General features: G+C 35.0%; 6 protein-coding genes across 7 annotated transcripts in view; 3 read left to right on the plus strand and 3 right to left on the minus strand.

Moving 5' to 3' along the window:
* Positions 1–377: 377 nt before the first annotated feature.
* Positions 378–4,878, minus strand: LOC144445087 (lipid droplet-associated hydrolase-like). The gene is made up of 5 exons (XM_078134637.1): positions 4,710–4,878; positions 3,942–4,082; positions 2,777–2,890; positions 2,243–2,472; positions 378–861 (listed from the first exon to the last, which is right to left on the minus strand). The coding sequence occupies exons 1-5, from the start codon at positions 4,876–4,878 to the stop codon at positions 526–528; spliced, it is 990 nt and encodes a 329-aa protein (XP_077990763.1). The 3' UTR covers positions 378–525.
* A 2,497-nt stretch (positions 4,879–7,375) lies between these two features.
* On the plus strand, positions 7,376–15,311 carry LOC144444535 (ubiquinol-cytochrome-c reductase complex assembly factor 1-like). The gene is made up of 9 exons (XM_078133984.1): positions 7,376–7,649; positions 7,907–8,023; positions 8,548–8,643; positions 9,429–9,501; positions 10,120–10,177; positions 11,212–11,320; positions 11,616–11,693; positions 12,496–12,609; positions 13,437–15,311. Exons 1-9 carry the CDS (start codon positions 7,542–7,544, stop codon positions 13,614–13,616), a joined length of 933 nt encoding a protein of 310 aa, XP_077990110.1. The 5' UTR covers positions 7,376–7,541; the 3' UTR covers positions 13,617–15,311.
* A 4,047-nt stretch (positions 15,312–19,358) lies between these two features.
* On the minus strand, positions 19,359–22,275 carry LOC144444654 (DNA-directed RNA polymerase III subunit RPC10-like). Its single transcript, XM_078134152.1, has 3 exons — positions 22,066–22,275; positions 21,293–21,380; positions 19,359–20,504 (listed from the first exon to the last, which is right to left on the minus strand). Exons 1-3 carry the CDS (start codon positions 22,174–22,176, stop codon positions 20,377–20,379), a joined length of 327 nt encoding a protein of 108 aa, XP_077990278.1. The 5' UTR covers positions 22,177–22,275; the 3' UTR covers positions 19,359–20,376.
* A 249-nt stretch (positions 22,276–22,524) lies between these two features.
* On the plus strand, positions 22,525–25,822 carry LOC144445081 (U11/U12 small nuclear ribonucleoprotein 25 kDa protein-like). Its single transcript, XM_078134632.1, has 4 exons — positions 22,525–22,988; positions 23,798–23,903; positions 24,609–24,683; positions 25,351–25,822. The coding sequence occupies exons 1-4, from the start codon at positions 22,706–22,708 to the stop codon at positions 25,406–25,408; spliced, it is 522 nt and encodes a 173-aa protein (XP_077990758.1). The 5' UTR covers positions 22,525–22,705; the 3' UTR covers positions 25,409–25,822.
* A 722-nt stretch (positions 25,823–26,544) lies between these two features.
* LOC144444510 (tubulin-specific chaperone cofactor E-like protein) lies at positions 26,545–39,573 on the minus strand. 2 transcript variants are annotated; one of them, XM_078133950.1, is made up of 10 exons: positions 39,271–39,573; positions 37,516–37,593; positions 36,028–36,219; positions 35,028–35,166; positions 34,040–34,133; positions 32,603–33,179; positions 32,138–32,196; positions 31,243–31,398; positions 30,900–31,052; positions 26,545–30,359 (listed from the first exon to the last, which is right to left on the minus strand). In XM_078133950.1, exons 1-10 carry the CDS (start codon positions 39,439–39,441, stop codon positions 30,215–30,217), a joined length of 1,764 nt encoding a protein of 587 aa, XP_077990076.1. In that variant the 5' UTR covers positions 39,442–39,573; the 3' UTR covers positions 26,545–30,214. The 2 variants fall into 2 exon arrangements, with proteins under 2 accessions (XP_077990076.1, XP_077990075.1); XM_078133949.1 differs by having other exon boundaries at positions 26,546–30,359; positions 30,900–31,068; positions 31,262–31,398.
* Positions 39,574–43,707: 4,134 nt separating this feature from the next.
* The window catches only part of LOC144444988 (diacylglycerol kinase theta-like), a 71,272-nt gene continuing 42,890 nt past the window's right edge, over positions 43,708–72,089 (plus strand). The window contains exon 1 of the mRNA XM_078134538.1: positions 43,708–44,230. Coding sequence (XP_077990664.1) covers positions 44,047–44,230 — 184 coding nt within the window. The 5' untranslated portion in view covers positions 43,708–44,046. The remainder of the gene's footprint in view (positions 44,231–72,089) is intronic.

A 72,089-nucleotide genomic window follows, 5' to 3' on the forward strand; every position in this document is an offset into this window, starting at 1 on the left:
ATAAACTGTCATCAGTCCACTTCCATTGGTCATTAATACATTAGCTGTTAGGAATGTAAATTAAAAAGTAATTATACAAGTACAATTAAAAGTATACAGATTCTTCAATAGAGGTAGTTCATATATAAAAATATTGAAAATAATGTCATGGGACAAGAAAAACATTAAAAATATACCGTTCAACTAAATATCACATGTTCAAATGAAATTCACTTTTCTATGAAAACCAGTAGGTACATGTGTAAGAAGAAAATTACTGTGCTTGTGGTCAAATAGATATACAATATCGAGCATTGTAGGGGTTACAGTGTGGCCCTAAATCATAAAATATATTTTATTCCATCACGGTTTCTCAATCTGGGAATGTCACCCACCATTTTGATACATACTAACAAGGTTTTGACATGTAATTTCTCAGTTTACAAGAAATTATATGCAGTTTGTTTTCATGTTCATCGTGCACACAGCAATTAATTAATACATAGACACTGAAGACTAAACCTAGATGTTAAAAAACAAACATCTTCATTTATGGATTTTTGTTACATCATTTTTCAACCAACTCCAAACCATTTCTGCTACCTCCACACTGGATTCCAGACAGAATGCGTGGTCAAATCCCTTTTCACAAAGCCGTATATCTCCATGGGGAAAGTTTAATTTCATTTTATGATGATAACTGACGGGACACCAGTGGTCTGAAGCACCATAGTAGAACAAAAGCTTATGTAAATGGTTGCGTATAGTCTCCAGGTCTGGTGAGACAACTTCTCTCATTTCACATGCTGCCATGTAGGTTTGATTGGATACACAGAATGGGTTGAACAGATTCATAGCAGCATTGTAGGTACAGGAAGCAACCTAATAGAGAAGAAGTGGGAAGGCTTGACTCAGTAACTTCTCAATCTACTTTAAAACAACTACAATTGTAGACATGAGACCATGAACAAATGGAACCTGTTACAAACAGGGACAGCAAACAAATGAATTGGATTAATAACACTTGGCACAGCATGTTGGAACAGCAGAGACTTGTATTACACACCATGGTTTGATAAGAACAGTTTTATCGTCTCTTTACATGTATATGAAAGCCCAGGGGAACTGGACATTTGTTTGTGAAGAACTATGTAAAGTGGCCATCAAACTGTTCTTATCAAATTTAATACACGTTTCTGTACTTCAAACATGATGTGCCAAGTGTTATTAATCAAATTCAGTTGTTTACTTTCCCTGTTTGTCACAGGTTCTGTTCATTCACGGTCTCATGTCGGCAGTTGTACATGGAAAACACAGGACTGGAAGGTTTGTCACCATTTGCATTGCTGGATGTAGAGAGTATGGTGCAATATTACAATTACATCACATTGAATTTTGGGTCCACACCTAAAAATCACATTCCAAATGAATCATAATTTCAAATTATTGCAATACTTGTAGTGAAAATAAACCTATAATTGACATGTACAAGTCTAATTACTGGTATTTTAACAATTTTCAGTGAATATATTGTAGGTTATCTGATTGAAAAAATATATTCTAGTTACAGCTACTGGTAGTACAGCTTTAAATCCTTAATTGCATGGATTTGTACTCCTTCTAATGTGGATTGAGTTTTCTATACCTAATGAATGCTACATTGCATTATAATTGGCACTAAATGACACTCAGCTGTGCTATGATGTATAAAAGAAACAATGACATATTATTTTTGTTATCTTCAATAGAGCCCTTGATGTTGTAAAATTATTCAAGATAACTTTTATTGAAAAGTTTATGGTTTGTAGAGAAACGCTATAGATCAGATTACCAGAAAAAATGTCACCTTTTCTAAGTCTACTACATACTCATACTTCTGACTGCTAATACCCTGAAGTGGCACATGCTGAGTTTATATTTAAGTTTTTTTAACTGGTCCTGGGGTGGTTCACAACACAGCAATTATTGAAATGATTTAAACAGTAAAATATTAATGACAATGCATTCTTTTATTTGCATTGTAAAACAATCTATCTTCTGATACTGTTGGCTTACATAATGGATTGCCTCATATATTGAGAATAATATGGATACATGTATTAGGCCTAAATACCAGGTTTAAGAGTTACCAATGTCAAGAGATAGTTAAATATGCTTCAGTATTAAGTAGATGTACATCATGGACCTTTTTCAAATGATGCAGAAGTTACTCAAAAAAACATATAAACTCAACTTATACTTCAATTACACCTCTGTTCCTTACCTTACGTCCTTTGAAATACCACTGTATAAGACTCCATTGTACATGTGGTGAGAGGTAGGATGCTAATATAACAGGCAGTAAAACAAGCCAGCGTAAGTAAACTACTGTAGTACCCATCCATAGTCCTTTAGGAGATTCCCACATTCCCTCTATTGTTGGATATAGCAGGATACACTTCAAAACATTTATTTGTGGCATTCTCTTTAAGATTTCTAGGATGAAGTAGCAACCTACAGAGAAATAAATAGATAATTTATTAAAGTAGCCATACGGATGACAAATTGATATTTATTTTGTTTAAGACAACTCTTCTATGTTTTCCTGCTTGAAAAAAAAATGTGAAACACCATCGACCACATTTGTGGTTGTAACTCAATAAATTACAAAATGCTTAAAAACTAATGTATAAAAATTCAAAGTAAAATAAAACAAAATTTCAATCTACCTACCCTATTCTCTGAAGCCATGTTATCGGAAACAAACACTTTTTTTTTATTTTGCCTAAACAAGCAAATACAGAATACTGACACTTACCTATAGAATGACCTATGAGAACAAGTTTGGTTTTAGGTGGTACATACTTCTTGATAAATTCTACCTTATGCTGGATATTACCTTCCAAATTATATTTCTCATCATTACCAGAACCTACAATAAGAAGAATTCATATAAAATTATCAAAACTAAACTGTTTTTATCATAATTTAACTTCTTTTGTCTCCGGATTTAACCACACATGACTTTTTTGGGATGAGATGTGATTATGAAATTTAAAAGACTAAAGTTGCATGATGTAACCATCTTATTAATATCTGATCACAGAGATGGCACAATTTGATTTATCTACATACTTCATGTTTTCAGTGTTTGCCTTTTTCATTATTGTACTCTTTGCTTATCTGTTGGGTGACCAGTAAGGAAGAAGGCAATCAAAAGATGGATAAATGAAAGAAAACAGAAAAGAACAAACACAGTATAGTAGTATTGAATTGAACTTTTGTTCGAAACACAAACTTGAAAATTGTTCCTTAAATTCTCGACTGCACTCTACAGGCATTGTCATCAGATTGACCCACTATTCAGCACAAGTGACCTATGAGCCTAATATTATAATAAGGGGTCATAGGTGCCTACAAGTTTGTATTACTCTCCATCTCTGCTCAACGATGGTTTAATTGCCATGATGTAGATGGCTTCCTTCATTCCTCATTCAAAGTGCCTAGTTTCAGTGCCTAGGATTTTAACTTTGTTTATGTCAATGGAATGTCCTGGTGATTCGATGTGGATACAAACTTTCAGGTACCTATGACCCCTTATTAGGCTCATGTGTCCTTAGGTCACGTGTGCTGAATAGTGGGTCAATCCATTGACAATGACTGAAGTATGCACTCATAAATTTCAGATAGACTATTCAAGTTTGTGTTTGGAACTAAAGTTCAATTCAATACTAGGGTTTACCAACACAGATGAATTTCCATTTGAAAACAAACATGTAAATGTGAAATGCAATGAATAAAGCAGATGAATAAAGCAAACCATGGATTCTCCTTGATCAGATTTTAATCAGATTATAAGACAGTAAGAGAGCTCAAATATTACTCGCCCAAATCAAACTGATGTATTAACAACTTGTTTTGTCATGTAACACAGAGATGCTTGCCAATTGATAATTGTCCAGCTAAAAATATGATCAACTTACTGAAATTCCAGTGTACTTTCTTCATGTCTGGTGTAATTTCATGGCCAGCATGTGAAATAGCCCAGATAGGTACAGATCGACCACTTGCATCATATAGTGTCTCCATAAATAATTCATAAAATCCTACCACACCAGGATTTCCTATAAGATCAAAATATAAACATTAATTTAAAGCTATAAGCCTATAGTTAGAACACTAAATACAAATATTCATAAAGGCACATCTTTGCTTGTCATTTACTATCAACCTATATTACAAGCAAGTATTCCTGCTAAAATATAAACATACATAGTAACCAGAGCGTGGAGGATTTTAATTTTAAAAGTAATTTGGTTAGAGAAAAGCCTTCTTTCACCTAAAAAGATTGAGATCTAATCAAAAAATTCATGACTCACCAAATGGCAGTGCCATACCTACAGTGTGTGTATGTGTCTGTGTGTGTTTGTGTGTGTCTATCAATGTCTGTCTGTGTGTCTATGTGTGTGTGTGTGTGTGTGTGTGTGTGTGTGTGAGGGAAAGGGTGGGAGGGGAGGGGAAGATGGGGATGTGTGAAGGGCTGGATGTATAGAAGTGAATGTGAATAGCAATCTAGAAACAGCCATATGCTAGGAATTAGCAGATTTCGCAACCAAATTCTGAAGTACCGCCCCATCCAGTTATAGAATAGGTCTTACCATCTTTCAAGAAAGTTATGTTGCAGGAGAGAAAACTAGTATGACATGGAGATATACAACTAAAGATGAAAACAGCTATTCAAGGATCAATACCTGGTATAAGAAGTGCTAGTACATCATGATCTTTACAGTGTGCACTTGGTGAGGTCTCTATTTTATATAAACTCTCCTTTCTCTCACAGTCATATTTCAAAACATGTGTATTGACACCATTCACCATTAGATACTCGGAGTAACATGGGGTATCTTCAGTGTATGCCATTCTGGGATACCAATAGCCAAGGTTGGTGGTCACTGGAATGCCTGAAAATAAAGTCAGCAACGTTTAAAATGCACTGGTGGCATTTTAAACGTGTAAAACCTTGAAAACAGCTTATTTGCCCATAGTTACCATCAATCTCATTCAAACATGACAAAGCAGGTGTCAGAGTCTAGAATAGACTTTCTGATTAAAAGACTGCCACGTGTTATCAAAATGTATATATTTCAGGCCTATATATTTATAATAAACACATGATAAAACCAACTCCATACTAGAATAATGAATGCTTTAAATGCATCTATATTGGACCGTAGTATTATTAACAAGAAATCTCTGCCTGAAAAAAAAAATCGGAATAGTGTGACTAATCAGAACTGTTCTTGCATTTTAAAGCCTTGAAATTAGCTTGCCTTATTTGCCTAGGTACAATCATTTTCAGTAAACATGATCATACTTGTAACAGATTGTATGAGAGTAATCTAGGCTAGCTAATTCTACCGTACTGGCGACTTTTGGCCTTTTCTTTTTTTACTTTTTTTTATTTTATTTTATTTGGGGGGGGGGGGGCGGCAAACCATGGTAGAAAAAGTGAAAAGAAAAATGTTAAAGACACAAAATAAAATTTTAAAAAAATAAAAGATAAAAATTATTGCAAACAAAAACAAGGCAATAGACTAGTTATTGCAGCTAGCTGCAAATGCTACGACATGTACTGCAATGTATCTGGTGAATTTCTAATTTTTTAAATGATCGCACATTTTTGCAAGCTATACAGCGGCTGGGTGACATTTGAAGACTTACTACATCACTGTAAATCCTGTCGTACCAACATATTTTTCGAGAAATCTACGTAATTACATACCTTGATGTTCTGATGTTCGTCCTGCCTGTACTACTGTATGCCGTCTGCTCGTCACTAAGTTGACCTTTGAACTTATGACTTTTGCATACGCGAGAGCCCCCAACGACAAGAGTCTGTGAATTGAAGCTCTGTATGTAGCCGATACGCTCCATTGAACGTCCAAGAACACATCTCCATGTTTCCGTAACGGATTAACATAGATGTTTCGGAGGGCATATATCCAGAACTAATACTAGTAGGACTTAGCTTTGGAAATATGCGCTCTGACGTTTCCGCGACACGTCAATCCTCTCTGATGTGACAGAGGGAATACTGTGATCATATCATACAATACTTTCGTTGAAGAATTTTCAAGAATTAATTTACAAAACCTCAGTAAAGGCCCTTCACACCGGAGACATTCAGTTTACATCTGGTTCATTATTTCATGAGATTTAATAACTCACAAAATAATTTATATGTTATGACAGGACTAAAGTAAAGGAGTGCTATCTGGTGTTATTTTAACATGTTAAGGTGATAGCAATACCTTTCCTGATCACAATTGAAATTTTAATTCAGCAAACTAAGACCGAGAATTTGAAAATTCCGCAAAGTATGTTGTTGCATGCGATATTATTAAAAATTATTTTATCATTATTTTTTATATATTTATTTAATTATTTAACACAAAACCAGTTCTGGAAGTTGTTTTAAGGTTCTCATACAAAATAGACTGAAATGATGAAGACAACTAGTACTACTACTAAATACAAAATAAAACATATTGACAATTTCTGAGGATCCATTCGAAGCAATCTGATTAAAATCTGATGTTAGATAGGCTGGTTTTCCTGTATTTACCTTTATTCCATCGTTATTGCGTCTTTTACGTGAGTTTTTTTTTTCCTGGACGAACGCCTTTCCAACGTCCAGGAAAAAAAAAACTCACGTAAAAGACGCAATAACGATGGAATAAAGGTAAATACAGGAAAACCAGCCTATCTAACATCAGATTTTAATCAGATTGCATTCGAAGGTACTTAGGCCAGCATTCTTAGTAAAAATTTGATTCGATGGTAGTGTTTCGGTTTGTTTCGGCTTTTGTCAACAGTTAGTGTAAACCTTTGACAAGAAAGTTTAGGTGCCGCACAAACACATGTACCTGGGAATTTGACATTGACATTGACGGTTCCCAGTGTTACTGTGCTTGTGTTAAATAGCTCATACCCTGGAAACTAATTTATTTCTGTCTTGAGTTGGTCAGCAATTTTTTTCCTGAAAATCCTCCAGCTGCCCCCCCCCCCCCCGAAATCAAATTGTGTACCCTTAATAAAGAGCCTCACTGAAATCACACCACATTCTACTAGTGATGTTGTAGAAGTCTCAGCATGCTCAGCACCACTCTGGGATTCTGGATCTTCTCAACCAGCGTCACGACTCACGGTGACATTTGACCTCCGTCGCACCTTCCATATGCTCAAAGTTGATTAATATAATACTAAAACAAAATTGTATTTATATTATTTGATTTATCTCAAAGTTAAAAAAATGGGATTTATATGTTTCTGTAAGAACTTTCACAAAAAGTTTTGATTATCTCCGTAAACAGAGATTACTGGAGAAATATTCACAAACAACCACACAAGATGTCAAAGGTCAATTAATTGCATAAGCACGTTCACGTTGTCCTTCACGTTACAAAACGTGTCAATATAAATGCTGTTTTGTAAGAATTGCCAACAAAAGCCTGCGACGTAAACATCGTCCAGCCTAACGACACTGTTCATCAAGGGGTAAAATAATCCAACGAGTCAATGTGATGTCTACCTTGTCTGCGGGCGTACGCTATCTGGCGATCTCAACGTTTCGAAATGTTTCAAGCCGGTCAACATGTAAAGTTAACAGTGTCATCAACATTAGAGAAAAGGTTCGTTGATTCTGTTATTTTTGCTTGCAGGTCACTGAGGTGGCTTATAGAGAGACTCGATTACGAGAATGGGGGACTTCAGTCAGAATAAAGTCATGTAGTGTAATACACTGCCTACGAGCAGAAATTCAATTTACACAGGTTACTAAAATTGTCAAATATAACGTCTATGATCTATGTATGTTTCTGAGACTCAGTGAGAGTATATGTACAGCAAACATCTAATATACTATATGGTTGTTTACATCTCTTAACAGCTGGTCTATCTCTATCCCACATCCTGGCTCTCCACGTCATGTACCTGTATGCTATCAAACACATCAACTTCACAGATAAACTTAGTCAGAAGGATTTCAGCATCATCATACTTGCAGGTAAGCAAAGTCACACTCATAATTGTTATTATGAATATTATTAAAACTTTATTACAGACGCATAGTCCAGAGAAGAACAAAAACACACCACAAACATCAAAATACAAATAGCAACATATTTACAAAGGGTATTTTGTAAGAAAAAACAAATGTAATGAACTTAAAAATGCGTAAAATCTAACAAACATAAAAACACAATTTCTACTGGTATCCCAACCTTCAGGCCTGGGCATCTATCTTAGGTACATGGAGATTGAATTTGCATGATTTGAACTGATGACATCGGGAAGTTGTACAGTCCCAAAGTGATGAGTAAATGTAGGGTAGGATTGTATCCCAACAAACTGAAGTCCATTGACTTGGCTAGTTAGCTGGACAGTGTCATTTGCCATGAAGTCAGTTACTGAGTTCAGATGGCCAAGACTCTAGGCTAAATAATGTTTGGATAAAGTCTTTCAGTGGGTAAAGTGTTGATGATCAAATTATTAAATTGTGAAATTCATAATTTTGTATTTTCTCTACAGAGTCCTCAAAATCAAATGATACTGGAAGAAAAGCCGAGTCTTTTTACAAGATTTAAAGAAGGAATTGGTCTGAACTCAATGAAATACAATAAATTTGTAAGTTTGTTTGTTTTTTCCCTGCGAAAGTCGACCTGTGTAAGGTTGATGTCAATCAAGATGATGACATAGTCACTCAAGTTTACCTCTCTCTGTTCACTGGATATTCCCCTGATAGAACTGAACAACACAACAATTTTACAGTCTACCCCTTTCCTTGTTTCCAAAACAAATGTAGTTGTGTATAATTAATGGAAACAATCCTAGGTCCAATGTAAACATGTTGTTTACCCCAACCTGTTGTGTAACTAACTAATGCTAAATGAAGTAGACAGTTACAGAAAGGAATAGAAATAAAGACAGTATATTCTATCATTATAACATATATTTATCTGAAACAACAAATTTCTATAAAAAAGGAAATTATGCAATCACGTACTTTTGAGTAGAATGAATGACCGCATCCTCATTAGCATAATATTTGCATACAGGTATGCAATCATGTTTTCAGTATTGTACTGCAGTGCAAATACCAGTAGTATTACCGTGTGCATTGGTGCAAGTAATCTCTGGTACATATGTAACAATAGTGTGTATCTGATAAAAAAACTGACTAATTTAGAAGCTGAAAAAGTAGTTTTGAAGCAGAGCTGTAGTAAAAGTTTGATGAAAAGAACAATCCTTATTTAAATGTCAGAGCTCCACTTATAAGAAAAACACTGACAGGTCAAGAACCCATCATTGACCCATGGGCATTTAATTCTCTCTCCACTGTTCTGCATTCACCAGAATAAGTTGTCTGTTGTTAAAATGAGTGTAATGTGCATATCTATGTGTAATTTCAGAAAATGCGAGTGGCAGGACGTAATATGTATGCTAGTTGTGTTGAAGGTGTTGATATCGAAAAGATTTTTAAAGGTAAGCAGTCTGGTGATCAGTGTATCATAACACCCTGTCAATGTGTTGACTGTTAGAATTTGTTACATGGCTGCTGGCGATGAATTACATTACTGCGTAGAATAGGATATATGAATATTTGAACTTAAAAGATTATAGCTACTGGTAGTGTCTATTGTAATATTAGTTAGTGTGCATGCTGCTACTGTTTATATCATTTGCCATAAAAAACGCTGACACTGTGTAAGGGATATTTGTGTTATCTTTATTGTGGCTTTCTCAACATGAAATCTTGTGATCAATCTCATTTATCTTGATGGTCACATTTGCAAGCTAAGAGAAATCAACTGTAATGTGTGTACTTGTTGCCGTCGCAAGGCAGATCAGTCTAGCACCACGTTGTCCTGTTTATGTACCCATAAAAAAGCTACATTCACCAAAGTATAAGTACTACAAAGATTTATATTTCAAATTAATGCCACAACCCAAATCTGAATGGCTATGTCAATTCTTAGTCAGTCTGTCTAATACGGTAATGCAAATGTCATGAATCCATTTTGACCTTTTGTTACCAAATGCAATGTGAGTCGATATGTCACGGTCAAACTCTTCACATTTGACATTTTGTTTTTCTTGCAGTATGCAATCTACCAGACACATTCTTCTCATGGTTTCTAGTAACACAACTACATGTCTGGTAAGTGGGCCGTGTTACAACCTGTAAGTAACCAACTGATAACGTAGTAACCGACTGATAACAATTATCATTGTAACCAACGGATAACATATCAACTTGATGACATGTTTTAAATTCATTACTACCTTATCAGTTGTAACAGTCAGGCCATCTTTCTTTGACAACCGTAATTCTCACTGCAGGAATCTGTTTGGCTTGAAGAATATGTAACATGTGAGATAGGCATAATCCGCATTGTGGCCATATTAGGAACAATTAGTTTTAATACCAAGTTGACTACATATATGAATTCAATCTGATTTGACCCTTTTAGTATCACTTAACAGATTATGTTTTATCGGAGTCTGGTGCTATAAAAATTATTTTAATAAATTGATTGATTGATTGACTTTCAGATTGATTGACAGATTGATTGATTAACTGCTTGATAAATTGACTGACTGATTGATTGATTGATTGATTAACTGATTGATTGGTTGATTGGTTGACTGACGTGATAAACTGATTGATCGATTGACTGATTGACTGACTAACTTATTGATTGACTGACTGACTGACTGACTGACTGACTAACTGATTGATTGATTGACTGACTGACTGACTGACTAACTGATTGATTGACTGACTGACTGATGATTGATTGGTTGATTGGTTGACTGACGTGATAAACTGATTGATCGATTGACTGATTGACTGACTAACTTATTGATTGACTGACTGACTGACTAACTGATTGATTGATTGACTGACTGACTGACTGACTGACTAACTGATTGATTGACTGACTGACTGACTGATTGATAATTGGAAGGATGAGCAACACCTAGTGACTGGTGATTAGGAAACACATTTGAATAGGTATAAACCAAAAAATTAAGTTTCAGTAGTAAAATAAACTTCGTAAAAACTACATGAAATGACTATTTTACCAAAATCCAACAAACACACATTTCTTAGTTTGAAACCTCATGTGATGGCTTCCTTTCAAAGTGTACTAATTACGTAGTCGTTGATTTGATTTCTTTCATACTCAGGATGTGTATGGTGAGACTGAAACAAGAAGGAAAAGAAGGCAAATACATGAAACACTACCTCATTCTCTCTATGTGGCATGATATTCAGGCAAGGGGCAAAGTTTTAGGGGTAAGTATATAGTAACAATAGCATCCAGTCCTCAGGTAATTACTGAGAAATTACAATCTTAGAAGTGACAAATACTTTCCCTGAACATGATAAAATTTCTGACCATGTTTGCCTGGTGTGAAATGTACAATGGCTAAAAGTCGGGAATTACGTGATCAGCAAACATTAACAATCCATATAAAGTCTGTATATTGAAGCTTTTTTTCAATTCCCACCCCAAAATTAAATAATTGAAGTGAAATTGTAGAAAACTTTATGTTTCAGCAATATACATTTTTGGTTAATTTCTTTACAGGTAAATTCTGTCAAAATGAAGTTAAATCTTCGAAATATGTTGGATCAGTTTCAGGGTGTGCTGTTTGCATACGATGAGGTATGTGCATTATTGTATAAAGACCTTTTTCAAATTATGCAAAACCTAGGTTCCTCTCGCCCTCCCTCTCTCCCTCCTTTCCTCCCCTGAATAACTTTGTAGCAATGACAGAATTTAGCAAGCTGACAGCACAATACAGCAATGCATTGATATTTCACTATAGATATCAGCATGGGGAGATGGGAGCATCAAGACTGTGTGACACTAGAGCTCAGTAACAAAAGTGAGCTCACATCTCTAGATCGTTCAGTCTATTTTCATAAATAAACTTATATAGAATCCATCTTGTAATACATGTAGTACATGTTACAGCTGATGAGTTCATGAGTTTTTTTGGCACGTACTGTGAGAAATACTCTTTTCAAAACCATACATCCTCATCAACTATTACAGCGTTCACTCTTAGACTCTCTCACAGTTCTCAGAGCTTAGCTTTTCTAAAATTAAAACTAAATGAATTATTTTGTATGTACTGATACCAGCTGTATAACCGTACTCGAATATCCTTGTACTGTGTGCCCTCATCGACCACTTAGAGATATAACCATTTGTTGACGTGTGACTGCGACGCACCATGTTTTGGCAAAGTGTCGCAGTCACACGTCAGTGATTGGTTATCTCTATGTGGTCGATGAAGGCACACAGTACAAGGATATTCGAGTACAGTTATACAGCTGGTATCAGTACATGCAAAATAATTCGTTTAGCTTTAATTTCAGTAAAGCGAAGCTTTGAGGATTGTGAGAGAGTCTTATGTTCACTCTGTGTTATCTGCATAAAGTAATTTACACCTATCTTGTAGGGATTGATGTCTAGTGACAGGGCACTAGCAGGAGCTCTCTGGAGGAATGTCTTTATTAGAGAGTGTGATGACGCACAGCAACTAGTTAACATGGTGGAGTACGTTAGACAACAGGTATGTCCCTACATACACACATCACCATATACACAACATTAGTTTTATTACAGCTGCAAGGAAGTAAATCCAATATTGATACAATGCTTTGTTCTCTGTAGGGCACTGATTACAAGCCCTCTTGTAATGCCCTAGCCAGACCCAAAATTTTCCCTCCCTCATCTCTAACTGCTAACCATCAGTTATCCGTCTCTGAGCCCTTTTGTGACAAGTTTGTTGGAAGAATCTGTAGATCCACATATATTACCATTATGCTATGTTACTGTGAAAAAAACCAAAAACAATCCATGTATTATGATGATAAGGAAACAGAATTCGACCCTTAACTTTAACTTTACTGAGAATGTAGTACACAGGAACCTGATGACTTAGTCCTGGAATAAACGTCAAACTTCTCATGCATCAACTCTAATGGTATTGAAGTCAACACAAACCCAGAATAAAAATGATGTTGAATAGACATCGAATCTAATCCGTCGAATATAATATGAATGGGGGGGGGGGGGGGAGGGAGGGAGGGAGGGAGGGAGGGAGGGAGGGAGGAGAGAGAGAGAGAGAGAGAGAGAGAGAGAGAGAGAGAGAGAGAGAGAGAGAGAGAGAGAGAGAGAGAGAGAGAGAGAGAGAGAGAGAGAGAGAGAGAGAGAGAGAGAGAGAAACAAAAATGCTATGTCATGCAGTTTCATTGCCTTTTAAGTATACATTTTGTAACAGCCACAAGGCAAGAGGCAAGCACTGGTATAATGTGTTAGTAACCTAATGTAGAAAATAGCAACTTAATACCCACAATATAAACTGAAATTGGATTTCTCTGTATGATTTGATTTCAGGTACAGTATCTAGATAGTTTAGATTCTAGCAAACTTCTGGTAATTGGCAGGATTAAATGGAAACCATTCCAGGGTGAAGTACCAACAACAACTAAACCACATCGCAAACAGCAACACCAAACAGACCCCATGGAAATACCAAGTCATGTAGACAAAATCCGTAGTGTAGATGCACAGTGAATCAACAAATATCTCCAATATAGACTATGCATATATATATGTATTATGTACCTAACCTCACCTTCAAGGTCAACCAGTAACTAGGAAGTTGTATGCACTGCTGTGGACAATGCTATCTTAATATCCAAGGATCTGAAATATGAATATGAACTTCAAGATGAACTTCAACGTACAGCATATCAACAATGCATTCAACCTTGCATCAAGACTACCAACACCACATCCTCAGACTATTTGGACTTAGTTTCTTCCTCCAATGTTGCATAGAAACATTAAATTTCTGTGGTGTTACCATGCATTTATTGGTGGTGATAATGAAGCATAGAACTTGAACAGTTAGAACCATGCTACAGCCTAGAGGTTATGAGGATTTATAGAAATGTATCTTCAGAGTCTGCTACAACAGAGATTGTGGTTCATGTTTGGTATTACCTCACATTACAAGATCAACTGCTAATCTAAACTCAGTCTGTGTACCAATATAGTCTTTCTAGTACTAGCTATGAACTTCAGCTTGCAATGCATATTTATCATAAGTTAAGTAATTTCAAACCCAATTTTGGTTGTCCATATTCAGATTGCAGAATCACTGATATGTAACCTTACTAAAAATGAAGTGTTGAATTCTCTGAGGCAGCTTTCTTTGATAGTAGTTACTCTGCCATTGTGGTTATTGAGCCTTCGGTTTACTTTATAGACGCAAACTTAATATATTGTTCTTCAGTGTGGTAGATTTACACTAGTGGGTGATAATGGTTCCTCTGTTGTGTGATTCTAATCACCCTGTGATCAACATAGTTTAAACATTGGAAGTACTAAAACTGTACATCATAAAACTCATTGATGCCTCCCTACTGAGACTATAATTAAACCAACATCCATTCAATAGCTTATCACTGTTGTATCAAAATGTTGTGACAATAGTTTTAGTTTGTGTCTATCTAAGTAAACCGAAGGCTCAATTATCAGAGTAATGTTAAACTTATGTACAAATTGCTTCATTCAATGATAATGTCAACAGTACAAAACATTTCCGTACTGTCATTAAATATTGAAAGGCATCTTGCCATGAACTCTTGAAGTGAAATACGGTGTAAGGCCAAAGAAAAAAGAGTGACTCACTCAAACTTTTCAATTTGACTAATTTCTAATAATTGTCATACAAAAGTGTAAAAGGAATTGGATCTAGCTGTCAATCTAAATGTTATCAACAGCCTGGAGAAAATTATGTGTATCATATTATGAAATCCCTATTACATGTAACTTAGGAACATCTGTTGACCATCCATTTTCCTACTTGATCCCTGTGGTATACCGCAGGTTACAAATGTTTATAAACCCAGTCACCTTTTGTTTTGTATCTCTTGAGATATTCATGATGTCATGCCTATAAAATACATGATCTGGTGATTGATGACCCATGACCTCCCCAACAATGGTGCACTGTGGGTAATGATTAGGACTTCCTGCCCCAATTTAACCAATGACAGTTGCTAGAAAATGGTTTATTTTTTTGGCTTGACCTTTGCTGCCATTCATTGGTTTTCTTTGAAATGTAATGCAGTTAATCCCTTGATAGGAAGTTTCACAATGAAATGTGATAAAAATGTAAAGATAATGTAAATAATAGCCAGAGAGAGTTATTAGGGTATTATTTCTGATGTCATGTTGTTATGTATTGCCTTTATGTAATTATTGATGGAATGTTACAAACTGAAAAATAAAAAAAAATGACTGTTTCTTGTTCGACTTTGTTTGTCCCCATTCATTCACCTTATCACTCATTTACATGATGTTATAAGAAACATGCAATGGAAAATTCCTACAGAATGACAGACAGCATAGTCATAAACCACAGCCTCTTTTACGGCACCGTCCAAGAAGCATCGTCCAAGATGCACTCTGGCTTGCAAGAATGGTCATTCAGCTGCATAGGTCGGATCACTGTTTCTAATTTCATCAATCAGCTGTCCAGACTTGATTCACCAGCATGCCAAATCAACTACCAAACATTTGATAATGGTAACAGATTTGATGCTATACCGAAATATTGGCACACTCATGTGGCATAATATGATATCATATTCAACCGTGATGAAGACATGCAGTGTGCGGCCAGGTCATGATCAAAAGATAATATCAATAAACTCACATAGTGATGACAACTGTATACCTGATATTCTTGAAGTGGTTTGCATATGTCCGTGTACAAGGTTACCCAGTATAATTAATGAAATGGCAAAGCTATGAATAAGTGGTCCAAGTTCATTTATTTGTACAAAGCTACAACATTGCTTCAATGTACAATGTGTACATCATAACACAACAATTCCATAGTAAAAGATTGATTTGGCATTATTGATCGAACACTGATTTTGGCTTAATTTGATTTATTGCATTTTAATCTTTTATGGTCAAAAAGAAAGAAAAACCTATCATACATGAAGAACACAGCCTACCATAACCATACATCAACATTAAATTTTTATATAAAGATTGTGACAATTAATTATCACTACATTGCGCACACGTATGGGTAACTATTATTATGACTGGTGGGCTTGCATTGGACAGATTCAGGACGACTACTGCTGCATGCACTGGTGGTGTTTTGAAATTTGTGAACAGCGACACCACGCGATATAGAGAGGAAATGATAATACATCTAGCGCCACCTGGCGACCGTCTCGAGAATAGCGTATAAACGTAGTAGATGTAAGAAGGGCGTTGATTGGTTTCAAAGTAATGCCTCAGCCAATCAGAGGCATTATAACGACAGCGCTAAGCTCGTTCTCTTTTCTATTTCTATCGGCTACTGCGAGCTGAGAGTGAGAACATGGTAGGAAAACATCATATTTTATCCAACTTTAATGGAATCAAAGCCATTTTAAACATAAAAACTCGTTGTTCAGATATTAATTGATTAGATTGAGATGTTAGAAGGGCTGGATGGCCACGGTGTAGTGAAATAAAGTGACATAAATATGGCCCAACGTTTGTCAACATTATACGATGAATGTGATCGTAATGTATATCGGTGGATTATCGCTATCATGCAGTACCTTATGAATTATACTATAATATAACAGATATTTAACTGGCTGTATCCAAATTCCTTCCTGCAAATAATGAATTCTGTCGAAACGTCTCTTTCATTTCCCTAAATACAACTGCTAAACGTGTAGACATGACAGCCCTTGTTATCGTTGTGCATGTATGCGATGTGCATACAAGTTGTTGAAAGTAATGTACTGAACCATATTTATGATAAGGCCTTTACCTTACGTCAATTACTATGACTTTATATATTTGCTTGAGAATTTGAAAAACGCAAGGAAGTGGTCTACAACATAAAATGACAACTATACTATGTTGTATTGGAGAGGGGTAGCTTGGAATTCAGTCATACAGCCTTACAGTTACAGGGCTTTTTGGCTTTACCAAGACGAGGAGCCAAAAACCTAGTCTAGACTAGAGGCTATCTGAGACTTCGAGCCCTGCACGCCTGGATTCTAAGCTACAAGAGGGGCTAATAAAGTTGATTTATCATTTCGTGTTTCTGTAACTTAATAATATTGTCTATAGCTCTCCGACTATCAGTGTCAGTGTTGATATTCTTCTCTATAGACAACTTGAGATGGTCTGGTAGGGCCTTGTCGTTTTACATCATGTCAAGTCAATATAATAATACAATGGACAGTCATATTCTCAATACATATAACCCTCAAAGATTCCAAATGATGACTTTGTAAATTTCAAACCATGGAAATGTGACTATGTCTGTATATCTTATGAATAGCCGAAAGTCTAGTTTTATTTGTTAAGAACATATTGGAAGTTATTTTAGTATTACTAATCAGTAAGTCTAGAGGCTTTCCATGGCTTTGAAACTAAAGATGAGGTTTGAAACCACTAAGTGATAGCGTGTGTAGACTATTACAGTAATCATAGCTGTAGAATACTTCATGTAAAGATCCAGATTGTGTTCATGCAGATTATAATATTTTGTATATGTATTTGTTGTGTCACTAGGCTGCACACAAGACATTCCGTGTGAAGAAGAAGCTTGCTAAGAAGCTGAAACAAAACAGACCAATCCCACAGTGGGTGAGAATGAGAACTGGCAATACAATCAGGTATGTATACAGAGACACTAGCAGGGTTTTAGAATACTGAACTACCCTGAACACCTAAGTGATTCAACTAGTTTGTCACAATTATCAATAGTATATATGTTATGGTCAGTGTAGATGCAACAAATGTATGTTCACTAACTTACCATAGCTTGATGTGATCAGTATTATAGTCTGTGACTGTTGTTCATGTGTGTGGTTTGATATATTGTCTGACCAGTTTGCTTATACATGTAATAATCGACAAACTGGTCAAAAGACAAATTGAGCTGTGACTCCTGTTTGGTTGATGTATACCAGTTAGAGTTCCTCACTTCACCTTATCTATTTACATGTATTGACAGACTAAATTTGTACCTTAGCACTGTAGTTTTAGGCCAGAAATATGTTTTGCCTAAAACCTAAAACTGTACCATTATAGTGTCGAAGTGGATACAAACAACACACTTACCAACCAAATATTTACACTTTGGTGAAAATATGAAAATCTCAGGTTTTATGTTCAATGTTGAACTTTGGTAACAGAGAAAGAAAATCTCATAAAAGTTTATTTTCATTACAATTTTGGTTGGAAACCAAGTAAAACATCTGTGGGGAACACTAATAGATTCTATGTACATACATGTACCACCCTTAATGGACACAATGCGCATTGATTTCAAAACAAGATAAATCTACAAAATATATTCATATAAGAAGAGGGTCTGAAAGATCCATTATTGTTTCATACATGTAATATGTAGTATGGGGTAGTGAGTGGTGACATAGCAGCTCAACCAAGGATCTTCCAGGCTAGTATTAAGAAGTTGGCAACAGAATTCATAATTCAGCCAGCAGTCTTCAAAGTTTCATACATTTACTATTTGTAAATATTACAGGTATAATGCCAAAAGACGTCACTGGAGAAGAACCAAGCTCAAGTTGTAAGATGGAGTCCAGTGGTTTCCATCCATACTTTGTAAGATAGTGGGAAAATACACAGAATTTGACCAGGTACTCATGACCAAACCTGATACATGGATATACTCTATGGAACAGATAGATGGTGAAGTCCAAGAGAAGATATGAATATACCAATGATTTATTCAATCTGATTTACACTCAGAATCTTCTGTAAACCATGTCTTGTGCTGTGTATTTTGTGAATTTTTTCAGGAAGTAAAATATATTGTCATGCTTTCCTTGAATATACTGTCTGTGTATCATTTCTCTTATATTTAACGAACACCCAACCCCAACCCCAGCAGGTCATAAAATAGATGTCTTGTGTTCAATCCATTGTATTGCAAGATAGTCTATTAAAATAGTGTTTCTAGTATTAAAGGTCAACTTCACTCAGTATACATACATACATACATACATACATACATACATACATACATACATGTATTGGCTTTGTAGCAAGATTAGTATATTTACCTAGTGTGAGTCCATAGTGTATAGATACATTTATATCATTTCTACATACCAGTACTCTTAGCTTTCTCTGAAGGTGATCAACACAATATACAACAACACAAACACCATAGTATTGGTTTAAAATAGTAATTTATTTACAGTGGTTCACTGTACGTTCATGGCAGTATGAACTAAAACAATGAAACCCTTGCTGATAAAGGAAAGTGAACATGATTGCAAACTGTCACTAGAAGACTATCAAGTTCACTGTGTTAGTGCCATAAAGTCTATCGCTATCAAACTCTTGCAGTGCGCCCCATCAAAGTATGAATGACAAACTGCAACAAACATATTGATACATTACCAAAATGGGTATGTGTCTTTGTACAGAACTTAGTAGGGTCAGATTATAGATGTGTCGCTATTATACGTGTCATTACTGATAAATTCAGTCATAACAAATTTCAATTTCGGCACCTCTTACAGTTACCAAGGTTTGTTGTCTAATACATCACTTTGTACATAATATATGATTATATCTACCAATAGATGGGGTTTGTTTGCAACAATGAATATTGCACGCCCGTTCGGCAGCATTATCAAAGTAAACTGCTATTCAATTTTGCCACTCAGCAGGCAATGTTGTGAAGTGACTACTATAGCTAAATCTACACCAATGTGTTGCAGTACTTTATCGTTCATACTTTGATTGGAAACACTGTATCATATATTATATACAAGATGCAACCATAATTTGAGTTGCATACCTGTACCACTATAGGATCATTGACTGTACAACTTGCTATGCACCAAGACACATAAAGCATATGTCCCATTAATGGCAGCAAGTATTCATCTCTTTGGTAAATCACAAGTCACAAACTGGTAGTACATACATAGTTTAACTTTGTACAGTACAAGTACCAATGGATCTTTATATCTGTCCTGGATAACCACACTCTTCAGAGCAATGGTTTGTGAGTTACAACTGACATCAGTTGAACTGTTTGTGGTTCAGTAACTTAAACAATATTGATATGGTAACAATATCACTGTACATTTTCATACATCTGTCCAAAGACTTGTCACAGACAGAGCAAAGGTTACATCTAAAATGGAACAAAACTAGTCGTACAGCTACACGGCCTTCTCAGTGTCATGAATAATGTGACATAACTGTCTCTCCACATTACATCCAAGGAGTTATTTCCAGTCTGTAAATACAATATCTAGTCTTTCCATCTATGACCACACTGTGGGTTACAACATTTATAGAAGATTGTCATGGGTTCATCTGCCGATCTGGTCTGAATTTGCATGAAGTACGCCCTCGAGTGTTCACACTTGGGACATGTTTCTGAAAAATAAATTGATGAAATGTGAGATCATCACACAGCAAGTAATTTATTGTGTCAATATCGCATCCTCTATCTTCACAATGTTTCATCAAAAGAGGGCAGTATTTATGATGGTGTGTACTCTTACAGAGGAATGCAACTCTAGGAAATAAAGGTACCATGGTATGTTCATGAACTGTGGGTTCTGGAGATTCACTTCATAATTTTACATAACATAATTTTCGCTTGGTTGCCAGGAAAAACCAAATTGAAACTTCACTGTATTGTTGTTTCAGTGATGCACCATTAGTGATGGGTCTTAGCAGACATGAATATTCATTAGATGATCCCTCATTACTCCTGAGAGTTTATCTCCTTCAGACAAATAGTCATAAATATGAAAATCAATAGGAAAATGAGATTGAATCATTTTGAAATTCATAATACATGTATGATCTTTGTTAAATGATTTTCAAAAGGAGGGTGCAGTATATTGTAAGACTTGTCCAAATTTCTTATATTTTCACGTTTGTTTTCAATCTTCTCAATTTCAAATCATGGGTAAGAATATAGAATGATGGACCGACTGTACAATAAATTCACTTTCAAGTTAAGGTTAGGTTTGGGACTGGTTTAGTTTATATTTTATGACTTGAAATACATGTGTATATGATCTGAGATAGTGTTAGACCATATCAACTAACATGAATACCATTTGTAATGTCAAACACAGGTAATCCACTGCACTGTTCTACATGTATCCCGGGACCCCTATAGTGTTTGGCTTTATGATGATAACAAAACTCACCTTCAGTGGAGTCCACATTTTCCCAAGCTGCTGCTCCTCCTAAAACATCATCCAACTCCTTTAGTTTGGGATATTTCCTGCTAGAGATCTACCATGGAGAACAATCAATATAAATACCATATGCAACATAACACGTTTTCTTGGCAGATTTGATATTTGGCATTTACCATATGAAAACCAAGCAGCTTGTACAACAAAATAATGTAATAACACACCACCTCATAAAATATTAAATCATATAATTAATTTTTTATGAAGTCAAATTAGTTTTCATCCTTTCTTGTTACTATTATAATTCAATTTAAAGGAAGTCTAAGAATAGTGAAGTCTATTCATACAATGTCGATATTATCAGATCAGCTACAATGGAACTTTCTTACTTGTCTGTGATATAAGTTAATTTACTACAAACCTACTCGCTGAAGGCACAGATATGATTAGAAAAAATGTATAAATAATAATATATACAGAAATATTTTTTTTCAGAGTGATGATCAAATCATATTTAGTGGTCATGCATTTTTCAAGTTGAGATATTAATTAAATGTCAATGTCTTTGATAGTTAAACAATTTCAGGGTTCAGATTATAATAGTATATCCATATTCATATTAACCCACATTTGAATCCCCAGTTCATCAATTTGAGACAGTACATTTGCATCACCAAACATTTCCTATTAGTCAATTTCAGAATGACGTCATAATAACGACAATACTATTAAATGTTAAATTTGGCTATATGTCATCTATTACCTTTGTTTACCAAACTTACCTTTCTGTTGACGTTATGTACAAATGGACATGTGTTGCAGGCAAATCTGTAACATTTTTCACCTTCTTCTGCTACTAAGACATTGGCACATGTTGGACAAAACATCAACATATTGAACTGAACGTAATGCTTTAAAATGAGAATCCTAAAGTACACCTTATTCAAGACATGCCGTCAACGATTCAAGACCGGTCGATGTGTGTACATGTTGTGAAACTCCAGAACGGAAATGACAGCGCCGCCAATGTTCAGGTGTTGGATAATCTTTTACCGGTTGATAACCATTAGATCGTCTGCATTTTCATGGTTTTCTTGTTTTATATTTATATTGGTTGTCAAAAGTGTATAAATCAAATTCTTTTCCATCAATATAAGCCAAAAAGTGGCATTTTGAGGAGCAATACACTGGTGTAAATAATTAACAAACAGCTAAAAAGAAAATGGCTGCGCCCATTGAATGCATATGCATCGCAAGAGGAGAGTTCTTCTTCGCAAGTGTTCATTCGCTGTCCGGGGTGTTTGTCGTTGGCTAATTTTGAGAACAATGTGTTGAGTCGTCAGTGAGTGAAAAAAAGTGTTGCTTTAATTCATTCTACTTTATTCGGTTACCATAACTTGAAATATCGACAGCGCATGTGAAATGGATCCCGGACCAAGTTCAAGCTCCAGCAAAGTAAACACGATAAATGTTGTGCAACACACGTCAACTGATAGTGTACTTGCAATGCAGGAAGACACGTCAGAACTTTCACACAAAGAAGCCATGGAAATCGTACGGGAGGGTATGAAAACTATCTTACAGGACCCATTATTGGCTGGATTACCTACTGACGTCACACCCGAAGAAGTAACGTCTCAGATAGCGTTGGAATATGGACAGGCTATGACTGTGAACGTACGAAAACATACTGGGGAAACTGTCCGTATGTATTTGTTCACACTTTGTCCATCTCTAGTATTTCGAAAGGGAGGGGGTCGCTTAGTGTTTCCCAGAACAATTGCTTGAATCATATCTCGTCATATATTCATAAACATACATGCAGTCCTGCTTGCAGACGGACTAAGTGGGGACTCGATTCGGACATGGATGTAGTAGTGATGGAGATTCATCGATTATTCTGACAATGTCCCTTTCCATCTCCAAGTTTAGGGACATTGTCAGAATCGAGTCTCGTACTCCATCTGCAAGCAGGACTATTTGAATCTTAGTTATAAATGTTACCTAGCCAATCAAGACCAATGTTGCTATGACTACGCTCAACTACTGAAATGTGTATTTTTTCTTGAGTTATTTTTATCCTCCATTCACAGTCCCTTTTATCTCCAAACATGAGGGTATAAACTTATATTACTTCTTGTAATAATGGCAAATGACAATGTATGGTTTACAAATAAAAATTTGGTACTCGAAATGATGTTTTATCTGGATTTCTGGTTGTCTGTGAGATTACATTTGGGGAATTGCAGTGATCATGTGATCCAACAAGCAAAAAATATGGCTTTTGGTGAAAAATAATTGGCAGAGCTCTTGACCAATGAGAATGCTGGATTATGCAAGATTGGTCAGGTGATGTATAATACAGTGTATGACATTGAGAACATTTCTGTATTACTTGCTTGTGTTTGTCCACAAAAATCAGCCTGTATTGGTATATAGGACAACAAACTTACAAATTACAAAATATTCAGAGGATTCACAAATTTAGCTATCACTGTAATTTTTTGTCAACAGCTGTTGTTGTGCTGCAAGGTGCTACAGTACTGGATTTAAAGAACGCTATCAAAAGACACTTTACTATGAAACTAACAAGAGAAGGAAGAAAGAAACAGATCAGTTGGTAAGTTTTAAAACAAATCAAAATTATAGAAGCTATGTTCTGAAAAAAGTTTGCCATTCTGTGTACATACATATCACATATTTTTGTGCAAATGCATCTTCACACAACAAGGGAAGGTGTTTTCCACTATTATGCTACATTTTAGGAAAGGCATGTATATCTATAGTCTAGATCCTATCTGTGGCTTTGAATCTCAAGATCTCTCTTCACCCAGTCTAGCTCAATGAGAAATCATCAAGCAAAAGTTGTTCATGCAAATGAGTAAACCCCTAACTATTAGAATGATGTAAACAATGTATAACTTCAGTAACGACCTGATCTCACAAATCATAGGGTCTATGGACAAATGTACCATATTTAGATACTATGTAACTCACTAACTGTTCCCAATAAACACTGTCTTATTATTGGGCTGGATTCTGTGAACATAGTGTGAGTGAATCTATGGGTGGCTCATTGAAATTTGAAATTTCATCTAAGGACCTCAGTGAGCTAGACATGAGAAGTGATTCAAAGCCACACATAGCATCCAGACTAGTATATATTGTACACATACTACATTAAGTATGCCTGGGTCACACTTTTGTCATTGACATTTGTTATCTGTCTGATTCTTGTACTGGTCTACCAGAGGATCAAGTAATATCTCAACCAGTGAGAACTTTACCTGTGAATAACTTTCATTTAATATTTCTGATCTTGTAGGAGGTATATATGGAAAACCTATTGGCTGGTGTTTGATGGAGAAAGGCTGAGTGAAAATCACAAGAAGATCAAAGAGTATGTTTATTTTTTCATTGTATACATCCAGTGTGCCCTCTAAGGCGATTTGACGTGCCACTGACGCATACTGGAAAACACTGTATTCCAATATCCCAGTGTTTCTGATTTGTTTCTGTAATGGCTCTCACAACCTTCTGTACTGTATTTGAATTAGGTAGATTTTATAAACAATATTGTTGGATCATTCAAATTATGAATAACATGAGTAGATCATGTCTGTGCATAGTACAAAATGTAGACCAGTAGTACTATTCTATGTATGTATGTATGTATGTATGTATGTATGTATGTATGTATGTATGTATGTATGTATGTATGTATGTATGTATGTATGTATGTATGTATGTATGTATGTATGCAGTGATTTGATTGGCCAATAGAGACAAAGCTATTGATAATTCCATGACTCATGGCCAATAAACCACAAGTTCACACAGAGGTTACAATATTGTCTAATACCCTGTGTCTCCTATGTACATCGATCTATCCTAAAGGATGGTGAAGGCAAAGTTTGGTGTGAAATGCACTTGTCACGTGTAGCTATAGAAAAAGGTTGATTCTGGACAAAATCTAAACCTTATAGCTCCACTGATAAGACAGCACTAATGCAACAACCAAGGATTGAATTATGAGCCTTTAAGCATACTTTTTATCTGTCTTGCAGGTATGGTATTAAGAACCAAAGTGAAGTGAAGTTTGTCAAGCGCTATAGAGAGAATTAGCAGTGAAAAAAAGATCTGCATAGCTGTCAGGAGTGCAACGTTTGCTTTGCGTATCATGAACATGGACCATGGTTTATCAGCAGATTTTGCTGAAAACAACAATTTTGAAGTTCAGTGAAAAGCTACAACTTTGATACATGTATGTATCATGTTGGCCAAATGCCTAAAGTGGCCACCTTGTAATCTGCTCATTGATGTTTCGACCCCATCACTGCTATATGTAGCTGATTGGCTAAAGTGTTTGGACAAGATTTAAACCACTCTGGACACTGGTTCCTCTGGTTATCCATCTATATATAAATCAGTACCTAAACCAACGTGATTTCTGAGTGACAGATTTAAAACTATAAACTATATTTCTAACAGAGTTTAGAAAAGGAGCAGAGTATGGTATGAAAGCTACCGATAGTACCACTAATGGTCTGTGTTGGGCCAAGACACTACTGTATTTGCACCTTGAGCAGGTTGTGTGAAAGTACCATGTAAAACTTCACGTCACCTCATGCTAAACAGTAAACTTCTAGATCGAGTTTCAAATGACAACATATATGCCATGACCAACACCATGCCTTTTAATTATCTGTATAAGAACCCACCAGCTGAGGTTCGTAAGCACATTCTCTAAATGCCAGATACAAAGGTAGAGACCAGATGATCAATGTATATCATACTACATGTAGTATCTCACAAACATACAGCCCTTTATGTGCCCCATGTTAGGTGGAGACCAGGACGTCAACACGCACACACACACACACACACAGCCCTTTATGTGCCCCACATGTTAGGTGGAGACCAGGGCATCAGTGTACATCATACCTCACGTACATGACATCGTCGCAAACCACGGCCTGTTTTACGGCAATGTTTTTAACGAGTTATTTCGAAATGTAGTGGTAGAAATAATAACTCTGGCTTGCGAGAATGGTACATGAACATGTACATACATGATTTACTTTGGGATTTAGAGGGCTTGTTTCAAGTAGATTGCTGCACTCACCAATGATCATTGTGCTTGGAGTAAACTTTTGGTCACCTGCTCCACAGCCAAAGGATGAATAGGTTGTTATCTAATAGTTTCATTTTATGCAAAGACAAAAAAAAGACAAAAGTACAACACTACTGTGGTATATCAGTACAGTCCTAGATGGAAGACTGTCGTGTACATTTGTTTATTTTGCATATCTTTTTTAACACAATTTTTTATTTTCCATCATTCTAGTTTTAGTAAAAACTATGCGAGTGACAATAGATTCTGATATACTTTTCTCTAAAACATTCAAATATTTACAGAACACTGTTTTCCAGAAATGTCCATGTCTAAAGCTGAATAAAAATCTTAAAAAGCTCACACATGGTCTGGTGTATGTAACTGAAGTAAATTTATCACATCTAACATTGCACTAAATCTCATACTAATGTACAACCATAATACCATCATATTGAAAGGGAAAATCTACTAAACTCAACTAAATTTGCTAAATAACTTTTCACCATTCCGATTGTTGGACCACTTCAGACTTGAATTACAGCAAAATACATATTGTGTTAGGGTATATGTCTTTGAGTGTATAGTAAAGACTTGCTTCACCAAGAACCACATTTTTGGACCCAAATCACACATTTGCTGTGCGATCATTTTGATTACAACAATTTCTCAGCGAGACACCCACAGTAACATTCCCTTCAAATATCAAAATAATCGGCCCAACAGTTTTAGAGTTTAAGCCATCCATCCACACACACACACACACACTCACAAACTGAGCTGCAGACACTGCACTATACCTGTAGCACTACTGAACCTAAGCTGAGCTAAAATGACCAAATGAAAGGAATATTCCTTTGAATTTTACACACAAATTCTAATCAACAATGTTATGCTAAAATTGTAAATAAATAAACTGTATCTTGGAATGATATAATTCAATATGTTCATCAGGTCGGTAAAACATAGTAATAATATGTCCTTGTATCATAGCCAAGGGTTCTATTTACTTAAAAGTAACATTTCACCTGTTCAGGTCGACATGCTTTGTCAAACTATCCATTGGCAGGCTTTACTACAATGCATCACTGACAGAGAATAGGACAGTCTAGTCCTTACACCATATTTGGAAGTGACCATTTACATATATTACCATATCATGACATTTTCCTGGTAAATTAGATAATAGCTCCACATCAGAAGACATGGGGGCAACACCATGAACAGGGACAAAGGAACATACCAATTACATCATGATCACGTAATCGCCACCTAGCAGTAAAGCCAGCAAACAGACAGTTTGACAAAGCCTGTCGACATGAACATGCGAAACTTTACTTGTAAATAATTGACCCCTTGGTCATGGTACAATAACTAATTATTACTTGGAATGATAGAAGTTGAAATAATGTAATTCAAGATGGCTGTTGGAAAAGAAATGACACTTACTATGACACACCTTGAAACGCGTAATTTAAATAACTTTTATGAAGAAGCGGGTCACACAAAACTACTCATACATAATATTTCTATGAAATATGTTTCATGTCGAGTAGTTATGTTAAAGATATGCAAAATATTTACAAAGTTATAATAGTGAAGAAATTCACGTCAGTAACAACAACAACAACACAGTAAAGAACAAATACATATGTTTGTTTACAGCTACACAAAAATACAAAATCAGACTGAAAAAATATAATATAGGGTGGCGGTTCATGTTTCAATGCATCACTAAGCTGTGTGTGTGATATGCCATACAGGACTATACAATGTATATCAGTCTCAAAACTCTCCCTGTAACGTAGTGGTTAGTGCTTAGGATTAGCAGTCAGGAGGTCATGGGTTCAAATGCCACTGGAGACTGGAAATTTTCTATGACCAATCCCAGGTGAGTGTTCTACAGAGTGAATAAGCTGTATCACTCATGTTTCACTTACAAGATGAGTGTAAATGTAGAAGGACGTCTTGTGCAATGACCCTAACAGACTGGGAAGATTAACACACACAGAGCCCACAGGCCTGAGTGACTCTGGGATAACCTGTGGACTGACTGGGAAAGCTTTGACAGTTCCACAGCAACGCGATATGGAGCATGCAACATAGGCTAGGTCTACGTTGCACATAGTCCCAAACCTGAGTGCATTTCTGTAGAAATGTATGATTGTGTTTATGTATGTATATGTCTGGGCTGGGCTGTTGACCCTATGCAATCCGTATGCTCTACTGATAAGAAAACACTAATGTGACAACCTCGAATTGAAACCTGGCCTTTAACAATAACATGACTACATTGTATATCTTTCTTGTAATAATAAGCATAAATATACCATTCAAAAGTTGCATGACCTCAATTTAACAGAATTATTTTAGTCAAAAAGTATATGTAATCCTCTACTTTGTCAATATGTATGGGGGAAAAGTCAGTCTTTGTATTTTGTTCAATTATCTAATCTCTGAATGTACACGAGATGATTGCGATTCACTTCGTCCCATTTTCAACTCGTCCCATTTCAACTCGCCCCATTTTCAACTCGCCCCATTTTTAACTCGTCCCATTTTCAACTCGCCCCAACAACAATAGGAAACGTTTATAAATCTAAACGATACATGGACTCGAAGTACGGAGACCGAAACATTTACATGATTTTACCTACGTAGGCAGTCGAAGCGTAGCAAATGTAACATTTCGTAGCAGAAAGTGGTGTGGGTTTTGGCTAAGTGTTTGGTAGATCTAGAACTTATACTAGCACAACAACTTTAAATTTCCTCAGTCATGGAATATCACTTTTCACATTAGGACTTAATGTTTACAACCCAAATAAGAAATAATAATGATAATAACCAGGGAGAATATTAGTGACTGACACGCTTACGACTTCCGCGCGTACGGGTTTTGGAGACGTGTCTCCTCTCCCTAGTTAACGCAACTAAGTATTGTAGTATGTGTTTACAGCGCAAGTGGTACTTCATTAGTGGAATAAGAGATACCACAGACCCTCCAAACTGAGTACTACTAGCTTCGATTTCATATATGCACAGGTAAATTATATTGCAAGAGTTGGGGCGAGTTGAAAATGGGGCGAGTTGAAAATTGGACGAGTTGAGTGGGACGAGTTGAAATGGGACGAGTTGAAATTGGGACGAGTTGATCCGTCACCCACGAGATTACCCTGTATCTGTAAACAGGTTTGCAGTTATCATCTTGATGTGCATATGATATGAAAATGTATCAATTCTAATTGAAATGTTGATACCATATTCTGTGTAATATAGCAACACAAAATACACAGTTATGATTAAAAACTTAAATGTAAATGACAACAAAAATTTCATGGATACTGTCCAATTGTATCACGGGAGAGCTTGCTTCTATCTAAAGTCTTAAAAGTCCAAAACTTTTTCATCTTCAACAAGTGGAAGTACAATCACTTAACAATATAGTAGATAGTAGTGCAAGCTGCACTAGCTGTAATTGGAGCATTATATTTTTGACTAGACAACCAACAATATATCTACTGAAAACAGTTAAAATACCAATAATTTGTCATTGTATATGATAATTAGATGTCAATTTTATCCACAAGTATTATAGTAACAGGTTGAAATCATGATTGTGTTGGTGCGCTGATTTTTGGGTACTAATGAATTTGATTAGATTTACTGTGGTATACATGTACAGCTACTCAAACATGTTTACTACCCACAGGTGACTGAAAGTGATTCACTACTGTTCAGGGTGTAATATATTATGAGCACTTCATTATATCTACCAAAACAGTTTCAAAAACATATTCCAGTTGTAGCTAGTGCATCTTTCAAGCTATTTTTTCTATGTGGATCTCATCACCATCCATGATATCAAATCTACTAACTGGTAAGGATTCCAGGAACAATTCCTGGAAAATAGGTTCACCATCGTCCTCCTCCATATTTTTTGACAAATGAAAGATTCGGACTTTCCTGGGGAAAAAGGCAGAGAATATTAATTTCTGTAAGTTTTCTTTGGCAATGTTTTTTATTTCTAAATAAGTGATGTGCATATGTACTTATTAGTACTTGACAGTTGTGCCAGGTTTGGTTGAAATCGACCTGTGTGTGTCCAAGTTATGGCTGTACATGGACAGACAGACATATCTGTGCAATGAAATCTGCAGTGCTAGACAGGATCAGACATTCACATAGGGATAGATTGGATGATGGACTTGAACTGTTGCTGTGTGAAACTGTAAGCTAATTTTAGGTATGAATATAAAACTGTTAGCATATGGCTAAGCCTCTGTGGATGGATGTTAATTGACATCTGCAAATGTGAAGGATCTAGGCTACGTAATAACAGGAGTCGTTTAGGAAGGCATAAAACAATGCGGCCTAAGTAACTCTGTATGATGAGTCAAGCTCTGTAGTATTAAAATGAAAGAAGTCAGAACTCCTAAGATGTTAATGAAACTGACAACAGTTTTTGAGGAAATAAAAAATAGCATGAACAACAGACATACTTACTTTATTGTGGAATGTACCAAACTAGAACAATACAATTTGAGCTTGCCAATTGGCTGTAATATGTAGATGCTACTCTGCTCTAAAGGGCGCCCTCTATAGACAAATGTAACATCAGCATATTTCTTCAGAGATCGGTGCTTGTACACTGTGTTGCTCGTAGTCGGTTTGCCTGAAGAGATACAAAATTTTCATTCACAAACTTATACTTAGGTTGTTATATGGTGTGAATTGTTTATATGTTAGGTAACTACAGTTCTGAGAAGGTGCAAACTTTTAAAAGTAGATACAACAACACAATGTGGTTAGTTTTAACCCTAGGGGTATAGTCAGCATCAGTAATAACAATAAGCATGGATACGTACCATATTTCTCAACAAGCTCCTGGTACCTGGAAGGAGGGGATTCGTTTTCTGTAAAATATTTCACATAGTGCATCTCGGCCTTCTCTCTTTCATCATTGGATACCTCACTGCCATTTAACATCTTGATATTTGGCAAACTGAATAAGGACAGATCATAAATACACAAGAGATTAATAAAAGAAAACTGATGAGGAATGACAATTAAAGGATAAATACACTAATTAGTAGTAGCCCTTGTAATTGGCTATACCTAGTGCTAAATTCAGTAGAAGCATCTGGCATATTGAGGGCTTACACTTCTTTCAAGCACCTGGCATATTAAGGGTTCAAACTTCCATGAAGCACCTGTTGTATTGATGGGCCTAAACTTCCCACAAGTACCTGTCATATTAGACTGTAACATTAACATACATCATGTTGTTCAGCCCTATCACTGTATCAGGCTTCGTGTGAGTGCTTGCTGATAGCATGGCATGACTATCTGTACCTTACAGACTACTCTAATGTTTAAGGCTCAGCAGACTTCCTAGAAACACAGGGGTGGCATATCAGAGACTTGAACCATTGACAAAAGAACTTAATCTATCAAAAACTCAAACTTGGTAGAAACTTGTGAACCACAATAAAACACTCTGCTTACATCCTATGACATATCAAATATACATGTATATCAAAAAAACTTGGTAGACAGTGCAACATACACAACACCCAGTCATTCAGTCTGTGTAAGGTAACATTCTAGTGGCCACCCTGTACTATTGCTATGATTCAACGTAATCAGCTGTATGTAAATAATCTTGCTATGTTTTTTCCCACCATTTGCTGAATCAAGGAAAATAATGGGGCTAAAACATTTGACAAAATGTTTTGACAAACCTTGCCAGGAAAAGTTTTCTTCTTTCTTCAGAAGACAATTCTTGAAGAAGTTTAATACCCTGACAGAAAAAAAATAAGTTTTCTTTGAGAAAACTAGAAAGTGTTTTGTCATGACTAAACCAAACTTGTGCGATTACAGGTCCATGCCATGGGTGAAGTGCTGCGAGCACAGTGTGAGAACACAGTTTTTGCCCTGGTTTGTTCATGATGACACTGAATATTTTGCATTATGGCGTCATAAGTTTTTCGCTCAATATTTAAGCAAAGTTAATGCAATTTGTAAATCCATGATACCAAACTATGAATTAAACTACGGGTTGACATACATTGTCCATCATTGTGTACGGATCACACAGGAAAATCAAAGATTTGTTTCAACAATACAAAGCAGTTATTCTTGAAGATAAACTTCAGCTGCTGTTTTTATAATAAATATAATACTTTTGATAATCATTCCGTACATACCTTTATCCTCAGATTTGTCAAGAGAGGAAACTTGGACAATTCGGCAAAATCCTGCCAACTGGAGAGATGAGTTTCACTCACACACAGTGTCACCAGAGATGGAAATCCTATCGCTGAGTTTTTAGAGTCAACTTTCTGTTCATTCTCATTTTTCACACCATTTTTCTCATTGACATTTTCGCAAGATACAAACACATCCTCTGTGTCGCCTTGCTCTACTCCTCCATTCATGTTTGCATCACTTGGTAGTCTTGTTACATTTTGTACCTCTGATGTACGATTTTCTGAGTTTTCCATTTCAGCCTCCGTATTCTCCTCATCTGGTAAAGAGTTCAACCTCACCACATTCATCACAACAAAGTCCAAGAAATCCTGGACTTCCTCTGTAACATTTTCCTCCATTTCATCATCACCTTGGCTACCATCACCATGGTTACCGTCTCCATTACATCCATGACATTCATATTTAGGTTCTATATTTATAGTTTCCTGGTATTCCACATGTTCAAGTGGATTTCCAGACAGAATAAGATTCTTCAAAAGCGGTAACAGGCCAAGTTTAGTCACACTTTCCCATCTATGTACAAAAAATATCAACAATCAAGCTAACATATAAATCAGAAATTTACATTTAAGATTTTTACTGTTTTGATGATGCACTTCCAGTATTGAGTTATGAATGAGAAATGACAGTTTTGACTTTCAAATTATGACGATGTTACTGCACCCTTCCAAATTACACCTACAATTTATGTTTCTTGCAACATAATAGTACATAATACTCTTTTGCCAAAGCACATCAAGAGACCCTATCCAATGTGCTTGCCCTATGTCAGCATGATGTTAACACCCTGCTGATGCAGCATTGCACCTTCCAGTTGCTACTGCATGCTGGTCAGGTATTAGTGTCTGCCTGGTGATAGTACTGCGGTAGCCTGGTGTTAACATTGGATTGATGTAGGCATCAACCTTTTCAGTTGAAACCACACTGGTGAGATGTTAATTCTACTCTGTTGTTAGCTAGCTTGGTGTTAACATTTAGCTGTTGCAGGCATCGACCCTTCCAGTTGCTAAAACATACTTGTTAGGTGTGTGTGCCAGCCTGGTGTTAGCACTGGGGCCAGCCTGGTGTTAACATTTGACGGGTGCAGGCATTAACCCCAGCCCAGGTGCTAACACATGCTGGTTCTGGCAGCACAGTATTAGCAGTGAGTTAGCCCAATACTACCACAATACTATCCAAGTCAGAAAGGGATTTGTGAACTTTATTTTACATCTATGAGAAACCCCAGTGACGACACTAGAGTGAGATTGGGGTAAGAATGGTTACCATTACATTAATCAAGATACAATGTATACACTAAGAAAAAGTATCATTCATCTGATCATATGCACTTCTTTTACAATCAGTACTATATATATCAGTGGATATTTTACCTTGTAATATTGTTGTTGTTGAGTCTCAGACATTGTACAGTAGACAGAGTATCCAGCAATTCCTTGGTGTCATTGTGTTCAACCCCCTTATATCCTGTCAAATCAAAGATCAACAATGAACTTGATCAAGTACCAGTTAGATAAAAGTCCTATGTTAACAGAAGTAAAGATGTATAAAGTTAGACTAAATGTTTACGTAGATAAAATCTACCAGAGTTTCCATGGATTTTACTGGGGTTTTACTCAAATTGATACGAGTTACACAATTATATGCAAGATTCACCAGATTTCCCCTTTATGTTGCCAATGTTCCCAAACTTTGCTAAAAGGCTGTGCATACAGTAAATCATAGTCATATATTGTATTGTGCTGGGCTGTGCTTTGCTGTGGTGAGTTAATGTGTTGTGTTGTGTTGTGTTGTGCTGTGTTGTGTAGTGCTGTGTTGTGTTGTGTTGTGTTGTGTTACACATGTTGTGTTGTGTTGCGTTGTGCTGTGCTGTGTTGTGTTGTGTTGTGTTGTGTTGTGTAGTTCTGTGCTGTGTTTTGCTGTGCTGTGTTGTGTTATATGTGTTGTGTTGTGGTGTGGTGTGGTGTGGTGTGGTGTGGTGTGATGTGATGTGGTGTGGTGTGGTGTGGTGTGGTGTGGTGTGGTATCTTGGGGTGTGCTGTGGTCCGTTCTGTTATGTTTCTCTGAAATGTTTTGTACTGTATAGGCATTCCATTTCATAATGCTAGTCAAGTTTAGGATTTTAATACTGGTATTTATAACCACATAATATCAAGAACACCTCTTGTGAGTCTCAATGAATGTGTGAAGCCCATAGAAATAACATTAACTGAAAGTGCAGGAAAGTGCAGAATAGAACTTTGGGCTGACGTATTCCAATCAGCTTCATGCACATACAGAGAGATTCCTCATCCTTGTTCTGTACTTGTTAATACTGATCAGCAAATTCCACTTCATTGAATACATCTGTATGTTGCTTACCATTTGTACACAGATGCAATTCTTTCAGTTTTGGCATGTGTTTGGCTAATCTTGTCACATCTTGCCAAGATACTTCTGTTCCATTGAGGACAAAATTTTCCACAGCAACAAATCCCTTTTCAATGTCATCAAGACAACCCTGAAAAAAAAACAGAGAACTGTGTGTGACTCACACTAAATGATATGTGTACCTCGTACATATTTTATTTTAGCTACTAGAACATTTATCCTAAACTACATGAATGCTTCTAGATCTAAAAGACAAATGTAGACATAAAACTACATTATACCATGCATGAGCCAAGTTGAACAAAAAATATGGAATATATACTCTATCTACATCATGACATCACATGTCTATGTCACAACAATACATGCCTATGTCATTGGTTCTGCTGTATTCGAAATATGACTTTCCTGATTTTTCTTTGATATTACTGGCACTGGTATAATTATGTTATTCTCCAATATTTTTCTTCATTCAGCTGGAAAATACTTGTGACCTAATGGTTGTCACTATGAGTCTAGCGACTTGTAGAGACAAAGCCCCCTTAGATCACTCATTTTTCCTTGGCTGAATGAAGAAAAATATTGAGGAATCAAGCCAGTGTAATCTTTACACATGGATATCAAGCCATTTTCCATGACAAGTACATAATTTCATGGCAAACATCAAAATTCACGCATTTTTATCATGAAATATGTTCATCTGGTTGGTGAAACATAGTAATTATTAGTTCTTGTATCATGACCAATGGTTCTATATAAATACAAGAACAACATTTCGCCTGTTCAAACTGTCAATCTGTTTGTTGGCTTTAGTGCTAGGTGGCATCGTAGTGATAACATGATGTACAGACATACAGATAATGTAATTAGTATGCTTGGTCACAATACAAGAACTAATTTTTACACTCACATATTTTGAATTCATATTAACAAATACCATAACAATTGTTCATAAAACCAAGGTCTGAGTAATAAGACAAATTATCTTTACCTGATGATTTTGCAGTTTGTTGTAACTAAGATTGACAAATTTGAGGAATGGCAGTTGTGCCATGATAGGAAGAACTTCAGACCATGTCTTGATATTGTTTTTGGCAAGGTCCAAATCCACTACATTAGGACATAGGGTTTCCAGACCATTGGTCGGTAAGCCGGCATGAGTGATAGCACAATTATCTAACACCTGGAAGGAAAACAGAAAACTCAGAAATCAAAAAATGTTTTCTTTTATGTGAATTTATGTACATGTATTGTGTTACTAGTTTAATTAATTTCAATACATAAGTATCAGAACTCTTGTATTATTGAAAAGTTACTAGCATTTGTAAAAAAAATTCTTGTCACATGACATCATTATTACATGTACTTCATTTAAGCCATAACACGAGGAATGAGTCACTGTAAATATTGTAAGATAACTGAGGTACTTATAATGTAGGAGATGATGTCATCGTGTATACTGTCTATGCAAAACTTTGTTGAGTGACCACCGTTCTTTTAACATATATATAGTGTACTGGCCAAGGTTGAATTAGGATTAACATTTTGGTATGAAAACAGTTATCTAACAGAGAGGTACTGGTCCAGAACAAACGAATGGTCAAATGTAATATCCTTATGGTTCTACTGAATCCCTGGCCTTTAATTTCTAGGAAGATCCCTTTGGTTCTGAACCACATCCATTATTTTACAACCAGTGACAGGCAAGCATTTACAAGTGGAATTGATGCAAACAGGGAAAGTAAATGAATGAATTGGACCCAACATTGGCACAGCATTGTTGTATATCCTCTTTACAGTGTAAATTTTTTTCTGAATGTGAGTTGTTATGTAAAGGGGGGGGAGGCTGGGGACATAAAACTGTTGTAATCAACCCATGAAATGTAATATGGGTCTCTATAACTCCTACATGTGGTGTCAAGTGCATGTGTCAAGTGTTATTAATGCAATTCCCTTGCATGTATATTACTCTCCCTGGCAGTGATTGTAACAAGTTCTGCTTGTAAGTTGTAAATGCTTGTCTGTCACTGGTTGTACTATGCACTGTAAGATAAAGTCGTCGTTGGACATGTTGCTTCAAATTATTGAGCATGAAGTGATATCAATGACTATATTTGACAAGATTAGTTAATGCAATGTTGGATCAAGTCAGGATTAAAATCTGGATCTGAAAAATTAGTTTCAGCTTTCTGCCACAACTACACTAATGACAACACTAACTCCAGATCATATCAAACATTGGTTCTGCCACTGAGTAGTTTCCATAGAAATCAAAAGTTACACACAGCAAAGTTTCATCACGTGATTTCAGAGTATAAATTTGGCACACAAACTATTTTTTTCATGGGGTCAATGAACCTTTAACACCATACATGTATGTTGAGTAGACTCTTCAACTCTATCTTGTAAAATCCAGGAGAAATTCTGATGAATTACATAAATAAAGGCCTGTGTGGGAGGAATATATTATATAACATACCACGTTATGAAGGAAACCAAGTTCCGCAGAGGAATTTCTCCTTCTTCTTGAATTTGAATAAAGATTTGTCAGTGATGCCTGAAAAACATAAAAACAAAACATATTTTTAAAAATAGATGTCATAATTTTGTTGTGTTAACACAAAATTTAATGATTTCCATGTGTAACATGAATATTATGAGACAATTATTGAAGGTAATATAGCTAACCCATAACATTATTTTTAAATTATTACTCTATAACATCGTTGTCTGTATGCTCTGTTTGAACAGTGTTCTGAGATACTGTACCTGTAAGTGGTTGAGAGGATTACTCAATGTATATGATTTGAACATGAACTCCTATGGTATTGGGTAAAATACAGGAAGGATGCGCTCATGCACTCTCATCAGAACAACAAAGACAACAACAACACTTGAAGAAAATAGAAGTAAATAAAGAAATTGAGCCATATTCACTACATCAGATTTTTAATCAGATTGGTTTCAAAGTTAGAATTTATACAAATCCTGTGCTTTTGTACAAATTTCAACATCAAGCCATATTTGTATAAATAGTAATCAAAAGACTACTCATGGCTATTTATAAACTGCCCAGACAAGTAGACACATAGACACTGGCTGTATCCCTGGATGGTCAGTCATTTGTAAAAGGTTGTGTGACTCATCCAAAATACATAAATTTGTATATGTAAATAAGGTATTACATCACCACTATGGTAAATAACAGTGACCAGCAAAATAAAAATAATCTGTTGCAGATACAGTAAAAGTATAAATGAAGTAAAAACTGTACAGAAAGTTATATGGAACTTTTGTAAGTGTTTATCGTTTTAGATTAAAATTTAGGTATTAAAATAGCTCTCTGGCAGTGGTTTAGAGCAAAAGAATGATTCTATGCTATGTAATCCTTATAAGCTCCACTGGTAAGATAACACTAATCTGATAACCTGGGATTAAAACCCTGGCCTTTGAATCTTAAGATTAGGGGAAATAAAATTGAGGCATGACAGTTAACTGCCAAATCATACAATGAAGTATTACTAGGTTTAGCTTACACCATGGTATGTACATGGTTTAGGCATAGACCCTCCTCCACCAACCTTGGTGAAGGGTCTATGGTTTAGGATAGGATGTAGCAGACATATCACATTCCCACAAAGTTGTCTTAAATTTTCACACGTCGTCGGACTCCAAGATCCAGGAAAATGTGTTGTATACTATATTATATAATAGTACATGATTGCTGAATTAGTCATACTAAACAAACTTACACACATGTCTATGCAGTTGTATACAATACATGTACTGTTTTATACATAAATTTATAAGTACATCACTACATGCATGAATGGTGTACATCATCATCAGCTACTAGTACTTAAATTCTCTGTTTTTCTTCCAAAGTTCTGGGTATAGTCGAATTTACTTTGTCAATAAACCCTGTGCGTTACTCAAATATCTGAAAAGGGAAAACACTTTAAGGAAAAACTGTCGATTCTGTGACCTCGCGTACATACGTAATGCTGGCTGCAATCCAAAATACAGCACTGTTTATGTATATTAAGGAACCCCTCTCTTATCTGCATACAATGCGCTATTATTATTACACACATGCAAATTGCAATGGATCATAATAACGATCACATATAAACGTAAATATCACCGGTGGTTTACAACGGAAGTCCCGTTGCAGGTTTGAAAACTCGCTATTTTTCTGACCACTTAGACATGATATTAAACATCTCGTCATTACCTCACAATATTTGTCTCTGAGAGCCCGTACAAATGAATTCTCCTCATTTTCTTTCTCCATTTCTTCTGCCCCTGGCTCGACCTCTGTTTTGATTTCGTCAACGACTGCCGATGTAGCAATCACCGAATCGTTGGCCTGGTCTGCTGTCAAATCGATTCTCCAGTACGCCATAATGGTGTCTGTTCATTCACATATAGTATTTGAGTACTGTACGATCAGCTGTAAGAAAAAAAAATTGTCAGAAAATGAACTCAGATCTTGAATTTAGCACATGACTCATACGAATGTACCAGACTTCGGACGTCTATGTCGCTCTTCTTTGTTTTGAAACTGAAATGCAAATTTATGACTCAATCTGAGCATGCGCAAAAGACAAGACGGGGGGGGGGGTGTTAATGTTGCAAATGGGATAAATCTATAAATAGTCACGAGTAGAACTGAAATAAGACCCAATTAACAAATTCATAAAATTATGATTCTCTAAACAATCATAACAAAGACCACATAAAAGTCAGCTGCTCTGTTGGCACAACAAAGTTGATTCCAATTGGTCAATTAATAACATTATTAAAACTTATATAATGCTAATTGCATTGTGAAAACCAAACAGATCTTCAAGTGTCTATAATTTAGGTAACCATACCGTTCTCATAGTAATAAAATAAAACAAGTTAGTTGTGAACGACATGCATGTAGGTATAGTTATGAACCGCACGTTACAAAATTGGTAATCAAGAAAAGAAAATTCACATTGCTTCTACATATGGAAAAAAATGATTTGTTGCAGGACTGACAATAGAAAAGTAAATTTCCTGTCACAGCGATGGGAAAAAATTTGCTGCCATACCCATTTCCTCCACCCCCACCCCCAGAAATCAAATGGTTCTCCCCTAATAGTAATAGTCTGTAAGGTACGCTGTGATGGGGCGCCCTCACACATCAACCAACCCCTCTCACTGCAGGTGAGGGCGGAACGACATGACGTATATATGACAGTCTACTGTTCCAACCATGTCAGAAGACAGGATATATAGAATGCATGTATCAACATTAATATTATACGAGAATAGTTCATGTCAATCAAGGTTTTTGTTTATATAAAAGTTTACAGTCAACATTTCTTAGCTTGTGCCGAAATCTTCATATAAAATACAAATTATCAAAATCTATCCAATTATCAACTATTTAAAAGAAGTATGATATATTGGGGACACAGGGGAAACGTTTATTGCCAACAGCGATTTGGGGAAGTCTTAATCACTGTACTGTTTACTGAATTACAACAATGTGTATCATACCGTAGTAGTTTACAGATTAATTTAGTGGCACAAGCTGAGGAGTTTAAAAGATTTTATCTCAAGTAAAAATGTTTACAGAAACCTTGATTAAACTATTACAGTACCCGTATAATGTTAATGTCAATGGGTTCCTGCTTTGTCATTACCTATACATGTATATGTTTTATGACATATTTTTAGAACGCACGACATATTTATAACAAATTAAGCGCTTACGTCATCAGGTTATTTTGAGTGATCAGTCAATTACAAGTGATGGTTAACTAGTATGAACCTAGCTTGTGTCCTTTTTTAATTGTCACGTGATTAACATTATTTGCATAATTTAAATATGGATCAAAATTAAATGTTTGTTCCCAGATCGACCCTTATCATGATATATAATTCATTTATTTTACCACACTTAACATATTGTTTAGAGATTTGGGGCAATACTTACCAAACTCTTCTCGACCCAATATTCCGACTACAAAAGAAATTTGTCCGCTTGATAACATTCACTGATTTCAACGCAAACTCTGAACCCCTTTTTAACCAACTTAATGTTCTAAATATATTTCAACTTAGTAAATTTTCCTCCTGTATTTTCGTGTATGATCTTAGAAATAATCGTTATCCCCACAACATAGAAAAGTATTTTGACCGTCCCATTCATACATATCAAAACCGTTCAGCCTCCAGTGGTAACTTTCGTCCACCATCGATAAAATTGACCATCACCCAACACAATTTCAAATATGCAGCGACAAAGCACTGGAACTCTTTACCAAGTCACCTAAAAATTAACATGTCCAGGCAACAGTTCAAAAATGAACTAAGAAATTATATTTTAAATTCTACACACCAACCTTAATTTATACTCTTTGGCGTTTTTACAACATTTCTGGTTTTTGCTTTATTTCTTCTCGTATGTGTGTGTATGCATATGTATGTATGTGCGTGCGTGTGTGTGTATGAGTGTGCGTGAATGCGTGCTGTGTTTATTTTTGACTTAATTTTCTTCGTTGCGTCCATTTATGAATTTGAATTAATCTAAAATTGAATGTACGGGCCATGGACACGACTAGTTCTGCTGAACTATTTTCATGGTCCCCATTAGATAACACATGTATATTTCCTTTTGTCCAATTTGTTTGAAAGTGTAATGTATTATTTATTTATTTATTTATTGTTTTGTTTTTTGTTATCTGATGAAATAAATTTCAATTCAATATAGTTAGTCGAGGAACCCCCCCCCCCTCCGCCACAAGATGTTTTAATGCCATCGAAGGTATCACAGACAAGTAAGAAATATATCGATATGAACATTATACCACAGACACTTGTGAGCTAATACTTATTCTAAAGAACGTTGTCACACGTGTCACTTTTCTTTCCTCATTTGTAACAAATATAAAATAATATTCTATTTCAGCATGCATAATGCATAATAATGACATTATTAGGTATTTACGGAAAATTAACCGTCATCGGCGTCTCCGATGACGGTATTTTGATGACGGTATTTTTTGAACATTCGTGAACACCTAATAAAATCATTATTTTGTATTATGATCATCCTATAGAATAATAAAATTATAGAATAGAATAATAAAATTATGATTATTTTGAAATAGAATATTAGCTCACAAGTGACTGTGCATTATACTACATCAATTTAATGCAATTATTGTATGTGAGTATACTCTGTAAAAAAAAACTCAGAGTTATAAACTCAGTTCTTATCCGAGGCTCTACAACAAATGGCTTGAAAATAAAACTTCAACTAATTAAATTTACACTTCAGTTTGTGCCATTTTAAGTTTGGAGCAGATACAGACGTGAGTCACGTGACCCACGAAAAGTGCATATGAACATATGTACATTGCCAGATCTAGAGTGATAATCAAAACAACAATCACCACACACACATGTACACAAATAGTATTGTTTACATGTTTTGACAAGGACAAACACACAGAAATGTAAGCACGTTTGTCGTTGTAGTAACCGTGACCTCGTTTTCAATTTAAACTATTAAAAACATCTACGGCCTCCAACAAAAGCAAAGAAAAAGGAATAAACAAACAACGTGGGATAATTATCATTTATTTCGAATATACCGGGAAATGTGTGTGTATCTTTGTTATTCACTTATAGTTTAGACTAAGCTTGGTAATGTCGCCACCAAGGGAAATCTCTAATGACGCATGATAAATGATTTATATCGGCTGGCCACTTTTATAAATAAGACATGTAACCCAATAACAAAGGGTTGCATAATTGATGTATATATATGTAGTATTTATTTGTACTTTATTTTAATGTATATTTCTTTTCAGTATATATACTTGCCCCTCGACTGAAAGTTCGACTGAAAGTGTCAGCCGCTAGTACACATCTGTTGTTGTTTTTCTGTGACATCGAAAAGAGCATATGGTTTAATTTATAGCCGTAAGCTGTAAATTAAAAAAAAATGCTAAACGTTGGTGGAAATGTATGGAAACTGACGATTTTAAAAGCTCAAACATGAAGAGGGGGAGATGAAAGTGAACATCAAGAGAGTGTGCTGTACCAAGCGATGATTATTCAGAAAAATAAAGTTTCCTTTCGTATTCGCACTACGTTTACGTACGATCTTACATTTCTATCTCTGACTGACTGATCTAGCCCGATACTAAAAAAGATGAAAGAGGGCGCTCCATCAGGGTTACTTGAGGGCAAACTTTCAAATCATGCATTCAAAGAAGGGTCAGCATAAAAAATAGTCCAGCCTGTTCACAATTTCACGTCATTTTTTGCGAAATTTTGGTATTTTTTGTCTAGTCCTCAAATGACGATGCCTAAAATTTAACAACAAAGATAAGCTTATGCGTTTCCTTAGATTCACTAGCTGATATTTGTCAGATTTCGATTGCATATTGTGGTAAATGATAAAAATTATGCTGCTTTTCTCACTTATTGACTTTATAATTTCTCTGTATTTACAATTTCCAAAAATTGAATAATTACACATATAATCGTTCTGCCCCCCTCTCTCCCTCTCCCAGATCCTCTCAGTTTCTGCTGATGCATTCAAATGAAAGTGTCCCGATGTGGTGCTTCGCGGAACATACCAAGCATGCGCAGTGGTATCTTTATGCCTGTTCCTCCATCAGGGAAATTAGAGATTTTCTGGCAGCGTATCTGCAGATTATAAACCCGTCTCATTTTGCGCTGATCATGGGTGATTTTATCTGCGAATGGTACCAAATATTTCTGGAAAACATTAACAAATATTAGACTGCGACTAGACTGTGTTGCGGCGTTGAATTTACTTGTTTTCGCGGGTGTATTTCGTCGGTACACCGTTGAGAAATTGCGTCGAAATTTTGAACAGCTCATCTGCCTTCTGCGAGATCGATAGCGAGACCGTCTCTTGATTTGGGATTGCTGTCTTTGTCGTTATTTTTACTCATCCTGAAATTAAGCAGGAGTTACCTTGGATATCGCAGACGGGATGGCGACAACAGCAACATCGCTGTTTGGCACGCAAGTGGACTTGAATCCGACTGCGGAGAAAGATGGATATGAGGTCGGACACGGGCATATATTTATGAAGAAGACGTTTCATAAGCCCACATTTTGTCACCATTGTACGGATATGTTATGGGGACTCATCGGCCAAGGGTTCATTTGCGAAGGTAGGTTTTTCGAAATATATTTTAAAATGAGAATAAATAAAAATTCTCACATTTCTGGCATGTTTGCAACTGGATGCCGAACACGGGCACCGTAGATAATGACTACTGTATGGGGCGTTACGTATGGAGACCGAATGATGTGACACACAGCAGACAGACGTCGCAGAGAAAAAAAATGCATTTATTCATCGAATTCAATGCATAAGTATGGGGATGCATCAAATCGTGATTGCTTCCACCTCTGCTAACATCTTTGTTGCAAATCGCCGTAAGCTAAGACAAATTTAGTACCCTTCTCATAATTTTCCATATATTTGATATAAACAATTCGAGCCAAAATGCACATAGTCGTCGTGTAGAGATTGTCGAATTTAAAATGAGGAACCCTCTGAAAACATTAATAATATGCTCATGTCATATATATATATATTTTTTTTTTGCATTTTTCACAGAATCCTTTAAAATGGCACTGGTAAATTAAAATGTTGCCGTGTTAATATTATTTAAGTAACAATAACCGGGAAATACATTTTATTTTAGTCGTATTAGTCATTTCTAGTCATCTTTTGTGAGCTGACCTCAACAGACACAATTTGTCATAATATTACTCAGTCATAATTAGATCTTATATTCTTGATGTTGCTGTATGTACTGTTAGTTCACAGCGACAATGTTACTAGTACAGTGTGAAGAAAGACAGACACATTAATCAAGGCATAAAAATAAATCAATATGTAATTTAATATTCAATTGAGGGGAATATGATTCTCAACCTTATGAAGATAACATGTCTTGTGTATTAAATCTAAAAAAAGAAAATATTCTCCTGAATTTTAAAATATGTAGTTGATTATTTTAATTAAGGTTACTGCAGACCTAATGTAAATGACACTGACTGAGCAGATATAAATAATGATGTGCAGGTACTAGGAGACAAAAAAACCCCTATTTAATGTTGATAGCCGATGGGACAGTGTCACTGTCAATGGTGACTCACTGCTTTATGCGCAGATATTCTATCAAAGCAAAATTACGGTGCAATGTGTGGCTATTAATAGATCTGCTGTTACAAAGACATACTTTAATATGGCTTCTCCTTTTCTGTAAGCAACGTAACGGTATCAAGTATGTGTTGCCATCAATCTTACTCCCCTTCCATTGTCTGGCAGATTTTTTGTAGTTGACATAGATATTGAACGGTTTGCTAAAATAATTTTTTGACCTGTAATTTTTCTTTCATTTTTAATTTTTTTCCGATAAGGTTTGAGATCTTAGCACAAGGGAAGGGGATCATTGTAAACTAATTACTAATTATTATAGATGTGTATATTTTGCAGCATATATTGTTGGTGGAAAAGCTGCATTGAAATGTGTTGAGAACGCTTTTGTATCCACAGTTTAGTTTCAGATAGGAAGTAGGGTTTCATCTCTAGGTGAAAAAATGGCAGTTGTTTTCATTTTCTGAGAATATCAGTACAAGAACATTTGTAATGATGCCACTGTGTGTTGCCAGGGCTGCAGTATGAAGAGAATAGGGGGTCAGTCACATCTACTGTAACCATGGAAATGTCTAAAAATGGCTATGTTGACTTTTTCTATTGTTCTGGAGTGTAGTCATTAAAATTTTACCTACATAACTCACTCTCATGCATATTTGAATTGAATAGTAGGGCATGTATGTTTTTCCACTGTACACAGGTGGTGAGACGGAGAATGAATGGAATGGTATTATTTAGCACTGTATCTGTCTTTAAAATCAGCTCAAAGTTAGGTTTACCAATCATGTTGTAGCAATTGTTATTTGTACAGGTTAGGGTGAAGGTGAAGGTTAGGATTAGGGTGAATATTTTATCTGGATCCCATACATGTGGAATCCTTAGTGTTATAAACCAAATTAGTATGGTGACGATGAAGACTCCTCTTTGTGGATGATATATTGTTGTTACATGTACATATAAATTTTAGACTTGTCTTCACCAGGAATAATTAAAAAATAAAAAGTAGTTTTCATCCTGATTCTTCAGTTCTTATACACAGATGTGAAGTCATAATGTTTATGTGTTAATACATGTATGACTTAAATTGAATATTGGCCGAACCAGATGATAATGTGTAGTAGAACCCATCTCATTGAAGAGGTGTTCGTAGTGTTTTACAATGTTTTATTTCCCTGATAAACCCAAATTTGTTTTGCCAGTCTGTCTTGAGGATCAAAAGTTGACAATGAGTGCAATTTCCTGAAAAATTAATCAAACAATGTTTTTTTTAGGAGTAGTTAGGTGAAAGATATTTAGGGAGATTAACCTCTAACAGAACACTTTATGAAAAAGACGAATCTTTCACTTTTGAGCAGTTCATTTTATAGGATCCCCAAGTGTATTTTGTTGTTAATCAGGAAATTTACAAATCACACGTAAATGATAATTCATTATTGTCCAGGTATGTTGGTGAATTCCATGTTTTTTAAATATTAAAAATTTAGTAGGTCAAGTACAAACTGTCAAATAGTTGTGGTTTGTAGATTGGATTTTGTCACATTCATCTTTCACAAGTTTCAGTAATGAGCCTAATAAGAGCAGCCACTTGAGATGTGTCATTCAAGTAGTCAACTTTCTGGAATGATAACAGTGCTGTGTGTTTCCAGATTAGGTTACTAGTATGTCACTTATCACCTTTCAGTTCTCCAGCAAATAATCCCTCAAATAGAAAACCCAGTGGGCTTGCTAAGGTATTGGAACCTTAGTAACATGTACAGTACACAGGAATCTGGTAAAAGTTGCATTTAGATTTCAATATCTTGTGCCATAAATTTTATTGGGGAACCTGGTTGTTGTGAAATACCAAGGGAAACCAATTAGAGTGTCAACTACTTACCCCCCTTATAACAGTGTCAGTCCTGTGAGTTGATGATTGGCATTATATCAATCATTGTTTTCATTAAGATGAATGATAGAAGTAGACCTTTGAGTTTCAGATTGGATTTTGTCACTTGATGAATTATTACAGCTAGATGACTAATGAAAACAGCCCTGTGAGTTTGAGATTGGATTTTGTCACAAATGACTAATGAAAACAGTCCTGTAAGTTTGAGATTGGATTTTGTTACAAATGACTAATGAAAACAGCCCTGTAAGTTTGAGATTGGATTTTGTCACAAATGACTAATGAAAACAGCCCTGTAAGTTTGAGATTGGATTTTGTCACAAATGACTAATGAAAACAGCCCTGTGAATTTGAGATTGGATTTTGTCACAAATGACTAATGAAAACAGCCCTGTGAGTTTCACTATACATTTTCACATTTGATCAAGACAATAGTAATAACAGTCCTGTGAGTTTCAGATGGGAGTGTTTCTTCTGATCAGTTATCTTCCAGTAAAGTGACCATACAAAACAGCCTTATCAGTGATCAGTGCCAGATTGGGTTTTATAACTGTTCACTTAAATACTCAGGACATTTTCAATTCCAAACAGGTCAAGCTTTTAGCATAGTCTTTACAATAAATTAAAATGAAGAATTTGAAAAAAAACTAAATTTAAATTAAAATTTAGAAAATACAAATATATTGTTATATAAATATTGTTTCTCGCTGTGTAGTGATTATTTCCTTAGCCTGTTTTAAGATGCATTAATTGTGGTACTTTGGCTGAACAGAAATATGCATTTAATAAATTATTGATTAAATGAAATTTGCTCAAAAAAATTGCGAAAAGGTTAACGTAATCTTTCCATTATTTCCAGTTTCACACAATCACAGTTGATGAGGAAACTTAGTTTTAATAATTTCATCAGTGTTTTTGTTAGGGTGGTAAGTTGTTAAAATCTGCTAGTGTTCTTGAGGTTTTTAAAATCCTGGTTTCCTTTTAAATTATATAAGCAAGGTATGTTAATCTAGTCGATATACAGTATACAACAAGGTATCTACCTGTTGTTCCTAAATCTTATCAAAAACATGATTTATTCAATAATAAAATTTCATGTAGAAATGACAGCTATTTTTGACACACTGACTCTATTTTCTTGAACATTTTCAGTATTTTTATTTGGCAAGTTTATTTTCATTTAGCGTTATTAAATGGAAGCCTAGGTATGGGTATTTCAGTGTCAAAGGTGTCATTTTTTAGAGATGTTAACCATTGTAAGGGACGATTGCACAATGTCCCACCTGCTCAATAAGTGAACACCACCACCCCCACAAGCACCACCCCCACCACCACCACCACCACCACCACAAAGTTCACAAGTGCGACATCACAAGTTTATATATGATGTTAACCATGATACAAAATGTGGCAGTCACACCAGTACGATTGGTGTAATGTAAAAACATGGTAAATGAATTACCAAACATGAATTTCCAAATTTGTGAACCTGTTCACTGAGACCATGTTGAGATGATGGTACACACATCAAAATACTAGGGGAAACCAAGCACTGTATGTCACATTAGAAATAACTTTTTATCAACTTATCAACATCTCAGTAGTAAATACAGAAGCTGTTGTCATTGAAGGCGTGAAAGTTTTCGATATTTGGTTAGAAGTGCGAAAACGAAGTTCAGCAATCGCATTGACGCCAGACCCCCTTCCCCCCAAAAAAACGAACAACATTTGCTTATTGAGCTTGTGTGGCTTGCGATTGTCCTTGTGTGACATTGTGCGGTTGTCCCTTATTGAGCTTGTGTGACAATGTGCGATTGTCCGTAACCTAAATTGATTTAGTGTATTCAAGCCTGAAGCTCATTACTAGGCTTTTGTGTGATTAATTACAATTATGAATATGGTATTTGTAAGAAAGTAATATGCATATTCAAATTAAATTTAATGAGTTCATAGTCAGTTAATGATAATGACCTTTACACATCAATAACATGATGTATTGTCATCAGCTGATTGTTTCATCAATAAGTATTATTTGACTTGATTGGTAGATGTTGTGGTGAAATTAATTTTGATTGGTAGATGTCATGTGATGAAGTTAATTTGGATTGGTAGATGTCATGTGGTAAATTAATTTGATTGGTAGATGTCATGTGGTAAAGTTAATTTGATTGGTAGATGTCATGTGGTAAAATTAATTTGATTGGTAGATGTCATGTGGTAAATTAATTTGATTGGTAGATGCCATGTGGTAAATTAATTTGATTGGTAGATGTCATGTGGTAAAATTAATTTGATTGGTAGATGTCATGTGGAGAGATTGTGGACTGATTGATGCCATGTGGTGAAATTAATTTGATTCCATGGTAGATGCAGATGTCGTAGAGAGATTGATGATTGGTAGATGCCATATGGTACAATTAGTTAAATGGTACATGTCTAGTGGGTAGAATTAATATGGTAGAATTAATGTTATTGTAGATATAATTTACTAAAATTGACTTGTTGGTACATGTCGTGATAACATTGATTTGATTGGTGTATGTAATGTACTATAACTGATTTGATTGGTAGATGTAATATGGTAAGATCCATGAGTGGTAGATTTCATGTGGTAAAATTGATTAGATTAGTCACTGCCGCAAGGTAGCATTGCTTGGATTGGTAGATTATAATAAATGTAGGTTATATATTGTAATATGATTGGCTACGGATAAATGTACACAGTCAGTCATGTAATATGATTGGCTACCGATAGATGTACACAGTTGATAAATGTACACAGCCAGTCAGATGTAATTTGATTGGCTACTGATCAATATACACTGTCACTGTGTCAGTCAGTTGTAATATAATTGGCTTAGCCTACTGTTATTGTTTGTATTGTTGAAAGCATTGTACTTTTGTAGCCAAGCATATGATTAGTTGATTTGTTTCTGATTATATATCATCCAGAAATATACATAGGTGCACTGTATGACATACATTGTGTGATTTAACTAGCGTACATTTGTAAACTAGCTTATTGTGATTGGGTCCTACTTATGTATAGCCTCAGTCAGTTCAATATGATTGACTACTACTGATGCAGCCTGTCAGATTCCTTTATGTGATTGGCTGCAAATAATACAGGTTGCAGTTAACAGTTTGATGTACTGATTGATTGACTATGGTTGCTACAAGGGAATTGGATTGGCTGCTACTGGTTATGCCATCAAATGACTTGATGTGATTGGCTGCTGCTGTCAGATAGCTCAATGTGATAGGCTGCTGACGGATATCTCAGGATATGACAGGTGGCAGCCTACTGATGTATAGACTGACAAGTAGCACAATGTGATTGGTTGCTTCTAGTGAATTATGTTAGTTGTTCTGATACACCATTGGCTGTTTGCTAGTGATGTTATCAAGTAGATTGATTTGATTGGTTGTTTGATTGAATGATGTGGTGATGGCATACCATCATTCAATTGTCATTAATTATGGATTTCTGCTAGCAATTGGTTGCATGGCTAGTTCCAATTTGAAGTAATCTTGTAGTAGCTGTTCAATATCTAGGGTTGCAATTTAGCGCAGGAATGCAGAACATTGAACTGAATAATACTGTAAAACTGGGGAGTTTTTGTTTAGGGATGAGCATAAACCCTAAACATAACCCAGATTTTTTTCTGTCAACCACATATGGGCACCATTCTATACTTGCCCTAGTAATAATTGTATATTTTAAACTGATTGAATTAAGGTCACACTAGACTTCCAACTTTGAAACCAGCAAAGTCTCATATACCATGTCGAATTGACATTTTTTCTCTCTTTGTTCGGTTCTAGGTAGGTGATTTCAAATACTTCAAAACCTGTCTGAAAGTTCATGCTATTGCTATTTTTCTGAATTGCAAATTTACATTAACTGCTTGTTTTACTTAGTAAATATCCAGATGGCAATTTTGACATTGACACCAGCCAGCCACCGACCACATTACCCCCCCCCCCCCCCCCCCCCCCCCCGGCTATTCAGTTGACTGGGTCGACTATTTTCAGCTGTTGAACACAGAAGTTAAATGTAAAATTTGTTTTCAAGGGATTGATTATTTCAAATATCAGAGAAGAATTTCACAACATTGATGTATTTTTTCAGCTGGTATAAATTCTACAATGCCGTACTCTGAAAAAAAACCCTGTACAACAGCTGTTTTCTCATATATTTTTAATTATAGATAAGAAACGATAGAAAAACAAAGATGAATTATTTCTGATAAATTGACACTTGTCTAGTTTAATCCCATCAGATGTATATATTTTTTCTTGATACTAATGAAGTATTGAGAGAAAAAAATCAAAATTGCTGTAGGTGTAAAATTGATAAAATTATTGATCACCTTCCAAATGTTATATACCTCATTGTTCTTTAGTTGGCACAAATAAACTATTTATTGCTACTCAAAGTATTCTCGAGTTGTTTTGAAAGAGTTGTAATCAGAACCTCACTCATATCATTTACATATTAGGCCTAACAAAAAAATTTGTGTCATTCCGATTGCGCTCCATTTTAGAATAGGTGGGGGAGGTAAATTTTTTAATTTATTTTTTATATGTATATTTTTTTCATACATGAGAGTCTAGTTCTGGTAGTTAGGTTTTCCGTTGCTTTCCATATGGTCTCTGTGTTATTGGTTTCTTCTCATCAGATATACAGCCATTACAGATTGGAAGACCAGTTTTATATTGTCTTTTTAATTTGATGTCAGTTTCTGCATCAACTATTTCTTGTTAGACTTCCACAATTTTTGCGATTTTATTTATTTTATTCTTAAACACATAAAATAAAGTTTAGCGTCGACATGAAAAATAAGGTGGGGTCGTGTAACCGGAAACAAAATTTTTTTTTTCTTAGGCCTTATTCGGCCATGTTGGAATCATAATATAATACAAGACAGAATAGTTATGTTCTGTCAAGTATTGAATCCGATAGATTATTGCAAGACATGGCACTAATCAAATTGTATTGCAAATGAGGTCAGATAGTGTCACACAAGTCAAAGGTCAGAGGTCATACATGTCAGATTGTGTAAACACATATATTATATATATAACACAGATGAAATATTTCAGGAATGTCACAGTGCAATGTTAGTGAACATATTTTTCAATTTTAATGATATGTTGATATTTGTAAAAAATGATTTGTACAAATGTAGCTGAATTAGGTATCTGTCTGTGATCCATGTGATTAGGAACGAAACGGTTTCATAGAGGATCATAGCTAAGTTACTAAAGAGTGTGTAATGTTACATGCTTATGATAGATGTAGGATCTGACCTTTCTAACATTACATATTGATAGATGTTACATGTATCAGCTTCTTGTACAAGTTTGGAATTTAAAGCAATTTTGAATTCAAATTCTTCCAAATCCAGGCTGTGCTATAATGTTACATGATTACAAGTGATGGCTCAAGCTTGAAAATGATGACTTATCAAAACACGTTTTTCTTTTATGTGTTTCCGTACAATTTACAGTGCTCTAGACTTGTTCAACACTTGGGTGATACAATGACAATCATGTTAACTGAAACAGTGTCAACAGGCTTGACGAGAAATCTTGTGAACATTGCTACTTTTTGTCGGATGTGATGCCATTAGGCCTAAAAAAAAAAAAATCATTGTTTGGTTCCAGTTACCCAACCCCACCTAGCTTTTCACTGCTGACCCTAAATTTTTTTTTACGTATTCAAGAAAAAAAAAATTGCAAACATTGTGAAGTGTCATGAGAAATAGTGGATGCGGGAACTGACATCAACTTAAAAAGACAATAAAACTGTTCTTCCAATCTGTAATGGCTGTACATCTGATAGGAAGAAATAAACAATATAAAAACCATTTGGAAAACAATGGAAAACTTGAACTTGACACTCACACAGAAAAAATAATACTAAAATAAAAAATCTACCTGCCTGACCTATTCTAATATTGAGCGTAATCAGAACCACACAATTTTTTTGTTAGGCCGAATATCTTAAGCAGATTGGCAGAAATTAGGCTTTGATGTGACTATTTGATAGGCTAATAGTATTAAAATTAAAATTCTCACACAGAAAATGTAGCAGTATTAACAATTGTTGAGCCAGATGGTGAATTGTAACAATGTAAGATTTTTGTTAAGCCAGACAATGAAATGTAGCAATGTTTGTAAGATTTTTGTCAATTCTAACAATGTTGTGTTTCAGGTGACTTGGTTGTCATTGCATTATTGGAATCAAATCCTGACAATGAGATGCAAATTTAATTTAGAGGTAGGATTGCTGATGTGCAATTCATTCTTAATACCTTTAAGTTTATTTTAACTTAACTTGTGTATATTGCACAATGTGGAATTGGAAATAGTTCATTAAGATTGTCACTTATATGTTACTTTAACTAGTAATTTACATAAAGGGGAATTCATAGTTTATATGTATTCTGGTATGGTGTATCGGAGAATATTAGCAAGTACGTGACATATTTGATGTCAAAGCATAATGTTTTAAAGGAACAAAGATCATTTTAATTAAAATTCTGAATTTGCATGACTTGTTCTTCCTTGACTGTTATGTAGGTTATGCATCTCATGAAAACAATCAAAAACAATGTCAGTGTGTTCATTTATTTTGCAAATCTCCCATGCTGCTTTCTGTAATTTGTAAGGAGAATACTGTATTACCATTACTGTATTGTACCTATGTCTCATACTAATTATCATAATTTATGAAGAAATGCTGTCAAGTCTGGAAGTATTCATGTCAAAGTTGAAGTAAACAAATTTTCTATGTTAAGGCTGCTTAGAGTCTTAGGGTGATTCTAATATTTACACCAGTGACCCAAAAATTGGGGTGGGGGAGTGGGAATGGCGATGGGGATTGGAATGGCGATATTGCTATGAATTAAGTACAATAAGACTAATGAAAACAACGATGAAAGCACACATGCGACATCAGGATAAGGAAACTAAATCAAATGTATAATATTAATAATTCTCTGTGATATATAACTTTAACTTTTAAGTAATAAATCAGTCTGCAACTATAGTAACCAGTGAACATTTCTACGCTCAGACTTTTTTTTTTTTTTTTAGAAATTGTCATTAGTAACTTACCCAGGGTCCATGAACGTTCATTCTTGCAGTTATAAACTATTTGTTTTATATACATGTGACCTAATTTTGCAGGTTTTCCTTCTGTTAGTCATTTTAGTGTACTTATAATGTGGTGTTTGGAATCCTGGTAACAGAAAAGGGAGTTTTGGTAAAAACTTAACTTGTAGCTTGTAATTTGGATAGGAACCCTGGCACAAAATGTACAGAACTTGGGAGGGGCAATGCCAGTCTTATAACTAAATTCTGTATTATCCGATAGGTAGAAATTTTATATGTGTGTGTGTGTGTGTGTGTGTGTGTGTGTGTGTGTGTGTGTGTGTGTGTGTGTGTGTGTGTATACTATGTACAAATGTATGTATGTATGTATGTATGTATGTATGTATGTATGTATGTATGTATGTATGTATGTATGTATGTATGTATGTATGTATGTATGTATGTATGTATGTATGTCTGTCTCTGTGCAGTTTTTGAATATTTCTTGGGTCAAGGAAAATAACTTTAAAAAACATACATATATGAATTACAAATGTAGAAAGATAAATCTACTTTGTTGGTCTTGGTTAAGCCACCATTGACAACATGGTCATGGAGTGAAATTAATGAAAAGCAAACAATACAATACTGTTGTTATGACAGCTAAGGTCACAAGGTCAAAGTAAGGTCAATGTAAGGTCAAGCATTCATCCGTGTTGAGTGTTTACATGAAGGGGTGTAGTGTTATCTACATAATATTCCACCACACTCAAGTGCACACTATTTACAATACAATAAATATAGAAGGAAGCTCTTGTGTTTTATTCTGGAGGAGGAAGCTTGCATGTTTTATTCTGGAGGAGGAAGCTCACATGTTTTATTCTGGAGGAGGAAGCTCACATGTTTTATTCAGGAGGAGGAAGCACAATAAGAAATCAGTACAAGATATGTATGTAGATGCTTGTACATTTTATATGTCAATAACATCACATGGTTTATCACTCAGCATGAACAACCAGAGAAAAGAATCTAACATTGCAATTTGCATTGGAAACAGTTTCTGGAAAAGTGCAAGTATTACCAAGTGTACCAGAAGACATTCATTGTTATTGATATATCATGCATTTTTCAAGAAAGGAAATATTCTCTGGGAAATTATGAAAGAGGTGGGTGAGTGAGGGGGCGGATGGCCCCTTGCTGTGTCTGTACCTCCTACCTACGTGTGTGAGCCTGGAATGTCACCACTTCTCAAAGGCACGCTAACCATCTAAGACGGTAGCCAGTCGAATGACTACTCCCAAACTTGTAACCAATCAGACACTGGTCATGAAAATCCCTACCATACGAGATTACATGAACGTCACTATGGCATCACCTTGCCACTTACTTTACTCCATTTGTATCCAAATTAACAAAAGCCTCTCCAAGGCTCTACATAGCTATATTAACCATGCCAACAAAAACAACATTTTGCATGCTTTTCTACAAACCCTTAGAAAATATTATTTGTTTATGTGGAAATAGTAGACATTAAATTCAATTGCCCTCATTTAATGTGATTTTTATCTATTTATTTATTTTCTGTCACAGTGCAAGTAATATGTGGCTCAAATGCATTTAAAATAAAATTTGACATTGTTGCAAGGTTTACCTCTATGTACTATCAAAGTGCAATACAAGGGTTTTCATTCAAATATATAGTGTATAATTATGATAATGTCATTATGCCAATGTTGGATATGAAAAATGGTTATATCTGTCAAATATGGAATTTGGGTATACTTTTCAACTATTAGTAAAGTGTACACATGATTTCAATATATATCAATAATCAATATTTTACATGTTTGAAATAACTAGAATCAGAAGTATAAACCATCAAATAGGATTTTCTCTTTCAATACGTAGACTTACATTTTTCTATCCAATCGTCAAGCTTGGAATATATAGAGCATGTGACCTTGAAAATTTGAGGTCATTACCTTATTAATTGAAAAAAATATCAATCAATTTCACCTTCAATACTATAAAGACAGAACAGTATTAAATGACCTGTGATAAACATATTTGTATAGCAGTACACATTGTATGGTATAATATGAAATTGATTTTAAATTTTTGGGTCCACACCCAAAAATCAGCATACACCCCCCCCCCCCCCCCCAGATAAATCACTTTCTACTTGTAGACAAAATAGACCTGTAATTGACATGTACAAATTACAATATCAAATTGTTGATATTTAAGCAATTTTCTGTAAATACATTGTTGGTTGTCAAATTGAAGAAATAGTACTGAGTGTTACAGCTAGTGCAAGTAATTAACAAATATCGGGAAAGTAATTTAAAAATCCTGAATTTTTCACTGTTATTTTGAGCATTGTCGTGATGTAGAATGAAACAAAGTATGAATCCTGTATTTTTTGTTCAAATGTGTACAAGTTGATTTGAGTATGGTATATATATATCGAAGATTTAGTTAGTGTACACACAGCCTGGGGGAAGATTTGTTTGTGAGACAATGTGTTTACATGGTTTATGAGTTCCAGGAAAGTTCTAGAATGAAAACGTTCCTGGAAATTCTTCAATAATGACACAGAATTTACGTTTCTGGAAAATGACATTTGTGTCCGAAGTAATCATTTACATGTCAAGTGAAATTTCCATTGAAACCAGTCAACCATTGTCTGTTAAATGCATAGAATTCAATAGCACTGGGAAGTGAGATGATTACTCAACTTTATAATCATGTGAAAAATTGAAAAATGGCAAGAAAGTACAAGAAAATTCTTGAAATTTGTGAATTTCGCTTTGTGATGTTTATGAATCCTGTATTTAAGATTTCAGAAGTGAATTGTAATGGTTTAATTTATAACAGCACTGCAAGGAACATACCAGAATACTTATGACATGGTGCTGTCCTTGTAGTACATAATTTATGAATTGATGCTAACATGTAGATGGAAGTCAAGGAATGTCAATTGTCCATGATCTGTGTTAGCAAAGAAATCACTTAAAGGTGACTCTTTATTCACAGCAACACTAAAGGAATGAATGATTGCAAGACCTTAGAATCTGACAGTATGCATATATACATATGTCAAGCCAATATGAGATGGCAGACAATGGTTGTTTGTGAATTTCAAATAATTCATATATGTATGCCATTTTAGGTGGTCCTGTGCTCAGTGCAAATTGTGTGGGTCAGTGGACAAACAGAATTAAAGGCCTGCATTGTGATTGTGATGAATCTATTTGCATGGTTATTAAACTTTCAATAGTCAGTACATACTACAATGTGCCATAAGCGTGATTTAATGTTGTATTGTTAGGCAAAAACAGAAGAAGAATTGTTTCTGGTCAGCTCATGCATCACTTAAATACCCTCCTGTCAGTCTTTTTTTGTTGTGTTTGTCCAGCCCATGCAGTCTGCACATCCGTGGAGAAACACAAAAATAACCCTCCCTACTTCAGTGAAGAGAACTGCAGAGCCAATCATGAACAAGCAAATGAAAGCTGTAAATAAAAAGACAGTAACTGCCATAAATAGTAGACTGAGTGACAGGTTTGTTGAGAATTCCGTGTCGTTGCACCATTTTAGACAGACTGTCCTGATGAGAACAAATTCTTTCTTTCTTTGGCCATATTTTTTTATGTGTTTAAATTTGTAAATTGTATTGTGGTAGACACAATTAAAACTGGTGACTATCTATTTAGTTGTTCTTGTTCATTTGTAGAAAGTATTTGTCTGACATCATTATTTTTGACTAATTATGCTAAAAATAGTAGTACTTTCTACTTTGTAGAAAGTATTTTTTTGACTTTTATTTTTTTCGATTAAATAGAGATTAAATTAGAGATTTATGGCGTCATTAGGAAAGCTTGTGTTATTGCCTCTGATCAGACCTATCAACTTTGCATATATGTATGTGTACAATTTATTGACAAATCATCAGATGACGAGGGCATTTCACATAGAGAGTGTAGTTTTCAACAGGTAAAAATTACAATTAAACTTCAATTTATTGACAAAGAAGTAAATGGTCTGCACCTCAATTAGTTATAATGTTTACATACAGACATCAAGCCAACATACACAGCAGAGACTGAGGTAATTCGGTTTGTCACATGATTAGGTCATTTCACATAGTGGGTGTGGTTTTCAACAGGTAAAAATTAACAAAAAAATAATAATAGCGAAACAGTACTATTATAGTTTGTACATGTACATACAGAGGCTTTGATAGGCCATAGTAGTGGTAAATTTAGATATTTGGTAGGTATTGAGGGCTTTCATTCACACCAGTATTACAGTATATTTACTAGATATTTGGCAAGTACTGGGGTGCTGTCATAAACCAGTATTACAGTATATTTAGATATTTGGCAAGTACCGGGGTGCTTTCATAAACCAGTATTGCAGTATATTTAGATATTTGTCAAGTCAAATAGTTGATATAAAATACTGTGTAATATGTGAGACATTTTCATATTTTTATTGCTATATCTACACAATCTAAGTCTGGATGTCAACGTGGTCTCCGAGAAAGATTCGATGAAGCATTGCACTAGACTATCACAAGACTGAACATTTGATATTGAACTTGTTGATGACATGTATGTTGTACTTAAAATGACCGATCAAAAAAGTTTCAGGGCTACTACCGACGTCAGTGAATTGTAACTTCCTGTTGCAGTGAGTGAATAACATGTAACCCAACCCAGCTATTGGAAAGGACAGTGATATAGTATTGCTATCAAAATTCCAATTGACACATTGGACACTCAATAACTTTGAAAATGCTTGGATTGGATTGACTTCTGGTCTTCGTAAAGTCTGAATATTATATCCGACCTACAGCACAGTTTGTTCAATAAAAAAAGAATAAATATATAAATGTCACATTTATCTTTGACGTGCAAATCAATCTATCATTTCCTAAGTACTCCTGATATACCTCTACATAAACCACTGGCCTATACACACAATATATAAATAAATGTTTATTACTAGAAAATATACTGTGAGTTCTTTTCATTCTAAAATTGGAAAGCAAACTAATTTATAAAAATTTCAGTGAAATTGATAATTGTTAAATACATAATGTTATCCATAAGGTTTTATTTTGTAAGGGCCCAACATAGTCTTTACATGTAATTGTTACAGTGTATTGGGTCTAACATAGCCCTCAGTTGTTAAGGCCCGGTTACACGATGCAACTCGACTAGCAACGCACCATGCAATTCGTCGCATGCGACGAATTGCATCGTGTACTCGCCTCGTCGCAGGGTCTTGCGACGTTGCAAGGTGCGTCGCAAGGAAACCGACATGTCGGTTTCCTTGCGACGCGTCGCAAGTTGCTTCTCGAGTTGCTTCGTGAGTTGCACCGTGTAACCACTTCGTCGCGTCGCAAGCAATAACCTTTGACATATACCTACGTGTCAAATGACGTTCAATGTTATGGCCGCCATGTTTTTAGTATAAATATTCTATTTCAGCAAGTATTTTTTATATAATTTCGATTTATCACCACGATTACCACTTATAAATAGTATACAATGTCCATGAATGCTTAATTTCCGCTGAATATCATTTTATTTCCAACTTGAATGCAAGTAGCGACATCGGAAAGATCAACATCGCCCTAAACGAACTTCGAATTGAATAGAGTTTTACTATCGATACCTCAACAAGTTTTCAGTCATTTTATTCGTAAATATTAGCAATTTCATAGCATTTTTGCCAAATTCCTGCTGCTAGAAGACTTGACCTCGATGACCTGTAACTTTTATATATTTACGCATGTGCAACAGTTAGCTCTTGCGACTCACCATGCAACTAGTTGCATCGTGTTGCGCTCCCGTCGCAGTTGCAAGCCTCGTCGCATGCGACGAATTGCTTCATGAGTTGCATCGTGTAACTGGGCCTTTACAACGCATTGACGTTATCCATAAGGTATTATTTTGTAAGGGTCTAACATAGCCTTTACATGTAATTGTTACAATGTATTGGGTCTGACATAGCCCTCAGTTGTTACAACGCATTGATGTTATCCATAAGGTATTATTTTGTAAGAGTCTAACATAAAGCCCTCAGTTGTTACAATGCCGTGATAGTCATGATTGAATGTTGAATATAATTCTTCCCTTTTATAAATGTTCATTACACAAACATTGTATATATTGACAAAAAGGATATCTTCCTGCTGTTACACACCATTATAATTTATATGCATGAAACAGCCCATGCCATGTATGCAAAGTACAAGGGTGTGAACTTAGTTTACACTGTATCCAGCAATATAGATGAAGTTTCTGTTAAGAGTAGTAAGCTGGTAAAATCTACCTGGGTTCCCCAGTAATTTCATTGGGGTTCATAAACAAAATTGTGGTATACATGTATCATATTGTATGGGAAACTATGCAACTTTCTACCCTTTCCCCTTTCTGTTACCGGGGGTTCCCTAACCTTAGCAAAAACATACAGTAGGTCACACGCATACACATACACACAGACACAGACACACATGCACACACACACACATTGTGTGTGTGTACATACACGTTTGAAAACACCTACACAAATGTATGCTATACATACATACATTATAATGATAGATAACACATTAATCATTGCTAGTACTAAAACATAATACATGTATGCACATTAAGTGACTTGTGTACACCTGTGTACACACACACACACAGTGTGCACATAATCTTTCAAAATTAGCAGTAGTCCAGGGTAATTAGACTACTGGTATCTAGATTGCCAAATTTATGTGGTGTAGACCAATGGAAAGCAATTGAAAATTGTAGCAGAAACAGTTCACTTCACTGTTGCAATGGCTAATTCTGACTACCGAGCAGTGTGCCCTCTAATGATAGCCAAATTTTGTTGTAGTGGGTACAAAATGATAGAAACTAGCATTTCTTATGAGTCCCCACATAGGAAGAGATAGGATAGGGGAATACCAAATTTTGGTGCGTGGTAAGAAATTGTGTGCGTCGGTGGTATACGTGTCAAATTGGCTTAGAGGGTACACTGCTACCAAGCGTAAAAGTAAAAGATTTGAGCCCTGATACTCACACATCCATGCACATTCCTAAGTAAGAGATGTTGGGGCAAACACAGCATGGACATTATATAACCACCTAAATTATATGAACTACATAATTACTTATAATACACAAATTAATGAACATGTATGCACATACACATTCAAGACATCTACATATACAGGTTCGCACTGACATGGTCAACACACATACATATACATGCATACTGACATGCATGCAGACGCACACAACTTTGTAGTATTAAGTCCTATTATCCAAGAAAAAGCTGCAGCAGATTTTATTCCTATTCTGCCATTACACAATTAGTCATCATATGAACCATGAGAAAAAAGTGCATGCAACCCTTAGTGGCCCCAACCTTCCCGTAAGATTCAAATAACGATCCTGCTTTGTGATCTATTTTTACATTCCCTAGTACCTGTACTACTATTTAATTAATGTGTATTTCCTGTGACGTGTTCCCATGGCAATGAAATAAAATAAGGATAAATGGATCGAGTGTCAGGTAATACAAACAAGCTATCATAATTATAACAGATGTGTTTAAGTTTAACTTACTTTTTTATGTTTGATCTACTGTTACCCATATTCCAATGTATGTTATTAATTATTATTATTACTCAAACTTACTATTTCTTGTTTGAATTTCTAGAATCGTCAGTGGCGCTGTGTAATATTGAAATAAGTTGATCTTTTAAAACCATATTTATAAAAATATTGATACAAATGATATACTTAGGTTTCCAGTCTTGAGTGTAGTGGGGAACCCTGGCTTGTAAAATAACTGGGAAATTCTGGTAGACCTATGGTAATCTTTGTAGGTGTTCCTCTACTTGGACCCGCCATTAGCATTTTAAACCACCAAACTAATTCTAAACAGAAACCCTGTATTTGCATAAAGAGCCATGATCATTACTTGGTCTCGTTCACCCAGACTCTTACCACTGGGGGCTCTGCAACAAGACCACTCAGACGAGAGTGTGGGGAAATGTAATCTCAAGTCATCCATGCCTGAAAACACGAAGTACATTTCTTCCAAGTCATGAAAAATTTGGCTTACAAGACCCTTTCTTTGTAATTTACAAGTATCAGTTGCTTGAGACATGCAAACCTGTCGCGAAGGCATGTGAAGTGTTCAGCATGCAATGGTGGACATGAAGTATTCTCCAGAATGCACTGCCCTGGGACAGAGATCCAGTGCGTGCGATTTAGGATTACATTTCCCCAGACTGTGATTTGGGTGGTCTCCTAGTAGAGCCCCCCCGGCAGTGAGAGTCTGAATAACCCAAGATTAATAATTACTAAGTATCACATCATCATGCTTTTCAAATATTTTGCCATGTTTGATATATTTGTATGTTGTACCAATACATCATATTCTAATTATTATGGTAACCATATTGTGATATTGGAATCCAGTCTAATTTCAGTGTCTAATTTCAAAGTTTTCTATTGAAATAATTTATATTCAAATATAATTTGATAGTTAATTTCTATATCACACAAAGGCTTTTTGGATTGAAACACCACTGTGGCTTTCCAAAGACCACTCGGTAATCAGATATGGTCACATGACATAGGTAATTAGGTCATGTGTCTGTCAGGTGATGTCTCACTGTATTGTCAGATAGTGTAAGTTGTAATCAGTAGAGTACTTGGAAAGCAATTGTATGAATAGTTGTGATAAAGCAACGCAGTTGATTTCCTATAACCGTTTAGATAATTCTCTTCGTAAAAGTTTCCTAAATAATCCAAAGATTGAGTTTTTGCAAAAACGTCTTTGCAGTTCTCATATTGATAGTTTTACAAGATATATCCCTAAAAAAAGTAGGTTGTGGTTATCCTATATTTTTTTAATGCAAAGTGAAAATACAAGTAGAAAGAAATCTTGCACAGACACCCTATGAAATTATAATTTATGTAAATTAACGTACGTAGTTTGTACTAGAAACTAAGTCCTTAAAGGGAGAAACAGTTTAACCCTTTCATGACTAGAGACGAGTTTTAAATAATATGGGGGACCCAATTTATATGAATATTTTCATAATTACAATAATATTACTTTATTAGGAAGTAACATTTCCTTAATTTTAGTCTAAAATGAAGTTGATATATGTCAAAAACTTACATAAAACAAGAATTTTGTCCGCACAATTTTGGCGGGAATGTTTTCAGTATTGAAGGGGTTAACAGTACCAGAAAACAATTTATCATTGATGTAGTTTTGATAAAATTGAAAGTTTTGGATGCCGATGAGTGTAAACATTGACTATAAATCTGTGTTGTGCCAATCTGTATAATCTGACAATATAGTCTAATTTAGAAACATATTTGTCTGTTAACTGTTTCCGCTAGCAACTGAACATTTAGTTTAGCCATTAGTTGTATCTAAATATAAATCGTTTGGATTTATGACTAACAACTGTTGGACTTTCGTCAAATTTGTCTATTGTGTAACTTTTATGGTTTTGTGTATTAAAATGTTGAAATGACGGCGTTTGACAGTGTGATTGATATATATGCCATTAGTATTATGTGTTTGAAAGCATAGCTTGTAAAAAGTGACACATATGGTTTCAGCTCAAGTCCAAACATGTTTAATCTATTATCAGTGGTATTAGTGCCAAAACTTGGAATCATAGAATTTAGTTAATAATACCATGGATATTTTTTTGTGAGGAAAGAAATCGGATTCTGATGGTACATGGAATTATACAACACATGCCCCCAAAAATCTGACGGAAATGTTTCACCTTGCTAGGTATTATCAATTTTAATGACTGTTATTGCCAAGCAGCATAGACCTGTTGCCGGTCAAGATGTAGTTTGTTTACGGTACTTAAGGTATATTCTGTTCAAATCTCTCTATCTACACAGTCATGTAACTAGATTTGCAAAAAGCTGTTACTATGATTTGACAATATTCACCGTCACACAGTGTGTTCTCTAATGATAGCCAAATTTTGTTGTTGTCAGTCAAAATGAGAAAAACTAGGATTTCTTGTGAGTCATAGTACTAAGAGATAGGGGATTACCAAATTTTGGTGCATCAAATTGGCTTAGAAGTTAAAGGACACACTGCTGGTAACTAAAATGAGTTTGTTTGTCACCATTGGGCATTCAAATGAATTGAATATGCAGATGACACACATGCACACAAAGTGATATGCAGATGAACACAAGGCATGGCTCTATTTTTTATTTTTTATTTTATTTGTGAACTCATGTGTCCGGCATGTTTTCATAGATCTGGATATTAATCACTTCATTAAAATGTGTGTTCATTTTATTTTATTTTTTTAGAAATCTTGCCCAAAAGAGTTAACTTCCTAAGTTAGTTATGGATGCATTACCAGATAAATTTAGTGTAACTTGTCATTATGCCATCAGAATGAGATTAAAATATCTGTACTGACAAAGGTACAGTCAGTGTTATATGTTGTGATTGATTGGTTAGGCTGACAAAAACATCCAACCCCACAGTGCCCTCAGTTCCAGTGTAAGTTCTGTCATAAAGACATACCGGGGGTATGAATCATGTCACGGAGATGAATTTTTCTAGAGACATTTTGTACATATGTTGAGAACATCTCAATTATATTATCGGGGTTACAATAAAGTCAGGGTTAGTTTGTGTTGGGTTATAAAATTTGATGTAAAATCAACAGAAGTTCAAGGTAGTAAAAGGAAATTGTGATGTAGTGATGGAATGAATGTCTTTTAGATGTCACCTTAGGTCTGTATGTCATGGCCTCACATAGTTAAGAGTTGTCAGAGTATATCAATTAAATTATATTATCCATGGCCTGCTGACATGTACATAGGAGACGGATACCATAGAACTCATTATACCAATGTATGTGTACATGTGTAGCTTGTGGTTGTAATCAAACTAAGGATTAAGGATAGGAATTTACAGAACAGGTTCTATTGTAAACATCAAATTGCGTGCTTGCTTGCATACATGCGTGTGTATGTATGTATGTATGTATGTATGTATGTATGTATGTATGTATGTATGTATGTATGTATGTATGTATGCATGCATGCATGCATGAATGTCTCGTAATTGTATGTATGTATGTATGTATGTATGTATGTATGTATGTATGTTTGTGTATGTATGTATTTATGTATGTATACATTGTGTGTGTGTGTGTGTGTGTGTGTGTGTGTGTGTGTGTCAGTGTCAGCTGTGTCAGAACAATCAACATTTCAATACATACAATTGAAGAAACTTACCAGGGTATCTAATTTTATCCATCTTCATTTTCTGTTGCCGTGGCAATTTGTTCTGCTTGACCCCCTGAACCTATTATGAAATATCAAAGGTCGTTTGCCATTCAATACTATGCACAGTGAGACTGTTGCATGGCATTAATGTTAGCATAGCTTTCAATAAAAGCCGACATCACAACCTATTTCCATAATGATGACAGACACCTTCATATCTTTGAGTCTATGATATTCTCTTATAAAATTGACTGATTTATGATGGTTATTTTATTGAATAGCTTTTATTTTAAGGTCCTACTTAATACTTTTTGCTTTAGTTTTAAAATGCACTGAGAAATAGGGAATTAGAAATTGGAAATTGAAATATTAATTTTCCCATAAAGAATATATTATTATGCACGGTTATGAATTTATTGTTATTGGTGAAATTAAAATATAGAAATGATGGGAGACCGAGAGGAAAGAATTGAAAAATTTACATTTTATTTGTGCCACTAGTTTTACCACCATTTTGATGGGATCTTCAATATAAAGGTTGGGGACTCAAAATTAATACATTATACGATCAATTTCATTAAATATTTATAGTGATGGCAATTTTATGTAAAGGTGGATTTTTTAAGGAAAATGTTATTGCCAATTAATAATTATGTACAACCTCAGGCAATGGTGTAATATATAACAGGTCATATTAAATTTCAAAATATTCTATTCTATTCTATTCTATTCTATTCTATTCTATTCTATTCTATTCTACAGGTCATATTAAATTTCAAAATATTCTATTCTATTCTATTCTGTTCTATTCTATTCTATTCTATTCTATTCTATTCTATTCTATTCTATAATATATTATAATATAATATAATTATTATATTGTATTATATTATATTATATTATATTATATTATATTATCTTCAAATGGCAATTATATATATTATATATTATTGTATTATTATACACATTTTTGATTCTTTGCAGACAGAAACTAATAAAATATAATTATGAAAATATTACACTCATTTAACCGTCTTCTGGAAAGGTGTTGAGGGCAAATTGTTCATGTCATTGCTAGGTTAGGAATAATCATGTTATATTTCTAAAAATATTCATCAACTCTTAGTTTTATTATTGCTGTCATATTTGGTGTATTATGTATGGATTGATAATTACATCCACAGATAATTTCCATATTGTAAAAATTAATGTGTCCTGTCTCGAACTGTCATAGTTTTTAGGGAGGGGAGGAGAGGGATAGGAGGGAGGGAGGGGGCATACACAGAAAATTTCCATTTTAAAAAAATCATTGTGTCCTATCTTGTACTGGCATAGCTTTTAGGTGGAGGGGAAGAATAGTTTCTATAACATGAATTAATATTAATTAATTGTAAATATGCAAAATCTGTTGTTACTTTTTTTTTCAATTAGATAACCAACAATATATTCAATGAAATTTGTTAAAGTCCCTATGATTAGACATACATTGTACAATGTACATGCTAATTAGAGGTTAATATTATCCTTGATTAAGTAGTACTGTATTAAACAGGTATGTGCCTTGGGAGAGGGGGAGGGGAAGGGGCTTAATTAAGGGTACAGACCAAAATATCAGTTTGAAATTTGATTGGATGTGTTATACCATAGCTTCACAGCTACATTTACTCACAGTGATTCTGTACTGTTCAGGGTGTACAATATTACAAGTATTAAAGTCATTATAGCTAACAAAACAGTTTTAAAAAACATTCCATTTGCAGATAGTTCACTTCTAAGTGAAGCTTGATTATCCCATTTGTTCATTTCATGCCCCCCCCCCCCCATAAGCACCATATTAAGGGCCATACTTTAACGTGTTTTGATCTGTTCCATATTATTAGGGAGTTCAGAATTCAAAATGGCGGCCATACGAATTCACGGTCACTGTAAAATTCATTCGATTTTTAATTTGCTATTTCAACCCACTCCGGTTGTCATTTCGCGATAAAATTACGATTATTTTTGAAAGGGGGTAGATTTTCAATGATTTCGCGCGATAAAAGCTTATGATGTGTAGTTTTCGAAAAGCACGCCCGGTGGGAAAGTCGCCCAACAGGCGGCCTCGCGCCATTGCTGTACTACGTGGCACTTGATTCTGGCGGGGGTGTCTCTTGCAAACGGGAATAGCGAAGGGTGAGCCAATCAAGTGAGACCTTTCAAACCTAGCTAAAATTATAGCCAATAAAATTAGCTGTAAGATGATATGTGTTTAATACGGGTCAGGCCAGCATCTATAGTAGTAAAGTAAGGTTGAAGTTTTTGTCGCGTGATTTCGTATTTATGTACGGTGCGTAGTCTTTTTAAACAGTAATTTTCAGATCCTTTGGTATTTAAACTACGTTTCTGGGTTATTTATTTGGTATGTTATTGACCAGCTCCCTTTATAAAAACGCGGTACAAATTGGACGTCAGCGTTCGACCGGGCGTTCATCGGAACGGACTCAGTGAAGCTAATGGCGGCTGTCAAAATCGATGATGCAATTTGATCGTGTTGTTATCGTTGCGTCGAATTACAAATAATCGCTTTTAGTTTGTGGGTCTAATACTTGTTTCATTTTCTTTCGATGAGTTTATTCAGCAAGAAAACATCGTGTTATATGTTTTTGTACTTCCTACATGCAGTGACGATCGTAATTGTTACCAGTAGTAGTACAACTTACAGTCTACATGTACATTGCCATGTACTGCAGTGCTAACACAGTTACGTGTTTCGTGTTGCGAGGTCGTGTTTGGGGGGACATTTCTAAATACACGAAATCAGTTATTGAATGTGTAGTCGATATTGGTATTCAGTTTGAAAAATTAAAATCCTGAACTTTATTTTACTAGTGGTTTTGTCATTTCTTAGTAACTATAAGAACGACTGTATCACGTTCCGTCAACCCGGAAGTACATAGACATGAAAATAGACTAAGCGGCTTTTACATGTAATTAGTAACGAAATTTTACTCTAACTGTTGATAACCTTCAAATTTATTTATTTTTGAATACATTCTAATGTGCCCTAAAGACGACACTATAGAGACTTGCTGTATGGGAAGGTAATTTTTTTGTCTTTATAAATGCTATACATGTAGTCAGATTAATGTGTACTAGAAATGTTATGTAAAATATCTGCCAGAGATAAGACCACATCATATATTATTACCCCTCCCCCCAAAAAAAAAAAATGAAGACAAAATACTTTTAAAAAGAAGAAGCTCCAAAACAGAGAAAAGAACAAAATTACAGGAAGGAGATGAAGCAAGAACAACTACAAAGAAAACAACAGAAGACAGTTCAATTGGAACACAGGATTTCAAATAAGTATGGGGTTTGGAAAAGTGAATTAGAAGTAGAGCAAAAACTAAGAGAGATGAAGAGAAGTGAACAAGTGAAAGCACTTAATAAAGACCAGATTCTGTTTCATGTTGACATTTTAAAGACAATACTTGTAAACAAACAAACCTACCAAATTTTGTTGATGATATTAATAACAATTTGAAGGTACTAGATAATAACAACACAACAAATAGCTAAGACTAGTAAGAGAGAGAAGAAAAGAAAAACAAGAACGTGCACAGGACGTATCAGTTTTGTATTACACAAACAACACAATGTGGCATGCATGTTGCCCATAGATGAAGATGACTAGTTTGCTGGTTAAGTCATTGAAACTTCTTGTACCCCATCTGTTATCGGTGTCCATTTTCTTGCAAGGAATATCGTCATGCGAATTCTTTTAAATGGCCAATGTTGCAACAGTTGACCCCAAATTTTTAAAGGAAATTCATGTTGAACCTTGAGACTCTATAAGCTTATTCAGTAAGAATCATTGATGAAGAAGAGAAGTCATACATAGCAATCAAGAACAAATACTTTTTCATTTAACTTTCAGTGGGGGGGGGGGGGGGGGTGGATGCCTAGTGATCTTCTGAACTATTCTCTATGATATCATGTGAGGTCTGCATACATTTAAATTCACGGTCATTCACTGTCTAAGATAAAATCAATATCATACGCACGAGACAAATGAATTATACAAGTATGTAAATTTATATTGAATTGCATACTCATGTTGAAAATTAAACACTTTGAAAAGTAGAAAAATTACTTAATTATAAGCTGTACTGTAATGATTGAAGTGTTTAGAAGTGTTTAGAACTACATTCAGGTGTTATTGGTGTGTCTATCAAATTTCATCAAAGTACCATGTATAGTTTTTGAGTTACAGTACAGACATTTGATTCTTGCATTATAGGGATATTTGCCTATACTATACGGTGCGATTTACCAAATCATATCTTTGGGATTTGCAACTTGAAATGATACAACTATATCAAGTATTGATTATTGATTATTGGATCAAATTCCAAGGAGATATCTTGTATAATTATAAAGTTATAGTCTTCTGAATGTTGCGAAAAATGACAAATTTGTCAGTGCCGCACCAAAACACATATTTAAAATTTAAGTCTAATAAAATATTTGTGAAGTTTACCATTCTCCAAAAGTTCTTAAAACCTAATAATATTGACTGATTTTCTGAATTTGTACTCACAATTAGTAGCTCAAGAGTATCAACAGTGATTATTATCATATAAGGGCAGTAAAGTGAAATATTACGTATTTTAAATTTTCAATTTTGGAATATTTTTGCCAGATTTCTTGCGAACTATATGATATTGCGACATTCCGCTTTTTAATACCAATAATTTGATACTTTCAATCACTAAATGTGATACATATGAACATCCAATTATTTTATCACTTTGCTGAATGTATAAATTAGTAACATAAACTACATGAACAGAAAAGTTTGTTTATGAAAATTCCTAAAAATCCAATATGGCCGCCGCCAATATGGCCGCCATTCCATAATGAAAACAGGGCTCTTCATGATTTTCAATGAGTTGAAAATATGAAACTATAATCGGAATATAATCTTTGACATTATTTTTTGAATTTGTAACTAAATAACTATGTTGTCTGAAAATTGTAGCTAAATTGAGAGAATTATTTTGAAGTTAACAGTCATCAAAGTTTTAAGATTTTGATGTTTTCCAATGGTGCCGCACTGAAAAAAACTAAGTCAGATGAAATATTTAGCATTTTTGATTGTCTTAAAATTTAAAAATACAAGAAAATTTTGTGTAAATCATGTAAAGATTGTTTAAATGGGTAAAACTCTTTCAGTATCTTAAACATTTTTCCTAATGAAAGCAGTCTTTATGAAGTTAACTTCCTCTAAAATGAGGAAATTGTCAGTTTTTAGAGATTTTCAACTCAATTTTCTCAAAAACAGGCAAATTTTAGCGCGGTAAAAGTGTGATAACTTTTGAACCGGTGGACCAATTTCAATAATTTTTTTTTTATTTTACTACACTTTCATAGGATGATAATTGTTTAGTATTAAAATATTGCTATTATGGATCTAAATTTTTCACTGAACTCCCTAATATTATTTGCTAAATTATAAAAAAATGCAAATTGTCTGTGTTAGTTGTATGTTTTGTATAGTGACGCCCTTGTCCTGAATTCAATTCTTTTCCTACCAAGATTTTATAATAGGCCACAAAAATCCTCCCTTTTACAGTTATTGATAAAATTAAAAGCCATCATCACAGCTTGCATATTGTGCCTTTTATAGTCACTAATGGGAAAAAAGCTTTCATAAGTTAGAAGACATGTGGTAGGTAGACTATTGTGAATGTTGCTGATTTTGCTGTTCAGTGTTGTATATTTTGTGTGTCTTACTGGAAGTGGTGTCACCAGGTAGGATTCTAATTTCTACCCAGTTTATTGAATTTATACCCTCTGTGCATACCAGTCTCTTTTATTGTGTCACCAATAGAGGGCACTGTACCAGCCTAGCACAGTGTCACCTTGGAATCACCTTTGACCTAATTTGCAGTTTGAACTTGGCTCGAAGTACGTGTCGACACATGACAAAAATATGAGAATAGAGACATTGCATGATACTATGTACATGTACATGCTGTGTCAATTTGCAATCATGATCACGATGTAGCCGCATTTTATACCATGAGAATGAAATTTCAGAGACAGACACAATCCATGTCAATTTTGAGACTCTCTTGAAATTAACTACTGCATTAATTAGCTGTATGCAAGCATTTTTCAAAAACCTGATAATCTTAATATGGAGGTTGATTATTGCGAGTGAAATGTTGCTTAAATCTGGTATAATGTTTATATTTTCTTGCTCTGATACTAATATATATGTATGGTAGTTTTCATTAAAATATTAAATATTCGGGTCTAAGCAAGGTCACCTAAATTTGATTTTTATCTTGAATTTTTATGCATGCTTCCCTGGGCAAATGCAATACATGGCTCCCAATCCTTGTAAAACTTTCTACACAACGATAATGGTGTTATCTTGTTTTGAGTGTTTCTACTTGCATTGAAAAGTTGAACCCTATAAATTACATAAGGCTTCAGTATGTATGGGAAAATTAGAGAGATTACTATTACGTGTTTGACACTTGCTAGGCATAGAGGGTACAAGCTGTCATTTCAAA

The sequence above is a fragment of the Glandiceps talaboti genome, chromosome 13 (assembly GCF_964340395.1).
Source record: "Glandiceps talaboti chromosome 13, keGlaTala1.1, whole genome shotgun sequence".
NCBI classification, from domain to species: Eukaryota; Metazoa; Hemichordata; class Enteropneusta; family Spengelidae; genus Glandiceps; species Glandiceps talaboti.

Coding starts and splice junctions, on each gene's coding strand:
- LOC144444510 (XM_078133950.1), bottom strand. CDS start 39,441: ATGGCGTACTGGAGAATCGATTTGACAGCAGACCAGGCCAACGATTCG. Junction 35,167..36,027: donor ACAAACTGCAAAATCATCAG/GTAAAGATAATT, acceptor TTTTTTTTTCAG/GGTTGTCTTGATGACATTGA. Junction 31,399..32,137: donor AGAAAACTTTTCCTGGCAAG/GTTTGTCAAAAC, acceptor GTCCTTATTCAG/TTTGCCAAATATCAAGATGT.
- LOC144444535 (XM_078133984.1), top strand. CDS start 7,542: ATGTCTACCTTGTCTGCGGGCGTACGCTATCTGGCGATCTCAACGTTT. Junction 10,178..11,211: donor GTAACACAACTACATGTCTG/GTAAGTGGGCCG, acceptor TTTCATACTCAG/GATGTGTATGGTGAGACTGA. Junction 11,694..12,495: donor TGCTGTTTGCATACGATGAG/GTATGTGCATTA, acceptor CCTATCTTGTAG/GGATTGATGTCTAGTGACAG.
- LOC144444654 (XM_078134152.1), bottom strand. CDS start 22,176: ATGTTGATGTTTTGTCCAACATGTGCCAATGTCTTAGTAGCAGAAGAA. Junction 21,381..22,065: donor TACATAACGTCAACAGAAAG/GTAAGTTTGGTA, acceptor TCTCCATGGTAG/ATCTCTAGCAGGAAATATCC. Junction 20,505..21,292: donor AAATGTGGACTCCACTGAAG/GTGAGTTTTGTT, acceptor TTTATTTTTCAG/AAACATGTCCCAAGTGTGAA.
- LOC144445081 (XM_078134632.1), top strand. CDS start 22,706: ATGGATCCCGGACCAAGTTCAAGCTCCAGCAAAGTAAACACGATAAAT. Junction 22,989..23,797: donor ACATACTGGGGAAACTGTCC/GTATGTATTTGT, acceptor TTTTGTCAACAG/CTGTTGTTGTGCTGCAAGGT. Junction 23,904..24,608: donor AGAAAGAAACAGATCAGTTG/GTAAGTTTTAAA, acceptor CTGATCTTGTAG/GAGGTATATATGGAAAACCT.
- LOC144445087 (XM_078134637.1), bottom strand. CDS start 4,878: ATGGCATACACTGAAGATACCCCATGTTACTCCGAGTATCTAATGGTG. Junction 4,083..4,709: donor ACTAGCACTTCTTATACCAG/GTATTGATCCTT, acceptor TTGATCTTATAG/GAAATCCTGGTGTGGTAGGA. Junction 2,891..3,941: donor GAAAGTACACTGGAATTTCA/GTAAGTTGATCA, acceptor TTCTTATTGTAG/GTTCTGGTAATGATGAGAAA.